The sequence below is a fragment of the Lactuca serriola genome, chromosome 3 (assembly GCF_051521515.1).
Source record: "Lactuca serriola cultivar US96UC23 chromosome 3, Lser_US96UC23_V15, whole genome shotgun sequence".
NCBI classification, from domain to species: domain Eukaryota; kingdom Viridiplantae; phylum Streptophyta; class Magnoliopsida; order Asterales; family Asteraceae; genus Lactuca; species Lactuca serriola.
Genome location: NC_136410.1, coordinates 262,197,336 through 262,269,424, shown reverse-complemented (window position 1 = coordinate 262,269,424; position 72,089 = coordinate 262,197,336). Strand labels below are relative to the sequence as shown.

The 72,089-nt window shown below is 37.8% G+C and overlaps 1 protein-coding gene across 1 annotated transcript; it reads right to left on the bottom strand.

Moving 5' to 3' along the window:
• Positions 1-42,105: 42,105 nt before the first annotated feature.
• On the bottom strand, positions 42,106-44,850 carry LOC145093957 (guanine nucleotide-binding protein subunit gamma 2-like). Its single transcript, XM_079032204.1, has 4 exons — positions 44,606-44,850; positions 43,347-43,399; positions 43,207-43,251; positions 42,106-42,369 (listed from the first exon to the last, which is right to left on the bottom strand). The coding sequence occupies exons 1-4, from the start codon at positions 44,714-44,716 to the stop codon at positions 42,285-42,287; spliced, it is 294 nt and encodes a 97-aa protein (XP_078888330.1). The 5' UTR covers positions 44,717-44,850; the 3' UTR covers positions 42,106-42,284.
• Between the last annotated feature and the right edge of the window lie 27,239 nt (positions 44,851-72,089).

Sequence of the window (72,089 nt, the reverse complement as noted above, 5' to 3'; positions counted from 1 at the left end):
ATTCTCCTCAATGGAATGGCCTCTTCACCCTTCTTTTTAAAGGGATTTCTGAACGCAGTGCTGGATCTGATGGTGCTAGCAAGTCATTCATGACTCTGCTTTATGGATTGTACGCTGGTATCAACCTCGATTATGGTATGATTCTATGGCTTCAACTTGTCCAGAGCTTGTCATCTGCTTCTCGCTACATAGAAGTTTCTTGTGCCCGCTTTTGGACCATTATCACTAAATGGATTATGGAGCGTTATCATGTTCCTATCATGGAAGACTTACTTCTCTCCTCCATTGCTACCTTTCACACCACTAACATCATTGTCACTCATCCGTCAAAGTTTCACTTTATTGGCTCAATTCCTGAGGCAATGTATGCCTGTGTGTCCCCTGCGAGCAAGATTATTCAGGAGTACAAGAAGCTCCCCTCTTCTGGTCCAAGGGAAATTTCTCCTGAAATGATTAAATCTCTTGAGGAAGCAAACAAACCTGCTAAGCAGTGCAAGAAGCAGGAAGCGAAAAAGGGGGATAAAGGGGGTCTCGTTTCAAAGGTTCGGACTCCAAGGAAGCGAAAGTCTGAGAAGGTAGCACTTTCCCAGCCCAAGTAGAAGAAGACCAAGAAACCTGCTCAGAAGCATATCCTTCAATCATCAAGCGACTCAGAGTCCGAGTACATTCCTACTAGTTATAAACAACCCATTCTTAGTAAATATGAGAGCAAAAGCTCAGATGATGATGGTTCGGCTCATGGTGATACCCCACCTCGTTCGCCTACACCAGAGGTACATGTTCGCTCCAAACCACCTTCTCCTCCAATTGTTTCCATTCCTATTTCCTTACCTCCCATTTTCCCTATCATCACATCACAACCTTCCTCTACCATTCCCATTCCTATACCTGTTTTCTCTAAAGATACAACTACAACCACAACTGGAGTTCAAGCCAACATATCTAATATGGGGGTTTGTTCTTCACCACTAGAAACCCCTGATACCACCAAACCTCTATCACCTACCCAATCAACAGAAACCAATACTGTCCTTGGGGTGAGGACTTGGAGTTTGATTCTACTTACTTCAGTCCTTATCGTGTCCAAAGCGATGATGATGAAGATGCTCCTCTTACCAAGAGACATCTCAAGGTGGTGACTGATAAGCTTGATCAGTTAGTTTCTTCATCCACTGCCGGTACTTATTCAGAAGTTTCTCTCAAAGCTTTGTTCTCTTCTGTAGTCAAAGAGCATGATTCCTCCCTCTCCAATGCTGCAAAGGCTATTGACGACTCTACCTCCCAATGCTAGAAGGCTTCACTTGCTGTTTAAGCCTCGACAAAGGACTGTAAGGAAGCGACCGCAAAAGTCGAAAAACTAATATCAGATGCTCAAATGTTTTTGGATTCTTTGCATGCAGCAGCTCAGAAAAACACACAAACAGTGAACGCATCTGTTGACACTCTCACACATTCACTGGAGGCAGAAATGACACAACTTGAAGTGGCTCGAAAAGCTATTGAAGCTGCTAACGAAGAGCTTCATACTAAAGTTGATACTCACTTAACTCAGCTTGAGGTTGAGCTTACAGTCAAAAAAGAAGAACCTAAAGCTACTGCTGGACCGAAGGATAATGTAGCTTCAGTCAGTAAGAAGGAAAAGAAAAAAAGAAGATTGGAGAAGACGATGAAGATGAAGATGATGATATTGAAGACATCACGAAAGGGAGTCCTTCCAAACCTAATCATAAATTCAAGCCTTCTGATCAAGAGATTCGAGAGAAGATGAATCTTTTGGAGAAAGAGATGAAAGAAAAGGAACTCTTAGAGAAAAAGATGTCCATGTTTCCGGAATGGATCATTGAATCGCTCCAAAGGGAAGTCATTGATGAACCGAGTACTCACTGCATTGAACCTATTATGTCGTTCGATCTTGAGACCTCAAAGGATGCTCAATTTTATATGCCAATAAACTAAAATTCATTTATCTTTCATTGCTTTGCCTCAACGGTTGTCATTCCCTCTCCAGACCCGAAGGTAGATCGGGATTTATTGGAGTTCTATCTGGAGTTTTCTCAGCCACAATACTTAACATGGAGCCTAAAGAAGATTACGACGGTCAAGGTCTTGAAGCCCTCTTCGATTGGGAAATTTGTTAATGTCAAATTCAAAGTAACCCGAGGCTCGGATACCTAGGTTCATACTTTTTCCCTGGCTAATCTACCGCACTTAAACATGAACGAATGGATACTCCTCAACAATATTTTGTTATCCAATCCACAGGAGTATCAGCCGATTATTGATCACGTCAAGCGAATGCTTGTTTGTTACATTCACGAAGTAGCAAAGATGGATGCAGAAATCGCATCTGACATTCACAAGCGAACCACGATGAAACCAATAGGAAGGACTGGCAATGTGAATGCGATGATCAAGGGCAAGATTAATCCTAAGTTTCATACTATGATGTTGATTAGGGGAGAAGGTCAAAAAGTGCATGTTCTCTCTTATTGACAAGCACCTGTTCTCTATTGCTTTCTTGGAGCACATTTTGGAGATCATACACAGATGTAATCAGAACAGTGAAGCTGACAAGAAGTTGTTCACCGATATTCTTCGTTGGTACATTCAGTTTTGGCAGACACTTCTTGCGATTATCCCTCGGCTGTTCAAGGTTGTGAAGTAGGTCAAGGTCACTCAACCAAAGTAGTCTCTCGCCTTATTTGACGCAAAGGGGAGATTGTTGGGTCTTCTTGTGTTGCGTCATTGGGCTAGGTCCTTAGCCAAGTTTTTTTATTCAGTTTGGGCCTGTCCAATCGTGATTGTTTATTAGGGTTTAGTATTTAAGGTGCATACATGCATCCTTAGTACATATCGCTTTTATTATTATTCTGATCATTGTACTACAAACCCTAGCTCGCCTCTATAATGGAAGTTCTTCATCGAGCTCTGCTAAGGCGTGACTACTTTGAATCATTAAGCATTACTTGATTCTATATTTTGTTTATTGCGTTTGTTTGCTTTTGTTGTTTAACCTGTTAAAGATCTAATCGATCTAGGAGGTTTCAACTCAATAGAATTTTTAATGTTAAAGTTTATAAATTTCAGATTTTATGGCTCTTAGGGTTTTGGAGTAATACATCTTTGGATATCAAAATAAATTGAATATTTGAGACTTCAAATTACTTTTGTGCTTCCTAACTCTTATTCAAGTTAGAAATAATGTTTGTAATTTATTTTTATCAGTTTATTGGCATTCTATGTAGTGGTTTCGAGATTCAAGTGAAACTGAAGAATCAAGTATTCTAGCCCTAGTTTTCAACTTTAACTTAAGTTCCTACGAGACTCGGGCCTAATTTATACCACTAGGTCAAGTGCATGATGTGTCTACATGATTCATGCAAAGATGTTAAAGTCAAAGAATGACCTGAATATGGATAGTCATTACAGTTAAGTAGTTGTAGATTATAACTTAGCTTCTAGTTACTAAGTCTAGTATGTGTCGTGCATACACGTGCAACTAAGTTTAGTCAAATCTAGAACCGACTCGAATTGACGACTGTCACACTCGAGAGTGTGCCCGAATCCCTCAAACCAAGGCTCTGATACCAACTTGTAACATCCCAAAATTCAAGGCCAAAAATTTCATTTTTAATTAAGTAAGTATAAAAGTAGTAGTCTGAAATATCCAAGTATTAACTCGTTTCATAATCAAAAAGCAGTTTTCAAATAACTAAACCATGTCATAGAAAAGTATTATTAGAGTACAACTCCCGAAGATCTCATAATGCGGAAATCATAATGTGATGCGCTGTGATCTCGCCGACTCCATTCCATTTTAAAGTGAAGTGCCTAAAACCAAAACTGTAAACCGTAAGAACAAAGCTTAGTGAGTTCCCCCATCACACCACATACCATACAATAAACACATTGTCAGGCATATATGGGTGCAAGACCTGCCCTGCTGAGCATATCTGGGTGCTCAACCTACCTTTGTCACGCATACCAGGGTGCCCGACCTACCCCTTGTCAAGCATGTCTAGGTGCTCGACCTACCAGCATATATGGTTGCCCAACCTACCCTCCGGTTTATTTCAACCGGCTACGGGGACTATTTCACCTCTACCACTACCACATAAAAACATAGCATAACATACTATCAAACATATCAGGGTGCCCGAACTACCCTGCCGGTTTATCTCAACCGGCTACGGGGACTACTCCCCTTTCTACCACTAGCACATAATATCATAGCATAATACAACACATAAAGCATAACAGATATGTAAGGACGTAAATTTTCAAAATAGATTTCTCAATTTATAAACACAATGTCACAATAATAAATCTCATTTTTTGTCAAAACATCAAATCATTAATTCTCTTATTTAAAGCTATATATAAAACTACAGGATCCTCGAAACATAATTCTTTCTCTGGTGTGTACAATCAAGTCGGTGCCGTCTCATGATCTTGAGAAAACCTGAAACACATAATACATAACACAGTAAGCACGAAGCTTAGTGAGTTCCCCAAAATACCACACACAGCACATTAGCAACTCGAGGCTATAACTCAATTAGACCCTCTGGTCGATGTATCTCAGTGGGAACCTCCAGTCCCATAGCTCGTTGGACCCTTCGGTCCGGTCTGTAAAGCTCCGCATGGCATAAATCACAATGAAATAATGCACAGCATAGCACATAAAGCAGCATAACATAATACTCAATGTAAGCACATAAGACCTTCCGGTCACACATAACTATCACTCAAGGTAAAGTATAGTGAGAAGACTCACCTCGGATGAAGTACGGTTCCTAAACATGCTGCCGCTGCACATCGGCCTCTAACATTATGCCAAACCCATAGTAACCCTAATTAGAAACAGAGACTATACCCTTACTCATTAGGTCTAAAGATAGACAACCAACTCGGTCCATAATAACTCAAACACCTTGGCCCCACCAAGGCCCAATACTAAATGGGTCCACTCAAATCTCAACCCTTAAACTTGAGTAAAAGGCAAGCCCAACATAAGGGCCCACTAATGGCTCAATCTTCCTAATTGGGCCTAACCCCAAATGAACTTAACCCTACAGTCCATAACCCTTTACAAAGTCTCAAGAGGGAGAAAAGACCATTTTTCCCCTCCAAATCCACAATTGCTCGAAGCCCTAAAAGTCAACGAAGACTTCAACGCATGGCGCGTACACTGGGCGTATGCCTTACTACGTTGGGCGTACGTCCAGCCATGCATGCAACAGCGGTGGCTCAGCATTACGTTTCACGTAGCTGGGAGTACGCTCAGCGTACATCCCAATCTTGTTCATTCAACTCTATTGGTCTTAACTAATTAGGACAAAAGCTACCATCTCAGATCTCGGTCCAATAAAGTCTCTTATAGCATAAAATTGGTGACTTTAAGCCCCCTCAAGGCTGAATAAGTCTAGATCTCAATTAATCTCACTCATTCACCATAAAAATCCTAGTATCTCTTAAAGGGGAAGGTCTTGACAACCAAGACTCCAATTTTATGAACTCTAACGTTTGAATACATCAAGGAGGACAGGTACAAGGTTCTGGGGTGGACCAACCCATAAAGCTTCAAGCTTTGGGGACATAAACCCTAAAGTGGACCTTTAAATGAACTATGCAAAATAAGAGTAAAGCTTTGAGCTTGATACCTCTGATTGATGCTCCATCCTCAAGGAAACTCATATCCATAAGCTTGAACATCCACTCTTCTTCTTTCAAAGTTCCTTCTTCTCAAAAGTATCCCACGATATTACTTCCTAAGCCTCCAAATGCAATCACAAGCTAATAATCGAGATTTAGGGTTTTGAGAGGAGGAAGGTGCTGGAAAATGGTGGTTGGATATGAAGGCATGATGTTCTTTAAATATGGATACCCCAATAGTTAGGGTTTTTCTTCCAAGACCTAGTACACCCAGCGTACCCACCGGTACGCCCAGCATACTCTTAACTACGCCCCGCGTACTCAAACTGCCACACAATTCAAAATAAGGGCTAAACTTCCCAAAGCATCAAACTATCATAGCTTCTTCGTTACTTGTCCGTTTACTACGAATTTTATACCGACAGAGAGGTGAAAAGAAGCCCTACGCTCCCAGCAACTCGTCCCAGCTCTTAGGGCTTCCTCATGCACGGGTTGTAGCCCACGAATCCCTAAATCATGGACGATCCAAAACAGGATGTTACAATTCTTCCCCACTTGAATTGGATTTCGCCCTCGAAATCGCTCCCTTCCCACACATAGATCGAACCCAAATAACCCGAGAAACACCACCGAAAGGGACTCATATCATACAACAATCTCCTCTAAGGTTACTTGAAGTCAACAAGAGCTCCCAACCCAAAAGGACACACCCTTTTTGTCGCTGCGCTACTCGTTCGTCTTTTTAGAACTTGCAAACCCTAGTGGCCCGTCTCCCTGATAGACCACCCTTGCAATTTCATCTAGTTAACTGCTCAATGAATGACAGACTCTAAGAACACTCTATCATCTCTAATTCTCCAATTGACCCCGGTCGTAACTCAAAATGGACGGAAGGTCTTATCCCAACAAGGACCCATCGTCTGAACATCTATCTGAAATCATCAGAAAGAAAGAATCCCAAAACTTGACCTCATCACAATAAAAAATGTGCTCGCTTGGAAGCATCCTCTAACATCCATATACATAAGCCCCAGCTTCCTCTCAGACTTTTCTTTAACACTGAGTGCTAGGCTAGCTCCCGACCCCACAGTTGAACCTCCAAGGCTACACCTTGCACTCCCAATAAAACGACTTTACAGCCTTTCGTCTCACATTCATTATCTCAAACCATCATACGGCAAACAAAATCACGAAGTCTGCTTTACCTCAAGCGGGTACTAGAATCAATCTGATGTCGTCCCACCTCCGACCTCTGTCATCTCTGTTTATTAGTCCCATGTTTCTCGTGGTCCCTCACAACCAACGAACCGACCCTCCCAGGTCTAAAAACATCAGATGGAAATCATTACTACTCGAATGAAATCCATCTGAAAATCTGGAAATTCATTTTTCCTACTCGATACACCACTAGAGCCAAACTCAACTCAAGCGTCTTGTCCGACACAAAATTTGAACCACTCGTCCCAATAAAGCACTCAACTCATCACCCATGACTCGCAACCCACGCGTACACTACTTCTCCAATCCCCTTCGACTACGACAACTACAATCTCAACTAAGAATATAACGATTCCCAACAAATATGGAGACCCCAGTCTTGCCCCTGGTTCAACCACCAGGATCCTACATACTCAAATAATCAGGCTACTCAAGCCTAGGAACTTACCTGAGTCATGCGCTGACCAGCGAATACTACGGCTCCCCGTAGGTTCACAACGCTTCTCGCTCGCTGCTTGGTGAATACTACGGCTCCCTGCAATATCACCGCACCCTCTCACAGAATGGTGAGTACTACGTCTCCCCGTAGCATCACAACAACCACTCACTGACTAGTGAGTACTACGGCTCCCCGTAGCATCAAAACAACCTCTCACTGACTAGTGAGTACTACGGCTCCCCGTAGCACCACAACAACCTACTGCATCCACTAACTCATCCTCCGTGGACCAACATAGATGGGTACTCACACTTAACCAAATTATACATCACGATTTCTGACGGCAACCGTCACGACCAAACCCCCCTTTTCTCGCTGCAGTCTATATTTTCAAATAACCTCACTTGATACCATTAGCCAAAGGGCTCCCACTGGAACCATAGATACTTGATACACCAATTGTCGTCCCAATATCAAAGCCAAAATAATCCGAAATTCAAGGCGTTATACTCGGATACCTCGGTACACAATCACAACACCTCATGATGTCTTGCCTCCGCCACTAATCTCCCTGCCACACAACCCGAATTTTTGGAATATTCCACTTCTCAATTTTAAGAAACGGAGGAATCGCCTATGACTTAGAACATGTTGACGACAATCTGAGACTCCTTCCTATATTCCTCAAACTCATGTCAGAATAATCATAACAACCCTGAAATTGGTTGCCTAATCAACTTTTGTCCCTTCCCAAACTGTATAACAGCCCAAACGTTGAACAAGGAATTCTCAACCATCGAACTAACCTTACGAGCCAACCACCTCGAATTCACCATAATAGCCTCAAAGAATTCCTAACCAGCACAAGTTCTTCGACCAACAGCCACTCGCCGTGGGGACACTCATCCTTCTCAACACATACCATGTAACACCGTAAATTTCAAAACAATTTTTCATTTTAAAATAATCGTTTAATTCTTAAAAAAACACTTTTCTTAAAATCTCATTCATAATCGAATTACAAAAACATAACTCCATTTTCACTTGCATAATAAACCAGGATCCTCTGAACATGACTCTTTCTCTGGTGTGTACAATTGAGCCGGTGTCGTCATGTGATCCTGAGAGAAACCTGAAACACATAACATAAAACACTATAAGCACGAAGCTTAGTGAGTTCCCCAAAATACCACACGTAACACATACTAGCCACTCGAGGCTATAACTCTGTGGGTCCGTGGACCCTACTCTATGAACCCTCTGGTTCTAACTCTGTGAACCTTCCGATTCTAACTCTGGGAATCTTCCGGTTCTAACTCTATAAACATGCACAGCATAAATCACATAGAAATAATGCAGTACAACACATAGCATACAAATACTCTGTCACATAACTCTGGTTACCTACTCAAGGTAAAGTATAGTGAGAAGACTCACCTGGCAAGCAGAAAGCAGATATCCCCACACTTGAATCTCGAACTCGCCACCGCCTAACACATAAGGCAAATACTCTCATGAATATAACTCTCGAGACTAGAATCAACCCTCTCTTGGCACCCTCTCAAGGGTAAAAGACCATTTTACCCCTCTCTTGGCGCAAAGGCCACATCGCTGACCAAACCCTAAAAGTCAACAAAAGTCAATGGTCAACTTTGACCAGACTCGGCGAGTGCACTAGGGCGACTCGGTGAGTCTATACGTGTCCACTGACTCCCTTGGATCCTCTCTTGACACGTCAAGTATTTCTCTGACTCGACGAGTTTCACCTGGCATAAATCACGGGGCTACCACGACTCAACTCGCCGAGTCTCAAGAACAACTCGATGAGTTCCGGCATGACTCAGTCCCCCTTGACTCTCCCTGACTCACTGAGTCGACCCCTCAACTCGACAAGACCACTCGCTGAGTGGTTACGGGCAAACTTCATGCTACTCGCCGAATCTGTTCTTTAGACTCGGCGAGTCCATGCCATGCATAACTCAAACTCACTTCTAAGGTTAGATCTGTTCCATACAATCATAGATTTGGCCTCCCCAGGCATGATAATCACGTAAAGTCCAAACCTTGGTGCTCAAACAACGACTATTTGCTCCTAGATGATGTTTTAGCCCCATATCTCATAACTCTAGGTCAAAACTCCCATGAATCCTCATAAAGCTTATGGAATAAAGCTTCTCTGGACCTCTATGGATCTCATCCCAAGCCTCATCACAAATAGGGATGAAATGGACATCAAATCTAACCAACAAAGGGGTCAAGAAACCCTAAACCCCATGTTTATCATGACAACAGAAAAGGAAGCCAAAATATACCTCCAAGATGATACTCTGAGCTCCAAAACCGAAGGATGTCCACCTCCCTTGCCTCCTTTTAGCTAGAATCTCCTTTGCCTTGCCAAACAAAGCTTCAAAGGTCAACAATGGCCTCTTCTCTCCCCCAAAACGCTCAAAATATCTTTAGGGTTTCTCTCTGGGGTTGGTGGCCGCAAATGACGGCCATAAGCCCCTTTAAATAGGTCTCAAACCCTGGAAATTAAGGTTTCATTAAACAGCGTGGACTCGCCGAGTCCACTAATGGACTTGCCGAGTCCGAACGTGAACCCGGATGAACATCCGCGACCCTACTCGGCGAGTCTTGGCTCCAACTCGCCGAGTTCCTCCTTAAACACCAAAATAATTAAATAAAATAATCTACCTGGGAAATCAGGATGCTACAATTCTCCCCCACTAGAATCAGACTTCGCCCTCAAAGTCTCACTCTGGAAACAACTCTGGATGCTGCTCACGCATCTCGTGCTCCGGCTCCCAAGTAAGCTCTGACCCCTTTAGGTGTTTCCATTGGACCTGCACCAGAGGCACCTCTTTGTTCCCCAGAACCTTGATCTTTCGATCCCGAATAGCCACCGGTCTCTCAACGTAGTTCAGGCCCACATCCACCTGAATATCCTCTAATGGCACTACTGCCGACTCATCGGCTATACACTTTCGCAGCATTGACACATGGAAAGTGTCATGGATTTGACCTAGCTCTACAGGTAGCTCCAACCGGTAGGTTACCCTGCCTACCCTCGCGATCACCCGAAAAGGACGATATATCGGGACCCCAACTTGCCCCTCTTCCTGAATCGGATCACTCCTTTCCAAGGAGAGATCTTCAGGAGCACGAAGTCACCGACCAAAAATTCGAGCTCGGACCGGCGCCTGTCCGCATAACTCTTCTAGCGACTCTGAGCGGTCAACAACCTCTACCTGACCTACTGTATCTGCTCTGACTTCTGAAGCACGATCACTGTACTTCCCATCACACGTTGCCCTACCTCTCCCCAGCAAATGGGGTCCGATACCTCCTTCCCTACAACAGCTCCAAGGGTGGCATACTGATGCACTAACGATGGCTGTTGTTGTAGGAAAACTCTGGCAAGGGCAAATACGGGCAACAATTTCCCCCCGAAATCTAATACACAAGCCCGAAGCATATCCTCGAGCGTCTGAATCGTTCGCTCGCTCTGAAGTGTCCACAGACATCACCATGGTAAACTCTAGCTCATTTCTCATATTTATCTTTGATACCGAGCACCAAGTCAGCTTTTGGCCCCACAGCTGAACCCCCAAAGGTCACACATAACATGATCCAAAATATCTCATTAACTTCCTCCCCGTGACCGCTATCACGGCCCGGTGACACGCAAGTCACGAAATTCCCTTTCCCTCAAAAAAATACAATCCAATCGAGGATCGACTCAGCTCTAACCTTTGGCGTCTGCTGCGCATATTCTCCCGTGTGCCTCGCTGACCCTCCCGACAGAGACGGAAACCCCAGTCTCGCCCCGGTTTAACCACTAGGCTCCATAAACTCAACACTAAGGCTACTCAAGCCTAAAACTCTTCTACATCATGCACTTATCGGAGAACACTCCCTCATCACACTCTTTTGCCATCTAGTGGGTACTATGGCTTCCTGCAACATTACGACAGCCTCTGACTTGTGAGTACTACGGCTCCCTCCCTCTGACTTGTGAGTACTACGGCTCCCCTTAGCATCACAACACCCTCTGACTGGTGAATACTACGGCTCCCCGTAGTATCACGACTCTCTCTCTCTGGCTTGTGAGTACTACGGCTCCCCGTAGCATCACAACACCCTCTGACTGGTGAATACTATGGCTCCCCGTAGCTTCACCCTATACTCTCATTCTCATTACAACGCCACACTATGTTCACTAACTCTTGCACCGAAGACTATCCTAGATAGTTACACACACACTTGCCCCGATATGCATTACAGACTCTAGCGGCAACCGCCATAACACAGAACCTACCTCTGTGGAGATCCACTTCCGTAAATAATCCCTCTCAATGACAATACACGAAGGGCTCCGACTGGAACCATAGATACATGATACATCACTAGTCATTTTAAACTCAAGACTCTAAATAACTCCGAAATCGGGACGCTATACACAGAAACCACGGAACACCATAACAGAGCATCACAATGTCCTGCTTATACCACTGATTCCCTTACTCCCAATACCCTACACATATAACCATACATTTCCTCTGAATCCCATAACAATTTCCTATTTCACTCAATGCGCAACTTCAGTGCATCCAAACACTGAATTGGAATACAAGGAAGGCGCTAACTCTTCAGAACACACTGATGATCCTCCGAAACCCTTTCCAATACTGCTCAAAATCCAAGCAAGAATACACATCCCAGCCCGGGAGTTGGCTACTCGACAATCTTATACCCATATTTCAACCCAGAAGTTCTTAACTGCCCATACCATCATTACGAGTCTTCCACTTGAAACGACTCTGACCACTACCAGATTCCTGACCATTGACCACCCGTCGTGGAGACACCCATCCTTCTCTCAGACATATACCACATGCATTACCTCGCCCTGCACCTTTCCCTGATCACCAATGACCCTGATCTCATGAATTCAAGCCGCAGCTTTCTGTATCCAACCCCTAACCGCTCTTGAACAAATCTCTGGTTTTCTCAATAAACCACCCGGTTCTCCCCCACTTAGGGTTCGAACCATCACTATCTGACACACCAACAATCTCACAAACTATTTTCACCAGCAATAACGCACCTGCCCCTGGAAAGTGCTACGCAACGCCCGATAATCCCCTTTAAGGAAATCAATCGATCTCATATACTCTGAACCTTGGATGAAATCCTATAGAACTTCTCGTCACGACTGCCTCAAGTCGTTCCAAGTCTTGTACCAATCCAATACCAGACAACTCAACTGCCCAATAACATCACTGACTCATAGACTAGACCACGAAATCATCATACTCCCCCACCTCGACTCATCAACCGACGTTCCAACACCTGGATCATCCCAAGAAAAGGGACCCACTTCCATATTCAATACCTAACATAGATAGAAAACCCACTACACTGATAAACTCGACTGGACTCCCCACTGATACCTCTACAATACGCCCTAATATACTCAAATAGGTGTAACGTGGTCCTCGGCTATCTCAGTCCAAACTGACTATCTGCTCATAGTAAATCACTGCCTCACAGCACACATGCTACCTGATACTCTGATGGAAAATCATCATCAATGACAACCTGTAGGGTTTACCCCCAAACCCAAAACTTAAACATCATGCCTCTCATGTTTCGCACACGAACATAAATAGCACCCCCCCCCCCAGTCATAGAAGGTGACATCTCCTCTATCGACTGATTGCTCAACTCAGACCGAAATTCTCCCCTCCTTACCAAAATACTCTGAAAGGCTCTCGACCTCCCTCTCAAGGGACGCCTCTTCGAACTCAATCATGGCCCACTAGCCTAAAACCCATAGCATCCAATCTCTACCTCATCAATCACAACCGGATAACCGGGGAACTACAAGCATCATTCACTACGAACCATGGTACTCATCCCATGACATCTCTTCTCAATATGATCCAATGTATGGTACCCGAACCATAGCATCACTCCTCCATCCGCTCCGATGTATGGTACTCGAACCATAACTTCACTCCTCGATCCGCTCTGATGTATGGCACTCGAACCATAACATCACTTCCCCAATCCGCTTCGATGTATGGTACTTGAACCATAACATCACTTCCTCAATCCGCTCCGATGTATGGTACTCGAACCATAACATCACTCCTCAATCCGCTCCGCTGTATGGTACTCAAACCATAACATCACTCCTCAATCTGCTCCGATGTATGGTACTCGAACCATAACATCACTCCTCAATCCGCTCCGATGTATGGTACTCGAACCATAACAACACTCCTCAATCCGCTCCGATGTATGGTACTCGAACCATAACATCACTCCTCCATCTGCTCCGATGTATGGTACTCGAACCATAACATCACTCCTCAATCTGCTCCGATGTATGGTACTCGAACCGTAACATCACTCCTCAATCCGCTCCGATGTATGGTACTCGAACAATAACATCACTCCTCAATCCGCTTTGATGTATGGTACTCGAACCATAACATCACTCTTCCATCTGCTCTGATATATGGTACTCGAACCATAACATCACTCCTCAATCCACTCCGATGTATGGTACTCGAACCATAACATCACTCCTCCATCTGCTCCGATGTATGGTACTCGAACCATAACATCACTCCTCAATCCGCTCCGATGTATGGTACTCGAACCATAGCATCACTCCTCAATCCGCTCATTAGAACCTTCAGAATACTCCCTGTATCAAGTGTGGGTCCTCTGCTTTCAGTAGTATGGGCCCATACTACCTGCCACATCTACCCATACTTTCCATACGGACTATCCTGGAGCTCCTAAGTAGCTGCTCGACCTTCTCGTTTACCAATTCCGTCGCATGTGCTCTCTCCCCAGCGAAATTCTCTACTCTGCCAACACACTCATCTGGCTAAGGTTACTCCCTAGGCTCTTCCTAGATTCCACACTTCTCTGTCATCAGCTGCTGAAGAGCTCCTAATGATCCTAGCCATCTACCTCCTGAATATCGTCATATTCGCTTGGTAGCTAACTCCCATCATCGGGTGTTCCACAAAGCACGAAGCAAGCATCATTCGAGCATCGAAGAATACATAGGACTCACTCTGGGTGATAACTCCGCTTGCTCTGCTCATCCTCGGAAGTACCACCGAACTCTGCAACTCTTCCCCTCACGGGTTCTAACTATTCTTTCGCTAAGTACCACAGTATTCATCTAGATATCTCCCCTAGATTACTCCTCTACTCAAATCCCCTAAAGGATTCCAACTAAAGATTCTCACTCATCACATACTCAAAAGCACATCGCATATAACAGCAATCCCTAGGCTAAGGCATCACAAATCAGGCCACTCTAGTCCTAAGATATGAAATACCTAGCCTGTCTCTAGCATGCAATAATATCTCATAAAGTGCATCATAAATATATCATGAGACAAAAGTAAGGGTATTTTGGGAAATCACCGTTTGGGCTCTGGCTGATTGTACACATTGCTCTTTCTCGCTTTCTCTTTGAACTCTTATTCGCTTTAGAAAACTATTTCTTTGAAAACATTTCTTACTTCCTCAGTTTGAGTCCAGATTTACCCGAAGGTGCATCCGAATCCCTCAAACCAAGGCTCTGATACCAACTTGTAACACCGTAAATTTCAGAACAATTTTTCATTTTAAAATAATCGTTTAATACTTAAAAAAAACACTTTTCTTAAAATCTCATTCATAATCGAATTACAAAAACAAAACTCCATTTTCACTTGCATAATAAACCAGGATATTCTGAACACGACTCTTTCTCTGGTGTGTACAATCGAGCCGGTGCCGTCCCGTGATCCTGAGAGAAACCTAAAACACATAACACAAAACACTATAACAACGAAGCTTAGTGATTTCCCCAAAATACCACACATAACACATATTAGCCACTCGAGGCTATAACTCTGTGGGTCCGTGGACCCTACTCTATGAACCCTCTGGTTCTAACTCTGTGAACCTTCCGGTTCTAACTCTGAGAACCTTCCGGTTCTAACTCTATAAACATGCACAGCATAAATCACATAGAAATAATGCAGTACAACACATAGCATACAAATACTCTGTCACATAACTCTGGTTACCTACTCAAGGTAAAATATAGTGAGAAGACTCACCTGGCAAGCAGAAAGCAGATATCCCCACACTTGAATCTCAAACTCGCCACCGCCTAACACATAAGGCAAATACTCTCATGAATATAACTCTCGAGACTAGAATCAACCCTCTCTTGGCACCCTCTTAAGGGTAAAAGACCATTTTACCCCTCTCTTGGCCCAAAGGCCACATCGCTGACCAAACCCTAAAAGTCAGCAAAAGTCGATGGTCAACTTTGACCGGACTCGGCGAGTGCACTAAGGCGACTCGGCGAGTCTATACATGTCCACTAACTCCCTTGGATCCTCTCTTGACACGTTGAGTATTTCTCTGACTCGACAAGTTTCACCTGGCATAAATCACGGAGCTACCACGACTCAACTCGCCGAGTCTCAAGAACAACTCGGCGAGTTCTGGCTTGACTCAGTCCCCCCTGACTCTCCCTGACTCACTGAGTCGACCCCTCAACTCGACAAGACCACTCGCTGATTGGTTACGGGCAAACTTCATGCTACTCGTCGAGTCTGTTCTTCAGACTCGGCGAGTCCATGCCATGCGTAACTCAAACTCACTTCTAAGGTCAAATATGTTCCATACAATCATAGATCTGGCCTCCCCAGGCATGATAATCACGTAAAGTCCAAACCTTGGTGCTCAAACAACGACTATTTGCTCCTAGATGATGTTTTAGCCCCATATCTCATAACTCTAGGTCAAAACTCCCATGAATCCTCATAAAGCTTAAGTAATAAAGCTTCTCTGGACCTCTATGGATCTCATCCCAAGCCTCATCACAAATAGGGACGAAATGGACATCAAATCTAACCAACAAAGGGGTCAAGAAACCCTAACCCCCATGTTTATCATGACAACAGAAAAGGAAGCCAAAATATACCTCCAAGATGATGCTCTGAGCTCCAAAACCGAAGGATGTCCACCTCCCTTGCCTCCTCTTAGCTAGAATCTCCTTTGCCTTGCCAAACAAAGCTTCAAAGGTCAACAATGGCCTCTTCTCTCTCCCAAAACACTCAAAATCTCTTTAGGGTTTCTCTATGGGGTTGGTGGCCGCAAATGACGGCCATAAGCCCCTTGTAAATAGGTCTCAAACCCTGGAAATTAGGGTTTCATTAAACAGCATGGACTCGCCGAGTCCGGACGTGAACCCGGATGAACATCCGCGACCCTACTCGGCGAGTCTTGGTGATGAGAATTGTTACCGAGATTTGAGAAAGCGAAGTTTGATTTGAGTAATTGAAGATTTAGAACACGAAGAGTAAATATTAATCAGATATCATATTGATAAAGACTGATTACAACATAAGCAGAAAAGAGATATTTGTTACGAAAAAGTCTCTATCTACTTCTAACCTCAGTCCATATTTATAGGGAACATGAGTGTACAAAAAATATACTAAGTCTAGACATTTAACTTCGCATAAAGATGACTTTGTAAAATAACATAAAATACGAAACTATACAAAACACTATATTCGACTTTTACAATTTTACATCTACATTCTCCCCCTTTGTAAACAGTCGAAGCTATTCATCCCATAAGCTTTTGAACAGCTGAGTGGATTGTCTTTCGCACTTCTCCATACCAGGAGATCACCTTCTTGAGTTCTTTCTTGTCTCCTTCATTGTTCTTCTTGCAATTGTTCATACGAACAATAAAGTGCGTATATTGCGAAGAATTATATCTTTCCACCTCTGAGACTTTAAACAAGAACTTCTTAGGTTTCCCTTTTGTATCTCTTCCAGAAAACACCATGCCCAAAGGTTTCAGGCATATTTCCCCAACAACATATTTCGATAATGCTGATTGAGATAAAGTTTCTTCCAAGGAACGTTCACTTCTCTTCCCAACACATTAGCCAGTTCTTCATATGTAAGAGCCAAACAATCGAAGTAGTTGTCGATGTATGTCTTCACATGTGCGAAGCCTATCTTGAACACTTCAGTCTCAGAGCCTTTGAGCTTATTTTCTTCTATATGCTTCAAAATCAGAGCCACTTGAATTAAATCATTGCAGTTCATCAGAGGAAAATCTGCTACAGTGAAGTCATACTCCTTGTTGTCTGCTCGGATAACAAAATAACGAAAATTTTGAAGCATGTCTTCAAACAATATGTCTTTCTTGATTGTCAGCACCATTTTGATCTTCATTAAAGACCAAACTTCATATGGATTCTTCCCCAAAACGGCATGAACTCTGATTTTCATGTGTATATAATCATCAGGATTATCAAACTTCTCACTAATCTTGTACTGAGTAGTGATGAATAGCATTTCATTTATTGGAAAATCCAGCTGACAATTGTCTGAATTCGTAATATCATAACTTCTCTTTGGCTTCTTCTCTTTCAATTCATATGACACGCTTCGCAAGTTCCAGTCAAACAAATTCTTTGCACATCACTGATGCGAACCATGGATGAAAATACTTCGCATCTTAACCCAATTTAACCAAATGGAAAATATTGAGACCCAAAGGCGAACTCAACAAAACTGAACGAACTTCCTGGTTGTCTTCCAAATTGCGAACCATTTCACAATCTTATATGCGAACTACCCAGATGCGAACTTGCCAAGTCGACCTTTTATCAGTTCATCCTCAATCAATCGACATCCCATAATCAAAACAAATTCGACTTCGCGACTCAAAATTAAACAGATTTCATCTTTTAATCAACATCTCAGCAATGAACTCAAAATCGAAAATCAATTCATTGATTCCAAAATCAAATTTGATTCCTAAACAGTCGAATTCCTAAAAATCAACCCAAAACAAACTGATTTGGACACTCAAAGAGTAAGACGAAACCAACACCGATTTAAAATTTATTCCATCACCGTCTTCAAAACCCAAAATTGATATCAATCCCAAAATACAGTCTTTGTTAATCACCCATTTCAATTCTTCGTTCATCAAACATGCGAAAATCGACACCAAACATTGACTACTGACTCCCAAAATCTTCGATATAACTTTTCCAACTGTCTTCGCATCCTCTTCTTTACTTAAACTTTTCTCTCCCCTTTGCACCCCTGTGAAAGCAGGTGGGGCACCCTTTGGTAGTAAAGAAGTAAAATTGGCGAGTGGAGCAAGAGCTTTCTAAATTGCTTGTTCTAAAGTATTAATCTTTAGAGACAAGAACTCAAGAGTGAGAATTTATGAAGGTGAAGATTGCGAAACCATCATTTTACTCTCAGTCACCAACTTGGTTAGCTGATCAAACTTCTCCTTTCTTTCTTCGTTATGGAATCTGAACCGTTTAAAACCCTTCGCATGGAGTCAAGGCTCTTTCACTTTTGGGATATAAAGTGAAGTCATATGCCAGATTTGCGAAATCATCAGTCTGAGTTGGTTTTACTCAGAACCTCAAGGATTTCGTGTGTGCATTGTGTCAACAGAATAAGATGAGAAACAAAAAAAATTGGAATTTTGTGATGTCAAAAATTTAATTTGACATGAATGCAGTGAAACCCCTGGCAAAGGTTGCTTCGTTAATCATCAAGAGAGATAATCAACAGGTTGTGTAGTTTCCCATGAATTACAATCGAATACTTGTAGAGAAGTATCGAAGGGCTTCTTTTAAAAGACATTTTGGATTGGTTTTCAATTTCATTACATATCAGCCTTAACATAAGGTGAGAAATTGTAAATGAAATTACTTGTTTGACCAGTGTAGTCAGTGACAAGTTGGCTTGTGAAAATATTTATCATGACTAGGATTTGCGAATGAAACTTACACAGAAATCATATTCAAAAAAAAAAAAATTGTTCTGGATCTTTTTGGGTAACAAACATTGTTGGTTGTGAATATTTGATCAAGACCACACATGCGAATTGAATATGATTTGAAATTTTGAAATTTTTGATACTGAAACAAAGGTTTCGTAAAAATCTGGAACAAAGTTCCCTGTCAATTCCTTAAGGTTTATGATTTTTGGGTTTCACTTCCATCATGGACTCATGATGTTAGATCATAAACACAGACTTGTGATTTGTCTAGGTTTTGATTGGTTTGATCAAAGACCTCAAGGAAAAATCTCTTCAAAAATTTGGAGTGTAAGAATTGTTTGGTATAAAAATATTGGATAAGAATCAAAGTATACCTCTGTTATAATGGACAAAACAGAAAACTCTTAACTCATTTGAGAAGAGTAAGGTAGCTCTGTTGACTTATGCGAATATAAGCCTTTTTGGGAAGAAATTTTCATGTGATAATTTCATTAAGGCTTTCTTTTCACACATAGAGTCTTGTTGAGGCTTTTGGTCTACATACAGCAGCATGCTTCTAGGGACATCCTAACTAGTTTTTAAAAGAAAATTAATACCTTCCCGTAGAAACACATAAGTATGACTTCTTCGCATTTTATCCCTATATTAAATTCTCAGCACACAAAGTTTAAAGAACAAAGAAAACAAAAATATTTTTGTGACTTTTGAATTTTTCAAAATTAAAAACATAACAAAATAAAATCTTTTTGGATTTTTAATTTTTCAAAATTAAGAACATAACAAAATAAAATCTTTTTGGATTTTTCATTTTTCAAAAGTTAAAAAAAATTCAAAATTAGTCGTAAACCTTACCTTAGTTGTTATGATCTCAGATGCGAAAAGATGTGGATGCGAATCCATGCGAAGCCATGCGAAGCCTCTGAATGAACAGTAACCTCTGAACAAATTTGACTCATAACTGCTGAACTAGACTTTTAGGCATGAGTTTTTGAAATTGAATTCGCATTAATCATCCCCAAACCTGCTAAAATTCTAACAAATGATTTTTCATCAAGAGGTTTTGTAAAAATATCAGCAAGTTGTTCAGTTGTTGTAACAAAATGAATTTCAATATTCCCATCTTCCACATGATCTTTGATAAAATGATATCGAAGAGCAATGTGTTTTGTCTTTGAATGTTGTACTGGATTATGACAAATGCGAATTGCACTTTGCGAATCACAATACAAAGGAATCTTTTTCATGTTTATTGCATAGTCACGAATTTGACTCTGAATCCAAATAATTTGCAAAGTGCAAGCAACAGCAGCAATGTATTCTGCCTCAGCGGTTGATATAGCCACACAAGTTTGTTTATTTGATTGCCAACTCACCAACTTCCCATCCAACAGTTGACATCCACCACTCGTACTTTTCCTATCCAAAGTACATCCTCCTAGATCAGAATCTGAAAAAGCTTGAATGAAAAAACCCCGTTTTTGTAGGATACCAAAGTCCTAAAGAAACTGTTCCCTTAAGATAGCGAAAAATATTTTTCACTGCAGTCAAATGAGGTTCTCTGGGATTAGCTTGATATCTAGCACAATTGCAAACCGAAAACATAATATCAGGTCTACTTGCAGTTAAGTACAATAAAGACCCTATCATGCTTCGATGAAGTGTTAAATCAACAGCAGGAGCATCTAACGAAGGAGTTAGTCTTGTTCCTACTGCCATTGGTACTCTGAGTTTCGTGCTATTAGACATTCCAAACTTTTCAAGCAAATTCTTCGTATATTTTTCTTGATTGATTAAGATTCCATCCCTGTTCTGTCTTATGTTTAAGCCAAGAATATTATTAATTTTTCCCATCATGCTCATTTCAAACTGACTTTTCATTAGATTTTCAAATTCAATTGACAATGCTGGATCAGTTGAGCCAAAGATAATATCATCAACATAAATTTGAACAAGCATTAGATGACACCCAACTTTCTTGCAAAATAATGTGGGGTCAACTGATCCTTGTTTAAATTTAGATTGTTTCAAGAAATTTGTAAGTGCTGCGTACCAAGCTCTTGGTACTTGTTTTAATCCATATACAACCTTATCTAGGATGTAAACATGATTAGGATGTTCATTGCTTATAAATCTTGGTGGTTGTTCAACATACACTGTTTCTTCTAGTTCTCCATTTAAGAATGCACATTTAACATCCATTTGATAAACATCAAAGTCTTTGTGAGCTGCATAGGCTAAAAATATGCGAACTGCTTCAAGTCTTGCAACAGGTGCAAATGTTTCTTCACAATCTATCCCTTCTTGTTGCGAATAACCTTTAACCACTAGTCTAGCTTTATTTCGAATAATATTGCCACCTTTGTCGGTTTTGTTTTTGAAAATCCATTTTAATCCGACAATTGAAACATTAGAAGGTTTAGAAACTAATCTCGAAACCTTGTTTCGTTCAAATTCAGCCAGTTCAGATTGCATAGCAACAACCTAATTTGAGTGTTCCATAGCATCCTTTACTATTTTTGGCTCTATTTTCGAAATAAAAACATTAAACATACATAGTTCTTGGTTCGCATTCAGTACCTCATTTTTCGCATGAATTTGAGCTCTAGTCAACACACCATCTTGTGGATTACCAATTACCTGTTCTTTTGGATGATTTCTTGTCCATTTCTCAAGTGGTGGAAAATTAGGATCAAATTCTAATGGTGCATCTTCATACATATCTTCATTTTCAGATCCTGCAACAGAAAAATTATCATTTAGTTCATGAAACTCATCATTTTCATCAAGATTAATTGTCTCTGTTTCATCATGCTCCTCCTCAACATGATCTTCATCTTGATGCTCCCCCTCAAAATGATGTTCTTGTTGATTCTGCGAATGCTCCCCCTCAACTTGATGATTCATAATTTCATTCTCCCCCTCGAAAGTTGGCTGACTATCTTCATTAATACTCGTATGTTCCTCCTCCATACGAATATCAGTCGTACTTTCACAAGTTATCGATGTTGTATTTATTGTTGAATCATCAGTATGTTTTGGGGATTCTGATGTTTGATTATCAGGAGCATTATTTTCTGCGTCAATTGCCGTGTCAGGAATTCCGAAAATTAAGTCATAATCAAAATCATTGATTTCAGAATTATCAATTTGAGTATTTGAATCCACAAGTATTGATTTATTTTCAAATTTACTATCCATTTGTTTAAGATAGTAATCATCAAACGTTAAATTGAAAGTTTCTTCAACTTTTCTTGTTCTTTTATTAAGCACTCTATATGCAACTGAATTCTGTGAATATCCTAAGAATATGCCTTCATCAGCTTTAGCTTGGAACTTGGACAAATTATCTTTGAGATTCATGATAAAGCACCTGCAACCAAAAACATGAAAGAATTTTACATTAGGTTTCTGATTACTGATTACTTCATATAGAGTAACATTGAATCTTCGATGAATGAACGATCGATTCTGAGTAAAACATGCAGTGGACACTGCTTCTGCCCAAAGATATTAAGGTAGATTCGCATATGTTAACATGGTCCTGGCTGCTTCGCATAGAGATCGATTTCTTCTTTCAACAACACCATTTTGTTGTGGAGTATATGGTGATGAGAAATTATGCAAAATGCCTTTGCTTGTGAGAAAAATATCAAGAGTTTGATTTTTAAACTCAGAACCATTATCACTTTTAATTTTTCGTACATTCTTCTTCAGACTAAGTTCAATCTTTTTAATAAAATGAATCATCGTCTGAGCAACTTCAGATTTCAACCTGAGAAAAAACACCCATATGAATCGAGAGAAATCATCTACAACAACTAAAATATACCGCTTTTTATTGATTGTTGCAACAGTCGACGGTCCACATAAGTCAATGTGAAGAAGTTCCAATGGTTCTACGGTTTTTGAATCTATCACAATCGGATGACCTTTTTGATGTTGTTTTCCTTGTTCGCAAGCTGCACACAAAGAATCATTGTCAAATTTTAGTACTGGTAACCCTCGAACTAGATCTTCAGTGACAAGTTTATTAATATTTCGAAAGTTCAAGTGTGACAATCTTCTATGCCAAAGCCAGCTGAGATCATTAGATGCTTTTGATAGTAAACACACAACAGGTTTTCCCACAATTGGTTTGATGTCCAGTGTAAACATATCACCATATCTTTTGGATTTGAGAAGTATTTCATTTGACTTCGCATTTGAAATGATACTTCCATCTTCATTAAATACAACTTGATTTCCAGTACCAACAACAAATTGTGACACGCTTATCAAATTGTGTTGAAGTCCTTCAACATAAGCAACTCTATTCACAGTGAATTTTCCATTTGTGACTTTCCCATAGCCTTTCACTTGCCACTTGTGATTATTCCCAAATTTGACTACTCCTGCATTTTCCAAGCTTCTATAATCTCGCAAGTTTTCCTTTCTTCCAGTCATATGACGAGAGCAACCACTATCAATATACCATTTCGAATCATATTGCTCGTCACACATCACCTGCATTTATTGAAAGAATTTAGGAACCCAAGAATTGTTGGGTCCATCATTAGTAGAATGAAACAAATTCTTTGAATTTAAAAACCATGTTTTCACTTTGTTTGTGACAGAATCCATTATATCAACATCATCAGATCTAGATATTGAGATATATTCATTCAATAGTTTTGGATTTCCATTGATTGTAATCTTATCCTTCACAACATTCATATTTTTGATAATTGGTTTCCATTTTTGAACTAGAACTTGCAAATGATAAGATGATGAACTAGTAGTGGAAGAGTTATTTGTGAACTTGTCAAATGCATTCTTGATTTGTTGCTCTGAAAACTTCCCACTTTGATATTTTCTTCCTTTCCCTTCAAACCATCGATTGATTGTACTTACATCAGATTTTCCTTTTGTATATGAAACTTTGGTCTGTTTTGAAACTGAAGGATTTGGAAAATTTGGAAGTTTTGGTGAAAATTTTATTTTTCCTTGAGTTGAATCTGTCAAACTTGATGAAGTTTTCGTGAATTTGCCAACATTTTGAAACTGTTGATTATTTGCAAATTTTTGCGAATTCTCAAATTTTCGATTGTTGTCATATTTGCGAACATATGGACTTTTATCAACAAAATTTGTCTGTTTATTATAGCTCTGAAATTTAGATGATTTTGTTTTTGAAATTTGTTCTTTTTCATCTCTTGGTTTGTCATTTGACACAACTTGCCAGAAAACTGCTTTTCTTGCTTTTCTTTTTGAAACATTATTTTCTGTTGAATAATTTCCAACCATCAATTTGAATTCATGAGAATTTAATTTCACTTCAGCCTTTGATTTTTCAACTTTTTCAAAAATTTTGTTTGGTTTTTCACCTTTAACCACCCATTTTTGTAATGATTTTTGTTTTTGAAACACATAAGAATTTTGAGTTAAATTGTTTTCTTTTGTGTTTTGATTTGCGAAAAAACCTTCTGTGGTTGACTTTAGATTATCTTTTTCAATCATTTTGTTGAATTCGGGATGAACTTTCTCAACATTTCCAGTAGTGACAAAAACTTGATTTGGAAAACTGGTTTTATCAGTACATACAAAATTTGGATATACCACTGTGTTGGTTTCCAAATAATGTGCGCCTTTGTCATTTAAAATTTTGTCAAATTCTTTTGTATTTTCAAACACTTGATCAACCACAACTCGTTGAGGTGTTTCATTTGAATCTTTCTTTTCTTCTCTGTTTTCTTCATTATCATCAGATTTCCAGCTTTCAACTTCCACATTATCAAACTTAAAATGTTGTGCAGTTAAAGGTTTATCAATTTCATCCTCTATTATCGAATCAACAATAATTTCTTTACCTTTAATCTTAGATGTGATATTAACTATTGACAATTGAGAACAATCTACCTCTTCTTCCTCTTCTATCTCACTGATTTCACTCATATTATCTGAATTTTCATCAATATCAGCATAATTGAATTGTGAGGCAAGAGTTGAATTTTCTGTTTTCTTTAAGATTTTCACTTGTTCACTCTTTGTCAAACTTTCATTGACAATGTTAACTAACTCATCAGCATTCAGAAATTCATCAATTTTAACAATACCATATGTATATCTATCATCAGGTATTTTGTCAAATTGAGCAATTGTACTTTCACAATCATAAGAAACAACATCAACTTTTTCACGTTCATATTCAAGAAAAGGTAACAGTTTCCTATGTTGTTCTTTGCTAATGTCAGAAGAATGATGTAAAGCAGTTAATTTTGCATATAGCCGTTTGGCAGAATTACAATATATGTTCCTTTGTGCTAGCAACAACCTAACACCATTTGTAAGATTATTCATATCACAATCTATATTTTTGATCTGCATTTCAAGTTTTTCTACTCTGCTCCTCTTTATTTCTAATTCTCTCCATGTCTCACCTAGTTGCATACTTATTTTTTGAGCTTCAGTACTAGCAGACATAATAACAGAATCAAAATAAGCCACAGTTTCATCAAATGAAACAATTTCAGCATCAGAAGCAGATAAAGGAATATTAAAAGATTCAAGTATTGCACGTACCTTGGTTGTCATGGGTGATTTGTCTGTGGATTTGGATACGAAGCACCTTCCTGAAATTTCCTCTTCGCAATCTTCAAAACTTGCGAACATTGCTCCATGTGTGGGATGCCTCATTTCCTCGTCATCAGATCCTGAAGACCAGATCTGATACGTACCACTTTCTTCATTGTCAGTTTCACCTTTCGCAACCAAAGACACTCCTTTGGTCTTAGCACGTATCTCTTCAATCTTTTCAGAGTAGTATGTTTCATCTTTAACTTTTTCCTTCTTCTCTTCTTTCTTTCGCAACATGCAATCAGCTGCAAAATGATTCGCACCATTGCAGTAGTGACAGTAAATTCCTGAATCACCTCTCAGCTTCTTCTCTTCTTTCGCATCTTTTTGTTTCTCATCAGCTTTCTCCAATTTCTTCCTCTCCTCCCCTCCAGTTCTTGTGACTGCATTTTTCACATCACTAGCCTTTCCTTTTGGATTAAAAGGCTTTTTGAAAAACTTCTTAACTCTGTTGTTTGAATAGAATGCCACAGCTTCATCATCAGAGTTCATCAAAAATCCTTCTTCATCTGAACCATCTTTTTCATTAACATCAGTTTCTGATACCTTTGAAACAAGAGCCAAAGGACCTCCAATACTTTGTTTTGATTCTTCATACATTTCTGAAACCTCACATTCATGTGTTTTCAGTTGATTGTAGAGATCATTCAATTTAGTTGTATCAAAACTCTGTTGATTCTTAATCATCATGCTCACACTTCGCCATTCCTTGCGAAGACCCATAATGAAAGTTAAATTGAACTCCATGAGAGACCTAGTGATTCCATACCTATTGCAGCGAAACATAAGCTCATTCAGATGATCATAGTAATTTTCAAGAGTTTCTGCATCCTTTTGTCTGAATTCCTTCAGTTCAACTAGACATTGCTTCACAGAGTTGATCTTCGTCTTTTCGCTACCTTGATACTTCTCTTTTAGAGTGTTCCAGATCTCCTTGGCTGTTTTACAACTACGGATGTAATTGTAAACCACAGGAGGTAGAGCACCTCTTAGTTCCCTCATGCACCTCTTTTCATTATTCTTCAACTGTTTTTCTTGATCAGCAACTTCAGTAGATGTAGTAGATGAACCAATTGGTTGAACATTAATAGGAGCTTGCACTGTTCCATTGATACAATTCCAAAGTTCTTCATCAATTCCATTTAAGTAATCTTCCATTCTATAAGCCCACTGATCATAGTATTCTAGAATTAACATCGGAATTTTGGTTGAAGAACCAAGCAATTGAGAGAAGGAAGTCATTGTATTCATGTTGAAGTTCGCCATTGATGAACACAGAAATTTTCAGAAAGCTTGAAAAACTTGATGAAATAGAGAATTTGATCAATTGAATTGATCACAAATCACTAATCAATTACTCGACTTAACAATTCAAAGACAGAATCAATTCAAATCTGAAGATCAAATGTGATTTTCAAAACCAAAATGCGTGGAAAATTTTGAGTAAAGTTGCAACTCGAAAAGCAAATGATTCTAACACGAAAATCAGATCGAAGCAGTTTGAATCCTGCTCTGATACCAATTGATGAGAATTGTTATCGAGATTTGAGAAAGCAAAGTTTGATTTGAGTAATTGAAGATTTAGAACACGAAGAGTAAATATTAATCAGATCTCATATTGATAAAGACTGATTACAACATAAGCAGAAAAGAGATATTTGTTACGAAAAGTCTCTATCTACTTCTAACCTCAGTCCCTATTTATAGGGAACATGAGTGTACAAAAAATATACTAAGTCTAGACATTTAACTTCGCATAAAGATGACTTAGTAAAATAACATAAAATGCGAAACTATACAAAACACTATATTCGACTTTTACAATTTTACATCTACACTTGGCTCCAACTCGCCGAGTTCCTCCTTAAACACCAAAATAATTAAATAAAATAATCTACCTGGGAAATCAGGATGTTACATACCACATGCATTATCTCGTTCTACACCTCGCCTCGACCACCAACAACCCTGGTCTCATAAATCCGTACGGCAGGTCTCAATATCCAGTTCTCTAACCGCTCTTGAAAAAATCTCTGATCCCCTCAAAATACCCGGTTCTCCCCCACTTAGGGTTCAAACCATCGCCAATTGGCGCACTAACAATCTATCCCACTGACTATTTCTACCAGTGACATCGCACCTACTCTTGTAAAGTGCTACGCAACACCCAATGATCTCCCCGATAGAGATCAAGCAACTCCAAATACCCCGAATCTCAGGTGAAATCCTCAAAAACTTCTCATCATGACTGCCTCTAGTCATTTAGAATCTCATACCATCTCACTCTACCAGACATCTAAACTGTCCAGTAGTACCCCTGACCCTTAGTCAGGAAATAATGAACTATCATACTCCTCATCCTCGAATCCTCAACCAACGTTCCGTCACACAAATTATCATAAGAGCAGAGACCTCATTTCCACACTCGACACCCATCATATACAATAAGAGCCACTACCCCAATATACTCCCCTTGGTCGTTCGTCGCTGCAGTTAACACATGCCCTACTGTACTCAAATAGGATGTATCCTAGTCCTTGACCATCTCAGTCCCCACTGACAACCTGCTCATGCTATATCATTACCTCGTGGCAGAAATACTGCCAGATACTCTGGTTGAAGATCGTCGTCAGTGCTATCCCACAGGGTTCACCCCCAACCTAAGAAACCGAAAATTTCAACATCTCTTGTGTTTCCCACAGGAAACGGAAATAGCACCAGTCAGGTCACAAAAGGTGACATCTCCACTATTGGCCAATTTCTCGACTCAGACCGTAGTCCTCCATAAAGCACCATCCTTACTCATCCTTGAGTCTTGCAACTCTAGCTGGCATCTCTCCAGCAATCCTTCGAAAACAACTTGATTTCCCTCCCAACGGATGCTCCATTGAAACTCGTTTGTCATGGCCCTCCGGCCCCATACTCCTTCACATTTGATTTCAGTCTAGCTAATCACCACAGAATAACCGGGAAAAGGCACAAGCATTATCTGCTACGAATCATGGTAGTCGAACCACGACATCACCTCTCAATCTTCTACGAAGCATAGTACTCGAATCATGACATCACTTCTCAATCTGCTACGAAGCATGGTACCCGAACCATGACATCCCCTCTCAATCTGCTACGTAGAACCTTCGGAATACCCCATGTATCGAGTATGGGTCCTTTGCTTTCGGTAGTACGGGCCCATACTACTTGCCACATCTACCCATACTTTCTACACGGACCATCCGAGAGTTTCTAGGTAGTTGTTCAACTTTCTTGATCACCCATCCCGTCACGCGTGTTCGCTCCCCAGCAAGATGCTCTACTCTGCCAGCGCACTCATCTGACTATGGTCACCCCCTAGACTCTTCCTAGGTTCTCACACTTCTCCGCCATCAGCTACTAAAGAACTCCTAATGATGCCAGCCATCTACCTCCTAAATATCGTCATATTCACTTAGTAGCTGACTCCCATCATCGAGAGTTCCACAAAGCACGAAGCAAGCAGCATTCGGGCATCGAATAATCTCCACTAGCTCATAACACCACTCTAGGATACAGCTCCATTGGCTCTATTCACACTCAGCAGGTGCCAATGAAGTCAAACAATTCTACCCTACGCGGGCATCTAACAACTCTCTCAGCAGGATCCTCCAATGCTCATCTAGGTATCACTCCTATATTACCCCTCTACTCGAAGATCTATCTCTGAAATATTCCTGTTCGATACTCTTACTCAACACATACTCGAAAGCACATCATAGCTAACAGCAACTCCTAGGCTAAGGCATCACAAATCAGGCCACTCTAGTCCTAAAATATGAAATACCTAGCCTATCTCTAGCATGCATTATATCTCATAAAATATCTCATAACACAAAAGTAAGGGTATTTTGGGAAATCACCGTTTGGGCTCTGGCTGATTGTACACACTGCTCCTTCTCGTTTTCTCATAGAGACTCTTGCTCGTTTTAGCAAAATCCTTTCTTTTGAAAATTCTTTCTCCAATCCTAGGTTTGAGTCCAGATTTACCCGAAGGTGCATCCGAATCCCTCAAACCAAGGCTCTGATACCAACTTGTAACGTCATAAATTTTCAAAACAAATTTCTCAATTTAAAAACACAATTTCACAATAATAAATCTCATTTTTTGTAAAAACGTCAAATCATTAATTCTCTTATTTAAATCTATATATAAAACTCCAGTATCCTCGAAACATAATTCTTTCTCTATTGTGTACAGTCAAGTCGGTGTCGTCCCGTGACCCTGAGAAAACCTAAAACAAATAATATATAACACGGTGAGCACGAAGCTTATTGAGTTCCCCAAAATACCACACACAACACATTAACCACTCGAGGCTAAAACTCAATTAGACCTTCTGGTCAATGTGTCTCAGTGGGACCCTCCAGTCCCATACCTCGTTGGACCGTCTGGCCTGGTCTAGATCATTGGACCCTTCGGTCCGGTCTGTAAAGCTTCGCATGGCATAAATCACAAAGAAATAATGCACAACATAGCACATAAAGCAGCATAACATAATACTCAATGTAAGCATGTAAGACCTTGCGGTCACACATAACTACCACTCAAGGTAAAGTATAGTGAGAAGAGTCACCTCGGATGAAGTACGGTTCCTAAACATGATGCCGCTGCACACCGGCCTCTAACACTGTGCCAAACCCATAGTAACCCTAATTAGGATCAGAGACTATACCCTTACTCATTAGGTTTAAATATACACCACCAACTTGGTCCATAATAACTCAAACTCCTTGGCCCCACCAAGGCCCAATACTAAATGGGTCCACTCAAATCTCAACCCTTAAACTTGAGTAAAAGGCAAGCCCAACATAAGGGCCCACTAATGGCTCAATCTTCCTAATTGGGCCTAACCCCAAATGAACTTAACACTACAGTCCATAACCCTTTACAAATTCTCTGGAAGGAGAGAATACCATTTTGCCCCTCCAAATCCACATTTGCTCGAAGCCCTAAAAGTCAACGAAGAGGTCAACGCATGGCGTGTACGCTGGGCGTACGCCTTACTACGTTGGGCGTACGTCCAGCCATGCATGCATTGGGGGTGGCTTAGCATTACGTTGCGCGTAACTGGGAGTACACTCAGCGTACGTCCGAATCTTGTTCATTCAACTCTATTGGTCTTAACTCATTAAGACAAAAGCTACCATCTCAGATGTCGGTCCAATAAAGTCTCTTATAGCATAAATTTGGTGACTTTAAGCCCCCTCAAGGCTGAATAAGTCTAGATCTCAATTAATCTCACTCATTCACCATAAAAATCCTAGTATCTCTTAAAGGGGAAGGTCTTGACAACCAAGACTCCACTTTTATGAACTCTAACATTTGAATACATCAAGGAGGACAGGTACAAGGTTCTGGGGTGGACCAACCCATAAAGCTTCAAGCTTTGGGGACATAAACCCTAAAATGGACCTTTAAATGAACTATGCAAAATAAGAGTAAAGCTTTCAGCTTGATACCTCTGATTGATGCTCCATCCTCAAGGAAACTCATATCCATAAGCTTGAACATCCACTCTTCTTCTTTCGAAGTTCCTTCTTCTCAAAAGAATCCCACGATATTACTTCCTAAGCCTCCAAATGCACTCACAAGCTAATAAATGAGATTTAGGGTTTTAAGAGGAGGAAGGTGTTGGAAAATGGTGGCTGGATATGAAGGCATGATGTTCTTTAAATATGGATACTCCAATAGTTAGGGTTTTTCTTCCAAGACCTAGTACGCCCAGCGTACCCACCGGTACGCCCAGCGTATTGGGTGGCTTTCGCGTTCCTCATACACGTATGATTACGCCCGGCGTACTCATAACTACGCCCCGCGTACTCAAATCGCCACACTTTTCAAAATATGGACTAATCTTTCCAAAACATCAAACTGTCGTAGCTTCTTCGTTACAGGTCCGTTTACTACGAATTTTACACCCACAGAGAGGTGACAAGAAGCCCTACGCTCCCAGTAACTCGTCCCAGCTCCTAGGGCTTCCTCATGCCTGGGTTGCAGCCCACGAATTCCTAAATCATAGACGATCCAAAACAGGATGTTACAAGATAGTGGTATACCAAACAATTATCCCAAAGACAATCGTCTCAAAGATAATCAACTACTAGTGGGCCGACATTGGTGCCTTCAACCCACTCCTACTGGAAGGTAACTCACTTCAAACTGCTATAGTCCACTGCAAGAGTTCCTTAGCTGCTGTCCTGGCAACTCCTCGAGATATCAATACCTAAAACATCACCCAATTATCCATTGGGACTCAAACCATGATCCAAAACCCTTACTTGGGGTGAAATGACCATTCCACCCCTGACCCATCTAGGTCCATACTATATAATCCATGAAAGCCCTTTAATGACCCAATTTTCCAAATTGAGCCCAAACCCTTTCATGGGACCACCCTCTAGAATCTATTACGAACTCCATAACCCTTCAAGGGTCAACCTTGGTCAAAGTTAATATTCTGGTCAATGTCAACATCCTGGTTGAATCAACTCATAGAGTTGGTCCATCAACACATCGAGTTCCATGAATCAGAATCCTTGAATCGCGATCATCAGAATCCTTGAATCGCGATCCAACTCGTTGTGTCACCCCTGACTCACCGAGTTCCCTAGCCACTCATGGTCACGATAAATCGAGTCAACACGTCGAGTCCCTTCACAGACTCGTTGAGTTGTACCTTAAACTAAATCGGGACATAATGACTCATCTTGTCGTGCTCCCTTATGGACTTGCCAAGTTCCATGAACAGTATTAGGAAAATTCGACCGGACTCGTCGAGTTCCTCTATAAACTTGTCGAGTCTCTTGCATTCCTAGACTATACAACTTTTTCCTTAGATCTAAGGCTCCAGAATACATATCTATATTGTTTCCATAACCTATTTCTGTAAAGTTGACAACTTGATAGCTTTGCACGCCTCAAATGTATCCAAACTCAAGATATAGCAATCTACTTCCATGAACATGGCCTTTTTTTGGACAAAAACGGGTTTGAGACCCTTTTTATGATTCTAATGGCCAAATATTACTAGAAAGTGGGAATCCTTAACATATAATCCATGGAGAGTATCATTTTTCCCATAATGGGGTCAAAAGACCCTTAAATCCAACTAAAAGAGATCTAAGAAATCATTGAGCAAGTTTGAGACTTGCTTACCCGAAAATGTTGAGAATGGGAAGATGTTTCTGGATCTAAGACCCTCTTCTTGAATCCCCAAGCTTCTCCTTCTTCCTCAAGCTTCAGTGCACACAAACTCACTCAAAAATGGCTCACAGACTCTCACAATGCATTAGGGTTTTGAGTTTTAGGGTTTAGGGCTTGGACGCTGGAAATGAGGCCAAAACCCTACAGTTAAGTTGTTTAAATAGGGTGCAATATCCCGAATTTAGGGTTTCCCAAACCCAGACCAACTCGTCAAGTAGGTTTCTCAACCCTCTTCCACTCTTATTCCTACTCGTCGAGTTATCCCTCTTGGACTCGACGAGTTGACCTTCAAATTGCATATTATCTTTCCTTAATTAGTATTCTAGATTTCAGGTGTTACACAAACCCTGAATTAGGGTTTGTAATTAAACTATGGCCAGGTCGTGGCACTTACTTAGCCTCCACGTTTTCACTGACCATGGCCATGCCGTGGGACTCATTCACCACGTCAAAGCCACCAAAAATCCAGAATTTGAAATATTAATACTTTTAAAGAGAGACATACCCAAAACATGGTGTTACATCTAACTTCAATGTATTTCATATCTCTTCATCAAGTACATAGAGAGAGTATTTCATTCAAATTTCCCACTTTCCATGATCTAGAACAGAGAATGAGTATTCAAAGTTATGCCATTAGCAACATTATGCAGCAAATGAGAATTATAGTTGTTTGCCATTGAAAAACATGATCAAATTGTCAAAAGCTTCATAAATCAACAAATTAAAATGAAAAATGTATATGCAAACAAGATCATATCTACCAAGTGAAAAATGAAATGAAATTCCAACAAATTAAACAATACTACTATTATACCACTTATTGAGACAAGAAATCAACAACAAACATAAATGTAGAATTAATACAAACAAACAAAATACAAATATGCTTTGCTTTACCGAGGAATGCAAATAAAAGCTCAAGTGATATAGTAAGAACATGAACTCAAAAAAGGATTAGTTATATTATCTATCCACCATTATATATATTATCAAAATAACTAAGTCATTGGAATAACAACCAATAATAATAAGACATGTAGAAGAGCACACATGATTCAATTACTGAAAGGAGCACTTACGAAGTGCTCCCTACTCAGCAAATAAAAAACCTTTACAAAATGATGAAACCTTCCTTTGTAAGTTAAGACAACCACGACAAACTTCGGACTACATCACTTGACTTGGCTTTGGGTTTATGATTAGGTGGATAGCCATGCAACTTATAACATTTGTTCACAGTGTGTCCTTGAAATTTGCACTGAAAACAAAAGGAATGGTCTTTTCATTTGATTTGTATTATGATTGGAAGTCTTTTAAACATTTGATTTTATCAATGAAAATCATGGGCTATTTAGTATAATTCGATATGGATTTATGTTCTTCTTCTTGTGTGACTAGAGAATATACACGACTGACTGCAGGCATCATACCTATTAATAAATTTTTTTAGAAAATGGGATAATAATAGCCTTGGAAATTCTAAGAATTGTGATTTCACTATCAAATCAAAGTATTGGGTGGTACTCCCTAATCTTTGATTGGATAAGACTCAGAAGAGAAAACAACAGAGAATGAGATATGAATTTCGTGAGTACCAGAAAAAACTGACAAGAATTGGTTAAATATCTCCTTTGTCTGAAAACTCTGTCATAAAACAGTTTGGTAACAGTCAAAAAACTATCATAAATCCGGGTTTTCTATAAGGATTAATACCAAGCCAAAAACGGGTCAAATATTCTAACTTTGGATTTCTGATGCTCGGTCCCAGCCAGGGGCTCTGCCCCTTAGACCCCGCCAGGGGCTGCCGCCCCTTGGACCTCGCTCCTAGGGGCGCTGCCCCCGGACCCCTGTTCGTTCAGGGGCTTCGCCCCTAAATGACAGTCTACTTTTAATCTTGAATAAATTTAAACAAGTGTGCACTCCACACCTTCCTTACTTGTTTAATATTTATCAAGATACTTTTGGTCACACAAAATAATCCCATTACACTTAAATCACATTAGTGAAACAAATCACCAACAAACCTCTCCCCATTTAAGTGTAATCTTGATTAATTTAAAAACAAAAAACATAACAACATACTGATGCATAAATGAAATATCGTGACGATTGAATTTCACATTAGTATATTATTCATTCCAAATATTCGAATATTAGGGTGTCACTAAGGATTGAACCCTTTCTACTCTAAGTGAATACATGAAGATAATATACAAAACATTTTACATTCTCAAAGTTCTAACTTGACACTATATTTTACTAGCTTGTGTCCCATCCTTCAATAAGGATATCAAAGTCAAGTCCCAACTTCTTGAAGCAGCTAAACTTCATTCTTATATAGGTAGTTCTTTTGTTCTTGCACCTACAAATGCAATTTTTCAAAGAACTATTAAGAAATAAAATTTCAACCTCCTTAACTTGCAGTACTGAACACATACCTTGGGATGATGATAAAATGTGTTCCACTCTTCAAATATCAAGCTTTCCACACTGAATTCAGCATCTAATATTGCATTTGATGGGAATTGGGTATCTCAATATAAAATATTTAAGAGGACTTTAAACCCATCCCTATAGCCACCTTGTGCACAAGATTTCTTGCTAACCCTTTGGTTAGATGATCGGCTAAATTCAACTGAGTTCTTACAAATTCCACAGATATCACACCAGTCATGATAAGCTCACGAATCATTCTATGTCTAACACCTAAATGTCTAGACTTCCCATTGTACACTTGACTATAAGCCTTAGCCAAGGTTACAGCACTATCACATCTGATAGAAATGGTAGATATCGGTTTGGGCCACAAAGGAATTTCATAAATCAAATTCCTTAGCCACTCAGCTTCTTTACCAGCAGCATACAATGCAACAAACTCAGAATCCATGGTTGAGTTAGTTATACAAGTCTGCTTCTTAGATGCCCAAGAAATGGCACCTCGTCCAAGAAGAAACACCCGACCACTAGTAGAGGAGTGATCCTCTAAGTTGTTAATCTAGCTGGCATCTAAATAACCTTCCAAAACAGAAGGATATCCACTATAAGTTAAACCATAATTCATGGTCCCTTTCAAATACTTGAATACTCTACTCACAGCTTGCCAATCATGTGAACTAGGATTACTGGTATATCTACTAAGCCTTCCCACAGCATAAGCTATATCAGGCCTAGTACTAATCATGGCATACATGAGACAACCAATATCCCTTGAGTATTCAAGTTGAGACACCGGAGATCCTTTATTAGGTAGAAGCTTAAGACTAGTATCTATAGGGCTGCTAATAGGAGAACAATTCTCGAAGTTAAACTTTTTCAATATCTTCTCAATATAACGAGATTGATAAATTAAAATCCCATTGTTTCTTTTTCTAATTCTTATACCAAGAATTACCTCAGCCTTCCCCATGTCTTTCATATCAAAACTATATGATAAGAATTTCTTGGTTTTATCAACTTCTTCTAAATCAGTACCAAAAATCAACATATCATCTACATATAAGCAAATCATGACTCCTTTACCAGAAGTATCAAATTTTCTATATACACACTTGTCAGCTTGGTTTAATGCAAAACCATTAGACAAGACAACATCATCAAACTTTTGATGTCATTGTTTTGGTGCTTGTTTCAAACCATATAATGATTTCTTCAACTTGCACACTTTGTGTTCATTTCCAGGCATCACAAACCCTTTAGGTTGTTTCATGTATATTTCCTCATCCAAGTCACCATTCAAGAATGCAGTTTTCACATCCATTTGGTGAATCACAAGATTATGTATAGCTGCAAAAGCTAATAATAATCAAATAGTAGAAATTCTGGCAACAGGAGCATAAGTATTAAAGAAATCAATGTCTTCCTTTTGTCTAAAGCCTTGGATAACCAATCTCGCTTTATACTTATCAATTGTGCCATCTACCTTCATTTTTCTTTTGATGATCCATTTACATCCTAATGCCTTGCAACTAGGAGGTAAATCAGCTAAAACCCAAGTATTGTTATGCATAATAGAATCAATTTCATCATGAATTGCCTCTTTCCAGAAATGAACATCCTTAGAAGCCATAGCTTCACTGAAAGTCTTTGGATCCTCTTCAATATTAAAACAATATTGATGTTAAGAAATAGTTTCATTCCTTGTTCCTTCAACTAAATATAGTTGAAAATCAGATCCAAAAGAATTAGCTTTTCTAGCTCTGGTGCTTTTCCTAGGTTTAGGTACAGAACTTGCACCACCGGAAACATCTTCAGCGTGAGTAGTACTCTTGTTGGAAGATTGATGAATCATGTCCCTTGGTCTAGGTATAGATGTAAATATTTCTTCATCAAAGATAGCATCTCTTGACCCTATCACTATGTTTACAGACACAGAGTCATTAGATTCTAAAACATAGAATCTATATGCCTTAGAATGGTCAACATATCCAATAAAGATACAATCTATACCTCTCTCACCCAATGTTTTCCTTTTGGGTTCAGTAAGCCTTACAACTGCTCTACAACCCCAAACTTTGAGATAACTCAAATTTAGTACCTTTTTACACCAAAGTTCATAAGGAGTATTCTTACTCCTTTTATTTGGAGTTCTATTCAAGATGTAACATGCAGTTAACATTGCCTCACCCAACCCTTCACTTAAACCAGAATATGACAACATGGAATTAACCATTTCTTTCAAAGTCCTATTCTTCCTTTCAGCTACTCCATTTTGTTATGGTGTATATGGAGCTGTGGTTTGATGTATTATTCCAGTTGATTCAAAATAAACTGGATCATAATACTCACCACCTCTATCAGTATGCAATACTTTTATTAATTCATTTTTATGAAGCTCAACTTGTTGTTTATAAATTTTAAATTTATCAAGTGCTTCATCCTTAGAATGTAGCAAATAGATATAACAATATCTAGATGCATCATCAATAAAAGTAACAACATACATCTTGTTTCCAAGGGAAGGTGTTGCATGAAAATCACATAAATCACTATGTATAAGATCCAACACCTTGCTTTCCCTAACAACATCTTTGAAAGGTTGTCTAGTGATTTTAGTTAGCATGCATGTTTTACATTTTTCATTATTTTGCATATCAAAATCAGTAATTAAACTCATTTTAGACATGTCTTTTAATCTCTTGTAATGAATGTGTCCTAGTCTAGCATGCTATAACTCAGATTTATGAAAATTATTGCTAGTACTACTAGAAGCCATGCAAACAGAATTATCACTAGAAGGATAATTAATATTAAGCCTAATCATTCCATTACATATATAGTCAAATCCCATAAAAGAACCATGTGTTGACAAGATATACTTGTCACTTTCTAACACTTGTTTGTAACCACAGTTATTTAATACAATTTCAGACATGAGATTCTTACGAATCCCTGGAACATATAAACATTGTTCAAACACAAACATTTCCCAGAAGTAAAAGTAAGTAAAACAGATCCTATGCCCTTGATTGGTTCAGTTGCAATATTTCTGATTTTCACAACAGATCCATCTTCAATTGGTTGAAAGTCCTTGAACCAATATAGATCGTTGCAAACATGACTTGTTGCTCCCGGATCATCCCACCATGCAACTTTATGATCCTGCACATAAAATGATTCATAAATCACAAAAATATAATTCTGAATATATTTAGAATTCTGCAATGAAACAGAAATCTGACCTTGTTGCTTTTCTGGATCCTTGGATCCACTTGGTCTAGCACCATCCTTATTCACTTTGCAAAGACGACAATCTTTCTTGAAGTGACCCGGTTTGTTACAATTCCAACAAACCAACTTAGCCTTCTTGTTGGAAGACTTGTCATCATTTCCTTTAAACTTCCTTTTTCCATTAGACTTCTTGGGATTCTTTGAACTTTCTCCTTCCACCATGTTCACAAAAGAGGAACTAACTTGGTTTTTGCCTTTAGGATTGTTATGAAGTTCTTGAGTCCTTATGTACTCTTCAATCTTTAAATGGCTTCCAAGTTGAGTCAAAGTCAATTCCTCTTTGTTATGTTTCATATTGTGTTTAAAATCCTTCCAGGAAGGGGGCAGTTTGTCAATAATCACAGCCACAAAAATGGCTTCATCTATTTTCAGATTAAGTTGAGCAAACTGTCCCAGGATCCTTAACATTTCATGGAATTTTTCCATAACAGGCTTGGAGTCAACCATCTTGTAACCCATAAAGTTACTGACAAGAAACTTCTTGCTAAAAGCATCTTCAGCCATGTACTTGGATTCAAGAGAATCTCACAGTTCTTTTGCATATTCGAAATTTTGATAGATATCAAAAAGAGAGTCACACATACCATTGAGAGTATGACCACGACTTATGTAATCATCATTTTCCCACTTTGATCTCCTTCTTGTTGTCTCCAAAGGTTCATCTTCAACAGATTCTGGTAAAACTGGCATGGGTGTACTCAGAACATACACCACTTTCAGAGTGGTAAGGAGAAAATGCATCTTCTTCTGCCATCTACAAAAATCTTGCCCTTCAAACTTGTTCAATTTGTCAAACTTACTTGTCATATCCTTCACAGAATCGCCACTTGCCATGATCACATAATACTTTGATTTTTGTTACAAAATGGGATAATAATAGCCTTGGAAATTCTAAGAATTGTGATTTCACTATCAAATCAAAGTATCGGGTGGTACTCCCTAATCTTTGATTGGATAAGACTCAAAATAGAAAAGAACAGAGAATAAGATATGAATTTCGTGAGTACCAGAAAACATTGACCAAAATTGGTTAAAATATCTCCTTTGTCTGAAAACTCTGTCATTAAACAGTTTGGCAACAGTCAAAAAACTGTCATAAATCCGGGTTTTCTATAAGGATTAATACCAAGCCAAAACGGGTCAAATATTCTAAATTTGGATTTCTAATGCTAGATCCCAGCTAGGGGCTCTACCCCTTGGACCCTGCTCCCAAGGGCGCTGCCCTCGGACCCCCGTTCGTTCAGGGGCTTCGCCCTTAAATGACAGTCTACTTTTAATCTTGAATAAATTTAAACAAGTGTGTACTTCATACCTTCCTTACTTGTTTAATATTTATCAAGATACTTTTGGTCACACAAAATAATCTCATTACACTTAAATCACATTAGTGAAACAAATCACCAACAAAATTTGTCCTATTGTGTGAAAAAAAAATCATTTAAACCCATTACAGAAGTTCATAACATGTTCAATTTGAAGATATTGCTCAATCTTTTTGACTCTATTACATTCACAACACACTTTATGCATGAACAACATGGACAAAAATTGATCAATTTTTATGTGAGAGATTTCAAATTTGTGAATCATACTCGAATTGAATTTCAATTTTGTTACAGATTAACAATTTCCGTGAAATTTGATGAATTCAAGTTTTATTGCTTTGTTGAAATCATTCTTTCAATTTGGTCCAAATATCACAAGCAGTTTGGTCGAACATGATATTGATGCAAATTTCCTTTGATACAAAATTTAGAATCCATGAAATAACAAGTTTAATTATACAAAATTCGATAACAATCGACATATGAAGAGTAATATGGATGCAAGTGATCATCGCTTGGAGATATCACATGACCAAAGATGCATCCGATGAAGTCATGGAAATCATGGAAGATTGAATTGAGAATCCATTAAGAATGAACTAATGGTAAACTTGATGAACAATCAATAAGAACGATTTAGCAAGTGATTCAAAAACTGAAGCTATGCATAGCTCTGATATCATATTACAAAGTAAAAGAACGAATTACTTGAATTATCTTGATGATTTCAGTTACAATATATAAGAGAAAGAGAAAGAAGGCGTAAGATTACATCTAAGTTAAACCAACTGTTAGGAAACAAACAAACATAAGTACATAACCCAGATAAAAGTGAAATTACATGATTGCCCTTTCTACACTCTAATATTTTGATTGCTCTTTCTACACTCTAATATTTTGCACTAGAGTAAATTACATGAACAGTCCCTATGGTTTGGAGTAATTTACACGTTTTTGTTTCTAACTTAATTTTTTTTAACTCAGAAAATTTATTTTTGTTGCACGCTTGGTCTCTATCTTACTTAAAAAGACTATTTTGCTCTTGATTTTTTAATTTATTTAAATAATATGAGATAGATAAGGTAAAGTGAGGTAGAAGTGGAGTTGGATGTGTTTATTTAAATAAATTAAAAAGAAAAGGCAAAGTAGTATTTTTAGTTAATATAGGGACCAAGCACGCAACAAAAACAAAAAAAAAATAGACCTTCCAAGTTAAAAAAATAAATTAAAGACCAAACGTACAAATTACCTCAAACGATAAAGACCATTGGTTTAATTTACTCTTTGCACTATAACCTACCTATTTTATTGTACTAGGTGTGAGACCCATATATTATACGGGTTGATTTAAAAAATGATTAAACTTAAAGTATAAATTGAAATATTTTTTAATGTACAACTTTAAAATAAGAAATAACGAAAGAAACGTATTTATTACTAAAAATGAAATCAAACCAAAAATTGACAAGTGGATAATACTTATTTCAAAATTACCATAAAACGACAAATGTCAAAATTCATGAGAGATTGACAAGTGGCAAAAAAAAAACATTCATTTATTAAGGAGGATATGAATCATATACAATAAAACTCGATTAATAATTTTATACAAGGCCCACAGTATTCCCAATATTCTACGACTAAAATAAAAAATAATTACACGCCATCGTTTCTCTTCTATGCATACTTCAATTGTAGTCCGAAGTCACAACTAAAGAAAATAAAATTAGTTTAGAGACTAATTACAACATTACCCAATGTTAATCTTTAATTATCCGATTTTAACTTGATTACCAAAATCACAATAACTTGGAAAAAAGAAAAACCCACTTCCAAAAAGCATCCTTTTCTTCATATCTTCAATTAAACAATGTAACATAAAGATTCGCATGATCTTTAATTAAACAATGTAACATAAAAGATTCAAACTTTTAATCACAAAAACCATAATTATCTGAAAAAAAAATCGACAATACTTTGATAACAAAATAAACCCACAATAAAAAAAAAAAAAAAAAAAAAAAAAAAACCCTAAAACCCTTTAGTTTCCTCTACAAATGAAAAAGAATTTGACGTTTCTGCACAATGACCCATTTGGGAAAAGAAGCCTGTTTTGTTTTCTGTTATCTGTAATGAGATTTGTACAAATTCCACTCATTGCACGAATCCCAAAATGAAATCCAATGAATTTACGAAGAATATTTGTTAAAGTATCCAACATCTGCAACCCGATTTATCTTGAGGTCCCTCAAACCATCGATCCCATGATGGATTTGTGGGCCCATTTGTGCTGTCATTAAGAACATAAAATTGTAGAATTAGAAATTAAAAAAAAAAAAAAAAATGGTCAATGGTCAAGGGTTCGAGTATCAAATTTTACATTATCGGAGTTTATATTTTAATGTTCATTGGACTCCTTACTGTTGTGTACATTATTTACACATGATTCTTTTGGCATTGACCTTTTTTTTAATTATATGATTCATTTTCAAAGATAACATGACCTAATTGTCCTTGGTCATGAGAACGGTCTTGGTCAAAAAGGTGTCATATACGTGAGGGTATTTTAGACATTTAACTTAGGATGAAACGGTTGCAAAAATGCCCTCCATAACAAACGTTGAAAGGATTATATAATTCATGCTCAAAGCTAAAATGACCTAATTGTCCATGGTCATGAGAATGGTCTTGGTCAAAAAGGTGTCATATACTCGAGGGTATTTTAGACATTTAACTTAGGATGAAATGCTTGCCTATGCAACAATGTTTGAGCTTTTCCCAAACTTATGCAACAAAATAGTTTTTTTAAATGAAACATTTTACATTTAACATGACTAACATGTGAAACAACATGGATGCATAGTGCATAATTCGTGTCAATCGCATAAAATTGTAAAAAGGTGAAATATTGTTGCATAAATATTTTGATCATCTTTAATGTTTAACCAATATATTTTAGGCACTTTTTTGTAGCATAAATTTAAAAAAAAAAAAAAAAAAAAAAAAAAAAAAAAAAAAAAAAAAGATAGCATTAAGAAGCAATTAACCCTTTAACTTTATTAAACAAGTCTTGCCATTTTTATGGGATCGATATTTTTAATTTAACCAAAGAAGGAAAATGTCTTACATTGGAAGTAGTGGATCCGGCCTTGTTTCCACATTACTTAGGATTCTATTAAAAAAAACAAAGAAAAAGTTTGTTATAAAACCGAAAATCACACACAATTACCAAAAAAAAAAAATGAAAATTTATCACTTCATACTTACTCCTTGCATGCAGCCGATGCTGCTTCCATTTTTTCAAGCTGATCCAATTCCTCCTACAAATAATATCACAAGAATAAGCTTTTAATACATATAGTTATTTATATGTAACAAAAAAACATATTTGTATGTAAGTGTTTCAAGCAATAGTGTGTAGTTCAACGTCTCGTGATCAAAACTACGTAGTTTTGATTAGTGAATTGTAAGCAAAGTGTCGCGTATATGCATTCTTGGCTTTTAATTGATGTCCCAAAAATCATTCTACATGAAAAAGTCTCTAGATGTAGTAGAACTTTCTAGAGACTTTTTAGGTGAAATAAAATATTGCAAATTTTGTCAAATTGATAAATTAGGGCATTTGTTTGAAAATACTCTTTGATACTTGTGGAAGCTACATATTTTAGAAACATACAAGTAGTATATATGTTGTAGGGCAAAGGGCATTTATGTCTTTTACACAAACACATAAACAAGAACCTACATATATATTGTGAAGATATAAAACATGTATACAAAACAAATACATACAGGATAAACATACACAGAGTAGGTGGGCATTTATGTCATTTACACAAAAAAAGTGACGAAGAGCAAATCATGAGGCTATTATGTCCAAAAACAGTAATCCATTCTCCTAAAATGTTGAAACATTTGAAACCTAATAATCCAAAAGTAACAAAAACTACAATCGGACAATATGAACCTATTGATGAAAGCAACGAATTGGATCACATCATATTCTTAACCACATATGAAGATAGTTAAACCATATAAAACATAGCAGATCAAATTTGAACTTTTTGATGATTGAATCCAGATGAAGATGAAGCTTTTATTGTAAAAATCATAAATTGCTAACAGCAATGTCGATTGATACTGATTTTAGTTCAAAAGAAGCTTAGTGGCAAAAAGCAAAATCGAAATCAGAGTACTCTAAGATGGAAAAAATTAGAAACTTTCTGCGAAGAATAACAAAAGGTCGCATTGAATTGAGATAATTTCTTGTCATATGTTAACAAATAGACAAAATGAAGCACCATAAACTACAAAAAAAAAACAGATGAAATAAGCGAACTTCGATGTATAATTAACTTCAAACAATCATTGCATAATAATCCTGAATTCGAGGAAACGACATATAAAACAAAAAAAAAAAATTGAATTTTGAAGTAATCCCACAAGAACTAATATATGAAAACAGCGATGAAACGAGTAAATACTGAAATTAGTAAAAAGGGACTTCAAAACGCAAGAAATCAAACCTCCAAGAAGCGAGTTTCTTGTTCAAGTCTCTTCAATTCAGCCGAAATTCTGTGTTTCCCTCGAGTATCCGCTGCCACCCATCTCATCTGCTCTGATTTATCTGTTTGCATCTCTCTTTTATTGCACAAACACAATCAATCACCTATAAACACCAAGTCGAAAACCCTAAAGAATCACAAATGGGTAAAACTCCGTACTCATGACAGCACAATTAACTCTCTCGATAATTTTATGTCATCTCAACTGCAAAAGAATCGGGAGAAAGGACACCTTTATGTGGGTTTTGGCTTTTGAGGTGCTGAATTCCGATAGGAATCAATGAAAGAAAAAAGCACAATTTGTGCAAGCAAAGGAAAGAGGTTTTTCTGGGTTCTTTTTTATTTTTTGTCTTGGTTTCTTCCTAGTGAGGTGGGAAGGGGCCCAAAACCTTTTGTCTTCTCTTTCCCCCTTTTCTTTTTGTAAATTTGTCTTGTAAGTTCTTGATGGTGATGATGAGGACGATAGAAAGGGCCTAGTCTCACAATGGCGAGCGTGGCTGTCACTATTTATGAGCTTGCCCTACTTGTTCGGTTGTTCCTATCCTAATTCCTAAATTCTTGCCAAATGGTGGGGGAAATGGCAACAAAAAGAACTTTGCCAACTTCTTTAGAATCTAAAATGTCTCTCCATAAAATATATTTTTACTTTACAAGAAATTGTATTTTAATGGAAAAAGTTGTCCACCGAGACCTAATTTACAAGAAATGTTATGGTATTATTATGTGTATATGTATGTGATGAAAGTTTACAATTTTATTAATTATTTGATTTTAAACAAATTTAATCTAGCTTAAAATCAATCGCCACATGGAATTAAGTAACATAAAACTCTTAGATATAGAATTTGCATTATTAGAGATTGATGCAACTAAGTCTCGATAATGGGTTAAGGTGTGTGGTTGTGCAATTGAGAGTACAAGTTTCCGAGCTAAAATGTGTGAATCTCTCGGACCTATGATAAGTTGATAACAAAGGGAAACCCAGATCGGCCTTAATCCATGGTTGTCTAAGGATTACGCTCTAACGCCCAAGTTAAAATATGGATACTAAAAGATAATATGACACAGAATATAATATTGAGATCTCCAATGAGGGTGGTATTTGTATTGTTGATGCGGGAGATTAGATGCTTGTTGGTATGACATGGTGTTGGTAGATTGTTTGTTGTACTCCTCCGGGAAGGTGAACTGAGCACGAATGCATGTTGGTTGTAAAACCTTTTGTCAATATTGGGTGTTTGTCGTTTGTGTTCGTGACAAAAATTCTAGTCCTTTTTCTCACAATGCTCTAAGCATTTGAAAAATTATAATAAGCGAATACTATAGCATATATAATCGATCCTATATCTGAAGCCGACTCATTATGTCTCACATAAGGATTTGATATCTTTTCAGTTTCTTGTTATAATATTTTCATATATTGAATATCTTATGTTGAACCATTTCAACATGATATTCATATATGTCTATGACTAAGTTCTATTTAACCCTATACTCTAAACCTTTAGATTTAAAAATAAGTATGAGTGCCCTCTCCCTTAAGTCTACTATAGCGAAACAATTCCCAAACATTGCAATTTGCAAATTGAAAACTATGTTCCCTACGAACAATATTTTCAACATGCAATACTAGCATAACAATTATGCTCCCACTAGCTTTGACATGTACCTAGAAATCAATTGGACTTCTAGAAATCAATACTCTTGAACTTTTTACTGAAGTACAGATTTCTGTTACGCGATGCTTCGATAAGTCTCCAACTAGACTTCTAAATCTTACACACCTTAATTGAATAGCATATGTGTGTGCCACCCACTTGTTTTGTCTTTAGAAGCTTGATTTCTACTAACATAGATTTCACTAGAATAAGAGAACTTATTCTTGATGGGTTTGCATATAATAATCTAATCCGAATTTAGAGTATTACACAAGTATATATTTAGTAGATTTTGGGTTTAGAAGTTTTAGTCCGATAATGGCTTCAAATCCACAAAACACTTTAATAAGATGGGTATTGAGCATTTCCATGCAAAATATTATAAAGAAATGTTCTATCTACTTATTATTTGGTATTTTTACTAAAGGTAAATTTGATAGTGTTCAAGGTGTTATCTCAAGGAAATAAAAGGAGGATATTTCTACCGATTAGAAAGTAAATCATATCAAGTAAGATTTAATTTATTCTTTATTATCATTAAGGCTTTAGATAGTTCTTACTAGTTTGTATCTCAACTTTATATTTGAAAACTTTAACTAAGATTTCACAATTATGGTTTACCATGTACAATATAGTTATAACTACTATAGTTGTTAATAAAGTTGATTTGGTATCTTGTGCTAAATCTTAAATATTCATTAGAAAAGAAGTCATACACCATAGTGTATGACTTCTATAGTGTATAGTTTCTTAATACTTTTTTCCTACATTATTTTCCTTTAAAGATCCATTTCTTGAAGTTGGAATATGTGAATGCCATTTATATAATAAAGCTAACAATGTTAAAGATGAGTTTTGATTCAAAACAAGTTTAAGTCAAAAGGTAGCATATAGAACTTATTATTTAGAAAACATTAATATTTACTTTATAATTCTTATTATGAGATCTAGTCTTATAAAAGGAATTTTAATCATTTTTTAATATAAAAGTGATCGTTATGAAAAAAAATTAAGTAAATAGTCAATCATTCATAAATTAACTGAGACATATTTAGACAAGCTAAATTAAAACATACATTGTTCCAAAACAAACATTGTTTCACAATACAAGGTCATTATGTTCCTATCATAATTAATAAACTAAACTCCAAAGTGCAGTTCCAACTTGATTGTGCTCGACTGGTTACTCTTTTGTAAATATCTGCAAGTCATTTACAAATATTAGATTAACATTTAAGTACCAAGTACTTGGGTATTATATGAAAATTATGATTTCTATCTAGTAGATACATGAAGTACTAGTCTCTTCTTGACTTTCTTGTCAGATAAGAGGAGCAGTTCCTCTTCCGGTGTCTAGTTTCTCCATAAAAGAAACAAGAACCATCAATTTGAGTCTTCTTGGATTTCTTGGGTCTAAAGATGTTCCTTCTATAAACTTGAGGCCTCTTAGACCACACAAGTGACTCTTTTCAGCCTTGGTTTCTTCTAATGTTGGAACTTGTTCATATCAGATGTCAGTGCATCTCTAGAATATCTTTGTAACCTGATGACACATGTGAAATGCATCCAAGACTTCCAACCCTTTCCAAATGTCAAGAATGATTGTACCCATAATAGTCTCACAGACATCATCGAAATCACATTTGTGTATCCACCATACATCATGCTTATGTAAATCGTACAAAGAAGGTGGTTTAGGAATAAGGCCTTTAATGACGTATAATTTCTCATTTCTCTCGAGATTCTCTTTCAAGGAACAAGTCCATTCAATGATATTGTACCCATCGATTGTCATGATCTTTTGTAGATCATTAAGTTCAAAGTGATGCATAGTAGTGAGATTGGATTTGGTTTTCATTTACAAAATTTCTAAAAAAAAATCATTTAGTAGTTTCAATATTTAAACTCTTTAATGATTAATACCCTTTTAGTTTCCAAAAACATTAATTATCAAAGTATAGGATTCAAGTTGCAAAACAAATAAATAGTTAGATATCCTTTATTCCATTCACTTGAATCCAACCAGATAGATACCAATTATAAATTATATCTTAATATATAATTCCTAGACTTATGGTATCTCTAATACCAAATTTAATTAGATATGTTTGATCCCATCTATGCCTCAAATTTCCGTTGCTTAGGTATCCTTTATCATTAAAAAATTCCGATAAAATCATCCAATTAAAAAAAACTTCTATAGTTGGCCTAAAACTTGAATATAAAAATCGCAAATACACCCCGACCATCAAAAGATAAGATTAAGTGGTTAGGTATCCTTTATCCCACAAGTGTATACAAGAGATGTGCGAGTGTTCTTAAAAATATATTGCATAGATTTTAGGTTTGTAAGGGGTCTTTTATATGTTTTATAATTCTAGTTTTAAAAACATATGATATCATGGTTATTACATGCATATCGTATAGCCTTATTTGGTTTTCATTTACAAAATTTCTAAAAAAAATCATCTAGTAGTTTCAATATTTAAACTCTTTAATGATTAATACCCTTTTAGTTTCCAAAAACATTAATTATCAAAGTATAAGATTCAAGTTGCAAAACAAATAAATGGTTAGATATCTTTTATTCCATCCACTTTAATCCAACCAGATAGATACCGATTATAAATTATATCTTAATATATAATTCCTAGACTTATGGTATCTCTAATAACAAATTTAATTAGACATGTTTGATCCCATCTATGCCTCAGATTTTCGTTGCTTAGGTATCCTTTATCATAAAAAATTTCCGATAAAATCATCCAATTAAAAAAAACTTGTATAGTTGGCCTATAACTTGGATATAAAAATCGCAAATACACCTCGACCATCAAAAGATAAGACTAAGTGGTTAGGTATCCTTTATCCCACAAGTGTATACAAGAGATGTACGAGTGTTCTTAAAAATATATTGCATAGATTTTAGGTTTGTAAGGGGTCTTTTATATGTTTTATAATTCTAGTTTTAAAAACATATGATATCATGGTTATTACATGCATATAATATAGTCATTGTACCAATTTTCAAAAGAAAATCACTTTTAAATGTTCTATATAAAAAGCCAGTTTTTATATAATTTTAACGTGATTCAAATTTAATATCCGGTATTAAGTTTGAGTTTAAGCACATTTGAACCTTTTATATCTTTAATAAAACTTGCTTTTATTGCTTATATATATATATATATATATATATATATATATATATATATATATATATATATATATATATATATATATTTGGTGTTTGTATAAGTCACAAAAATCACCATTTTAAAACATATAATTGAGTATTTTAAAATTTGCAGCCATTAACGTTTTTATAAAACCAGATTTTATTTAATTTAAAACAATAACTTGCTACTTCTTAGTTCAAAATATAAATTTTGAAAAACAAACTCCATGTGATGTTTATTTTGTTCTAAATTATTTTAGCATGTGAAAAAAAAAAAACTAATTTATCAACCACAGATAATAATTTTATATAATAAACAACACAAACATGCATAAAATATATGTTCATAAACATAACCGACTAATGACATGTTTTTTAGATAACACAAAAAATGTCAAGTCCATTCCTAAAAGGACATTTAAAGGGACCAAAATTCTTCTTGTAATGTTGTTATAGAAGCCTCCACTTGAGAAAACACTCATTTCTTGCAAAATATTGAAAAACTTCTTGAAGGTTGTAACGACCGAAAAATACAACCAATTTTAAATTTTTTTCAAAAACAACTCGATTCCAATAAATCTTTACAAAAAGGTTTTCAATACAAAACATTTAACGTATTCCCAGAATCACATTACTACAAAATCATGAGGAGCGGTACGATCATGCCTTCGCCTTGCCACGGTCTTCTGAAGAACTTGAAAAACATAAAACCACAACTGTAAGCCCGAAAGCTTAGTGAGATACCCCCAAAATACCAACCACTATACCATACACGCATAACATGCCACAACATATCTGATCACAGAATAGCCATGCACTTCGGGTCTACTGTGGGACTGGTCCGCCGCACCGGCCAACAGTCCACCCGGTCCACCCTCCAAGTCTAACCACATACATCGAGTCTGCAATGTGGTTGGTCCGCCCGCACCGGGCCTTCAATCCACCTGGTCCACTCTCTGAGTCTACAGTATGACTGGTCCGCCCACACCGGGCCTTCAGTCGGCCTGGTCCACTCTCCGAGCCTCGACACGTCTGGTCCGCCCTCTTGGGGCCTACAGCCTATCCGGACTGCTCGCCGGGCCTTCGGAACAACCGGTCCGCCCTGGGTATCTTGGCCTACAGCACAAAGCAGGACCCGCCTCAACCCAACTCCAGTCCAAACAACCATGTGCACATATACATACAATCATATAGCAATTCACAGTCAACAAGCAGATCAAACAGGTCACAAAACATATCATCATCCTAACCAGGATACTGACCTAACAGGTCACTAGCATAACATCACCCTATCTCTCCGGATACCGATCTCAATCAGTTCTCTAACATATACCATCCTAGCTCTCAGGATGCAAACATATCAAATTAAGCAGTAACATAACAACAACTACCCGGATCTCAATCCGATAAGGGCCGGCCTTGGTGCCTTAGACCCTGATGATATAGTGAGGATAACTCACCTCGAATCTATCGGCTGAAAGGATAAGATCCCGCTGCTCCAAACTCCGACACGAACTCCTCCGCTGAACACCAAAATACTCAACTCAATAAATACCCTTAATTACCAAAATACCCCTGGAAGACAACTGGTCAACCTATGGACAAGGTCAAAGTCAACCCCTGACTGACTCTACTCGTCGAGTCAACCCGATGACTCGCCGAGTCCCCATACACAGAACTTCCCTCAATCTGCGACCTAACTCGCCGAGTCACCCCGAGACTCGTCGAGTCCAACAACTCTGAGTCCACTCGCCCACAACTCACCGAGTCATCCCTTGACTCGCCGATTCTTGACTCAACCAGAAAATATTGGGACTCTTCGACAAGACTCACTGAGTCCAAGAATAGACTCGCCGAGTCTAAGGCTATCTTCAACCTACTCGCCGAGTTGTTCATACAACTCGCCGAGTTCCAGGCCAACTTCATCCAACTCGCCGAGTTGTTCTTCCAACTCGTCGAGTTCCAGCTCATCTTCAAGCAACTCGTCGAGTCCACCCATGTGACTCGCCGAGTACCATCGGTCTGAATCCATACAGAAGCATTCTAGGCCATGCAATTGATCCAAAACATAGATCTAGCCTCCTACAACTCATCCATCACGTAAAGTGGCAAACTTTACGTGAATCCAAAGAGATCCATGCATTTTGCACATTAGGGCTAAGGTTTGGGACATGATAGCTTCATCCAACACTCAACACATGGACTTTCATGCATTCCAACTCTTCTCCATTCTAGATCTAAGGTAGCAACCTCAGATCTAACCTCTAAACTTCAATACATCCAAAGATATGATCTCTAATACCCCCAAAATGATGCATCTAGGAAATAGCAGCTCAAAAACGAGATATTACCTCAAAAGAACGCCCCAACTGCAATGAAACTCAATTCCAAGCAAAGCCCCTTGCTCCAAGCCTCTTCTTCTCTAAGATCTCTTCAACAACCACCTCTCCAAGCTCCAATTTGCTCAACAATGGGGTTTCTCCACGAAATTAGGGTTTATGGGACTCAAGGGGGTGATAAAGGGGCTGGGAAGGAAACATATTGTTCTCTATATAGGGCTCAACCCCGAGAATTAGGGTTTCCTCCACTCAGCGCCTACTCGCCAAGTCCATCTCATTGACTCGCCGAGTCGGCTACTTAACACGCGACCAAATCGCGACTCTACTCGCCGGGTCCATCCATAGACTCGCCGAGTCAGTCTTTCCCAATATACTCTTTTAGCCCTTCAATTCTACTCTTGATATTTCGGGATGTTACAATTCTCCCCCACTTAAATTAGGCTTCGTCCTCGAAGCCTACAGCAATTCAATCCCAAAGATACTCTCACAACGCGCCACCTGGCCTTAACCGGGCCAAGTCCCTCAAGGCATACCCATCGAAACTCAAACACACTTTCCCTTTCCTTACGGTGTCCTGACCACCGTCTCGAGCTGGGCACCGGCTGTACCCTCTGATAATCACACTCAATAACCGAGAATTACCCATGAAGCATCACTGCCCCAAATCTCAACAATCACTCGACCCATAAGGGCTATAAAGCCATGAACCATCGGATCCCCGATCCGAATCCCACTCTATCCATTCCGTGATGACGGAAAGACCCATTCTCAATCTCAGAGCAACTCCCACGAGTTCTCCTCTTGCAATCACATACACATGCTAAACTTGCTCCATCACCCTCAGGTTGGGAAAACCCGATACACTGATGATATCCTCCAACATCCCCCAGGATGAACCACTAATACATATCCAATACCCTGATCAGAATCACACTGAGAGCCCAAGACTCTCTCCCTGCATCCCTTCCGAGTCTCTTGGCTCTACATCTGCGGAATTCCCTCTGCGATCTCAGCAGACATCCCAAACCGGATGAGCTTTTATTCCACTGCCGCAAACATGCTGCTCAATAACCATACTCGAATTACTCTATTCATAACTCTACTCTGCCGCTTTCACTTCCGTGAACTTACACTCCTTCGCGAAGTTACACACCTCTCTCTTATCCTTACCAAGGAATCCACTTGACCACATTGTCACTCCGACGAGTGACACGGTGCTCACCCAACGCTACACCACCCTTGTTAGGATATCTGCTATCCATCCAACACACATACTCTGACTCTCATCGCAGGGATTCTCAAGCCCATGCACTATGTCCACTAATCAAGATCACTACCCGGGGCCAGACCTTCTAATGCAATCACACTGCAACATACACAATCCATATCCTCAATCTGATCCAACAATACCTGCAGAGTCTTCAGCATGACTAGACCGCCTCACCAGGCCTTCAGCCCATCTGGACCATTCTCAGAACCTTCAGCCACTCTGGACCGCTCTCAGTGCCTTCAGTTTGGCTGGACCGTTCTCCGAGCCTTCGGCCTGACTGGTACGCCTACCGGCCTTCAGTCTATCCGGACCGCTCAACTAGCATTCAACTTTCCGAGCTATTCCCCTCGGAAATCCTCCCATGCATACCGTTCTAGCCCTCTAGGGGTTCCGAACTCTAACTCTATCATACATACTCGATCTCGGCCTGCTCCCAGGCCCTCCACAATCAAATGCCCTAGGTCTGTATCCCGCCCCGCATGCCCGATACTTACTCCTATCAGCCTATACTCTGGGCTGACAGAACAATTGCTGAATCCCAGCAGCTAAGCACCTCAAATACTCATCGATCTCCCGGAGAATTCTCCAATTCTCCCCCACTTGTAGCACTGATTAACAACGATCGGTCACCATCACCGACCTCTCAGAACAACTCTGCACAAAGAAAACACTTACACGCGGACTGCTTCCCACAAGCATAAACAACCTTAACAAGATATCACATCAACACCGACCAACTTGCTCGAAAGAAAACTCAATCTGCATCTAACCACTCCTCAGAAAGTAGATGCTACCCGGCCTGCAACCCAATGCCGGGTTTCCACTAATAACTCTCATGGATGATAACCAACGAAATTTCAAAAAACAATAACCCATAACCAAAACCATAACCCGCAAAATGACGAATACCACATCGAAAACCAAACAAAATACCAACACATAAACAATACACCACAATATTCACAAGATAGCAAGATATCAAGAAAGAAACATACCCGCAACTGCATCCGGCACTACTCTGACCTCCTCTGCCGCAAGCTGATAAGCACGACCCTGAGCCCTTGGGGGCTCCGCTCCACCCTGACCTCCACCAGTGATCCTCAAAGTGGCCGGTGCTGGAGCCTGCACCGGTCCCGCAGCAAGCTGTGGACAGTTGACCCTCAAATGTCCAACCTGATGACAATGATAACAAATCCTCAAATCCCGAACCGGCGCTGACTGTCGACACTCCCTCGCATAGTGCCCCTCCTTTCCGCACTTGCGGCATGCACCACTGGACCTATAAACTCCGGTGTGACCCCTCCCATACTTCCCACAAGTGTGGTTGCTCAGATCCCCCACTCTAACATCAACGGTCTTGGACTGTTTCGGCGCCGGCTGCGACTGCACCGGAGCCTGCCTCAGCTCACGCAACTGCGACTCAATCTCTAACTCATGCCGCCTGGCGGCCTCCTGCAACTCCAACAATGTCCCGCACCTCTGTGCAGACACAAACTGCCTGATGTCCCTCTTGAGCATGCTCAGATATCGGGACATCTAAGCCTGCTCCGAAGCAAACTCAGGGCAGAACATCGCCCTCTCTGTGAACATCCTGGTGATCTCAGTCACCGACTCCGAACCCTGCTTCAACTCAAGGAACTCCTGAGCCAATCTCTCCCTCTCAACTTGCGGAACATAACGAGTGCTGAACATCTCCCTGAACTGATCCCATGAAACCGCAGCCCTCTGCGCATCCGAATATGACCCCGTGGTCAATCTCCACCAATCCTTCGCCCCGAGCCTCAACAGGTTCAGAGCATACCTCACCCTCTAATCAGCAGGGCATGAACACGTGAAGAAACACCCCTCCACGTACGATAACCACCTAATAGCAACAATCGGGTCCTGAACTCCATCAAAGGTGGGAGGCTTCGTATTGTCGAAGTCCCGATACTGAAAGCCCCGACCAGCTCCTCCCCCTGCCGCTGCTACAACTGTTGTAGCCGCCGCGGCAGCCGTCTCTGTGAGAGCTGCATAGCGCTCATCAAAATACTCAACCATGGCGGTCTTGATCGACCCGAATAGCTCCAGCAACTCAGCCCGGAACAACTCAGCAATCTCATCACGCAGGATCTCACGAATCTTCGCATCCAACTCGCACGTGCTCATCTGACCGATAACCTCGGGCGGTACTGACCCGCCCGGAACTCCCTCTCCTGCTCCTGATCCCGATCCAGATCCACTCTCATCATGCCTCGGAATCTCCATACTGAAAAACACCACACAAAATCTCAGACTCTTCCCACTAACCTGGGATCCAACTCTCTCAACCCAACCCTAGAGATCATGGTTTCCCTGATACACGTATGGGTCCTGTGCTTTCAGTAGTACGGGCCCATACTACCTTCCACACCTACCCATATTTGTATGAAGTACTACCACAACACCCTAGAGAAACATGCATAACAACGCTCAACCCTCACCACTAGAGGAACACTGAAAATCTCCCACAAGGAAACCCTAGGCTACAGGCATCACAAATCAGACAACATTATCATGAAATCCTGAAGATCCCTAGCCTAACACAAGCATGCTGTTCTATCAAAGCTCAAAACAAATAACATGCATGGTATTTTGGGGTTACTTACTGGCTCCGGCTGATCGTACCTCCGCGTCCTCCTTTACTCATTTTGAAAACCATTCTAAACTCTCTTTTGAAAACTCTCCTCGATTTGAGACTGGAGTCACACGAATGTTTCTCCAATTCACTCAAACCAAGGCTCTGATACCAACTTTTAACGACCGAAAAATACAACCAATTTTAAATTTTTTTCAAAAACAACTCGATTCCAATAAATCTTTACAAAAAGGTTTTCAATACAAAACATTTAACGTATTCCCAGAATCACATTACTACAAAATCATGAGGAGCAGTACGATCATGCCTTCGCCTTGCCACGGTCTCCTGAAGAACTTGAAAAACATAAAACCACAACTGTAAGCCCGAAAGCTTAGTGAGATACCCCCAAAATACCAACCACTATACCATACACGCATAACATGCCACAACATATCTGATCACAGAATAGCCATGCACTTCGGGTCTACTGTGGGACTGGTCCGCCGCACCGGCCAACAGTCCACCCGGTCCACCCTCCAAGTCTAACCACATACATCGAGTCTGCAATGTGGTTGGTCCGCCCGCACCGGGCCTTCAATCCACCTGGTCCACTCTCTGAGTCTACAGTATGACTGGTCCGCCCACACCGGGCCTTCAGTCGGCCTGGTCCACTCTCCGAGCCTCGGCACGTCTGGTCCACCCATGTGACTCGCCGAGTCTAAGGCTATCTTCAACCTACTCGCCGAGTTGTTCATACAACTCGCCGAGTTCCAGGCCAACTTCATCCAACTCGCCGAGTTGTTCTTCCAACTCGTCGAGTTCCAGCTCATCTTCAAGCAACTCGTCGAGTCCACCCATGTGACTCGCCGAGTACCATCGGTCTGAATCCATACAGAAGCATTCCAGGCCATGCAATTGATCCAAAACATAGATCTAGCCTCCTACAACTCACCCATAACGTAAAGTGGCAAACTTTACGTGAATCCAAAGAGATCTATGCATTTTGCACATTAGGGCTAAGGTTTGGGACATGATAGCTTCATCCAACACTCAACACAGGGACTTTCATGCATTCCAAATCTTCTCCATTCCAGATCTGAGGTAGCAACCTCAGATCTAACCTCAAAACTCCAATACATCCAAAGATATGATCTCTAATACCCCTAAAATGATGCATCTAGGAAATAGCAGCTCAAAAACGAGATATTACCTCAAAAGAACGCCCCAACTGCAATGAAACTCAATTCCAAGCAAAGCCCCTTGCTCCAAGCCTCTTCTTCTCTAAGATCTCTTCAACAACCACCTCTCCAAGCTCCAATTTGCTCAACAATGGGGTTTCTCCACGAAATTAGGGTTTATGGGACTCAAGGGGGTGATAAAGGGGCTGGGAAGGAAACATATTGTTCTCTATATAGGGCTCAACCCCGAGAATTAGGGTTTCCTCCACTCAGCGCCTACTCGCCAAGTCCATCTCATTGACTCGCCGAGTCGGCTACTTAACACGCGATCAAATCGCGACTCTACTCGTCGGGTCCATCCATGGACTCGCCGAGTCACTCTTTCCCAATACACTCTTTTAGCCCTTCAACTCTACTCTTGATATTTCGGGATGTTACAAAGGTAATATTTCAACAACATGAAACACTTTCAGAAAGTGTTGCAGAAACTGTGGCAAAAGGTCAACAATCTTTAAGCAAAAGCCTTCAGTAATAGCTTTAGTGACACTTTTCAGAAACTGTGACTATCTTCCCAGCAGAATTATTAACCTCGAAAATTGCCTTCTTGTCCTCAAAAAATGGCTCAAACTTCATTTCTTGTTACATTTTTGTACATATAAATTATTTTGAAAAACTAATCTATTAATTACAAAAATAAACAAAGAAACTAATCTATTTAATTTATTACATACCATATGAATAAATAAATTATTACACACATTTTTATAACAAAAATAACAAACACAACAACACATCAATCACAATGGACCTTGGCTAGTTTATGATCATCATACATATCAACATACACATAAAACAACCTTTATTTTTCTAAGATAACTTTAAATGACAAAAGATGCATGAAAACTTTTGTCACAAAAATAACAATTATAAAGTTGTCATAGAAAATATGTATGAATTCATGTTCTTACAAAAACAAGTTATCCATATTTTTCAAAAACCAAGATTTAAAAAAATCATAAAATCTAACCAAACTTACAAGGTGGCTCTCATACCAATTTTTGGGTTTTTATTCAAAAATTAGTTTAAAAAAAGCATAAGATTTAGCAATGGAAGAATTTGATTTTTGAACAACGTAAAGCAAGTTTATATCCAACCGTAGATCTAGTTGCAAAGTTTGGAATGAAAACAAGCACCAAAGAAGAATATGAAGAAATAAGAACCTTTGTAGTTCTTTGGGTCCTCTTGGGAGGCTTGGAAGTTAATGAAGAATGTGGAAGTTTTGAGAGACCAATAAGAACTCAACTTGATGTAGATGCTAGTCCATAAACTCTTAACTCTTAAGCTTGAAGTTCATAACCAATACGAGCTTCAACAGAGCAAAAGAAAGCAAGTGATCTTGAAGAGATGAACCAAAAGTGTGAGAGAAACACACCCATAAATCATTCATCTCAAACTGATTGTTTAGAATCATCTTCAAGTCATTTATACTAGCCATGTCCTTGGTTGCGATGAGCATGTCACCAACATACATCAGAAAATATATGTAGGAATCAGGTGACAATTCCTTTGGGTAAACATAGTTGTGAATTTGGTTGTGAATGTAGCCATGCGAGATTGCCAATTAATCAAACACGTTGTATCATTACCTTGGAGACTGCTTCAAACCATATAAAGATTTCTTCAGCAAACATACATGATCTTTATTAGAATCAAGGAACTGTTCTGGATAGGAAATGTAAATCTTCTCTTCTAAATTGCTATGAAGAAATGGATTTTTCAGAACAAGCTGTTTAAGCTCCAGATCAAATGCACTCACCATGGCCAAAAGAACCATAATCGTCTTGTGCTTCACGACAGGTGAGGATACCTCGTGACATTATTGTTGGATTAGGTGTCTAAGCCAATAACTAAATTGATATATACTTGAACTATTGGCAAGTTCCTTTTAGGTTGCTCTCAAGCCTAGTAATTGAATATAATGACTTTTAGAGAGAGAGAGAGAGAGAGAGAGACCGATTTATTATAAGATTAATAAATAGCAATAAATGATTTATTAATATATTATGAGAAAAATATATTAATTAGAAATAATATTATTTAATTAAGAATTAATCAGAAATTAATTAGAATTAATTTTGGGATTAATTAGATTAATTAAAAATGAAAGGACCCAAGTTGTAGTTGTTCAATAGTTGAACAAAAGGTTTCCAAAACATTCCCTATAAGGGGTGTACAGTTTTTGGAGGATTATTCTCGGATTTCTTAAATATCCTTTGAAGATAATTAGGGAATAAGGATACTTGCCTAATTTGAAATAATAATATTATATTTAAAGCTGGCAAAAATCGACCCAACCTGAAATTAGCAAGTTGGGTTGAATTTTTCAACCCTCTTAAGTTAAATGGGTCAACCCGTCTAACCCATTTAATTAAATAGGTTGGGTCGAGTAAAAATTATCAACCTATTTTCAACCCACCAGGCCATTTAACTTTAATTTATATTTAATTTAATAATTATTTAAATATTATCATGTATTAATCAAAGTATTGGTTTATAAATTACAATGTTTGTATTATTATTGATGTTTTAAAAAGATGGAATCCTAATTCCTACATTTTTTCTTGGCACCGACAACACTAGTCACTCTAAAAATCACTTAGAAATTAAATATCTATAATGTTATTGGAATAATTTCTTTGTATATGTGAATTGGTATTGTGCTTTTGTCATACTTTGAATTTTTATTTAAGTCTATAACTAATTTAAGTGGTGTAATATTTAGTTGATTTATTTATTTATTTTTATTTTTAATGGGTCAAACCAAATTTAACCAATTTATTTAATAGGTTGGGTTGGGAATTACATCAACGGATCAACCCGATGACAACCCATTTATCTAAAAGGTTGGGTTCGACTGGAAATATCCACCCATTTAAATAAATATGTTAAGTTGGGTTGAAATTTTCAACCTAATTAACAAATGGGTTGAACCCGAACCCAACCCAGGTCGACCCATTGCCAACTCTAATTATATTCAAATTAAGGTTATCTAGGATTTTCGTAACAACTATAAAGGGGACCTTACCTCTTCATATTTTCGGCCATCACTTCCGTCAAGAGCATAGCCGAAATTATACCTCTCTCTCTCTCCTCTGTCTTCAAGTTTCCTAGTTTCTAGGGTTTGGGTGTGAACCATCAGAGGCACGGGATTTCTTGTGCTTGCTTCTAAGAGCTATTAAAGAAGGTTTTGATTAGTTATTTACAACAATAACTCAAAGGTATGTAGACCCTAACCTTCTATGATTTTCGAAATTATTAGGGTTTTCATAGGGTTCTTTTTGATGTTTATAGTTTATAGCTTTCAATAGTGAAAACATAGATCCAATTAGGTTGCATGTGAACTTACGGGTTAAGTTATTTTCCGCCACATGAATTTTTTGTAACCTATAAAACCTATCAATTATATGTCCAGTATATGGTAGGATGAATGTATTTATGATAGTATATGATTCTGTGATAGGCTAGGATAACTTGGTGCTACTATATATGTGTCAGGTTTGCTTGAGTAAGGTATTATTGATATTGGTGGATCATTGAGTAGATGCCTTAGGGTTCATATATAGTTTAAATTGGATAGCTTGAGAACACTTGATCTAGACTTATTGTACAATTGTCATTTGATATATTGTTGTCAGGTAAGAACATCTATTTGACTATCTTATTGTCGACTACGTATAACTACCTTAGGGGTCGTATGTAGTTTAAATCGGATATCTTGAGAACACTTGATCTGGACTTATTGTACAATTCTCATTTGATATATTATTGTCAGGTAGGAACATCCATTTGAGTAACTATCTTATTGTCGACTATGTATAGCTATACAATATTTATGAGGTGACTTGTCAGTATTAGTGTTGGAAATATGTGTCCAATGTTATTAACTAAATCGGTATATCTTTGGGAATAATAACAAAGTGCTTTTTGGGTTGCCCTCAAGATCTAAAATTGCTAGAAAAGATTTATGAGAGTGATATAAATAGGTTATTAATTTATCATAGCTTGATAAATTAATTACGAACATGTTGAAATTAATTTAGATATAATTTGGAATTAATTATCATTACTTTGAATTAGTTAGAATTAATCAGAAATTGTTTAAAGGTGCAAGGTCTGAATGTTAATTGTTCAAAAGGTGATCATAAGGAACATTCTGGAACCCCTTAAGGGGATGGACGGTTTTGGAGCTCTAGAAGGGATCTAGAATCGATCCTAATAGCTAATAAGGATAAAGATTTGAATCTGGATTAAATATGATTATTTAATTGATTCAAATATGCTTTATCTACAAGTTACATCAGCTATAAATAAACCCTTTGAACTACATAATTTTCATTCCCTTTCCTCCATACTTTTAGAGAATCCAATTTCTCTAAGTGCTTTGTCACACCCCCTAACCGGAACGACGGAAACGTCCGGGACGAATGACTTCATCTTATAATATCATAACAAGTGTATATAAATGAAACATATACATCATCATCACCATACATATAAGATAACAACATACATGGTTTGCATCATTGTGTTTGTACATAAATTTACATCCCACAAATATCAAGTGTATGGTGAAAACAAAATACAACAAATGTCCAAGTTCCTTAGCTGCCAACCTATTTAGTGAGTTCTTGAGAATTCAAGTTATTTTGAAAAGCGTCAACATAGAATGTTGGTTAGTTCATAAGCATGTTTATATGAAAACTTTGCATTGGTTTGTAAACTCCAAAAAATCCGATATTTTCTGTAAAAATAGTTTGTGAGTTTTGTTTCAAATCTTGCATTATAGCATGTGTATTCCTATTTTATCTTGGTTGAAAAATGTATATAGAGTGATTTCCAGAAAATCCAATATTTTCTGCGTTATGAGAAATTATGGTCTTAAACCCTAAGACCGGAGTGAGATGGATAGTACAAAATAATCAGCACAATGTTTATACTTTGCAAAACTGAGTAGTATGTATATTCAGCATAAATCTTGTAATAGTTTTGTTATTCTCTATGTGAGTCGTTATAACCATACTAATATGACGGAGTGTCTGTCTTGAAGTTCTTCAGGCGTCGGTTTTTTAGAAGACATTTGTCACCCTAGACTGGCCTATCTAGCTGTAGCGAGCAGCTCAGGTGTGGGGTGTCAACCCCGTATAGATCTATACACAAATTCTCGTTCTCCCTCCAGGAGACTCTGGTTATAACTACAGGGCTTACGGTGTACACTAAGGTAGGTACGGTGAAGGTGCGTCTCACAAGATCCTTAACAGAATTTACGTGAATAGTGTGTTCCATTAATCATTGTTAAAAGAAAAATATATTACGGGTGCATATTTTTTACTATAATCCATAGATACCAAATATATATTCCTATTTATCGAGAGTGTCGGAATAGCTCGTTTTTACTGTTGTTATTAAAACAATCCATTGATAACTAAATTTTTCGGAGAGGCGCAATTTGCATAATATTGACATTAAGGCCCAATTAACATAAAATGTGTCATATAAGGCCCAATTAGAATAGAATTGCCACATAACGCCCAATTTTAGTCCAAATTGTTATAAGTGACCCATTTTACTAAATTGTTTGTAGATGGCCCAATATTATCCAAAATGTCAATAATGGCCCATTTTTGCTAAATAATCCATTTTCGGCGCATTTGATATAAAAATGTCATATTTGGCTCAATTTTGTTAAATAGTTCATTTTCGGCCTATTGTAAATGAAAATGTCATAAAAAGCCCATTTTTACCAAATATGACCATTTTAGCCCAAAAATACCGAAATTAACATCAAAGGCCCATTTTTATCAAAAGTGACCATTTTAACCCAAAAATACTGAAAATAATATAAAAGACTCATTTTTATCAAAAATGACCATTTTAGTCCCAAAATAACAAAAATTATATAACAGGCCCATTTTTATCAAAGATGACCATTTAGCCCAAAATACCGAAAATAACAGAAAAGGACATTTTTTCACTTTATTGACAAATGTGGTCCCTTTTGATATTTTCTTTAGTTTCTTGGTAAATTTTAAAACATGTTTAACATATCGAACATTTTATGAAGTTACATAAGGTAACTTATCTACCAATAACTCTAAAACTTGGATGAAATCTCAAGTTCATGCATGTTTACCAAGATTTCATGGCATTTCTCACACCATAACATGAAAATATACACAAGCAAGCATAAATACTAAGATTTTAGACAAGACTAAGCTTGTATTCCCCCAAAAGATAGAAAATCATGAAAACAAGGGGTATGAAGCTGGCCTTGGGGTTTGATCGGTTTTGAAGAGAGGAATGAAGTGAGTTTTCGGTCTAGCTTGCTATCTTGAAGAGATTTTCGAACCCAAGATGGTTTCTAGGAGCATAAACACAAAAGAGAGTGGTTTTGAGGAATGATCTAGCATAAAATGGAATAAAACAACTTGAGTATGGTTAACAACTTACCAAGTAGATGAGAGGCTTGAAGAGGATCCTTTGAAGATACACACAAATTCACAATTTCTTGGAGGAAAAAAAAAAGTGAGAGAGCTCTTGAAGATTTAGAGAGGAAGGAAGATGTGAGTGAAGGTTGAAATGAGAAATGATAGAGGTGGGGGGTGGTCTCGGTCGGTTTAAGAAGGAGGAGAGAGAATAGGTTAATGGGGGCTATTATTTGATGGTTAAGCATAATACACCTAGAAGTATGGTGGACAAATTGCATGGATTTCCTCCATGCAAAGGTGAGGTGTCACCCAAAGTTAACACCCACCTTTGTTTTTTTTTTCTTTTTTTTTTAATAAATGGGCGATTGGATATTGGGTGGGGGAAAAGAAAGGAATGTTGGGATCGGGGTTGAAGTGTAACCGAGAACCATAAGCCCAAAGGGTGTTTTCCGTTTAAAGGCCCAAAACTAAATAGCTCTCGGCCCAATAAATGATCCTTGAAGGGTATTGGCCCAATCAAGAGGTTTTCAGCCCAAATGTGGCCCAAGGAGATTTGTTGAACAATTTTTCGGCCCAATAGGGGCCCAATAACGATTCTCGGCCTTGGAAGGTCCATTAAAGGTCTTACGGCCCAAAATACTATTGCATAATTAATTTCGGCCCAACTAGGGCCCAACTGTGGAGTTTTGGCCCAAAGGAAACAAGTGGGGAGATTACCGGCCCATTAGGCCTAATAAGAGAGTTTTGTATGTTTAAACTGATATATCATTGAAGTTTGGTTCATATTTAAACATAGCGTTACATAGTTACCTACAGAACTATCTTGTTCATGAATAGGAAAACCTAGCCCTAAAATGCTAGTTGTGACATGCTCTCTCTTCTCTCCTTGATTTCTAGAGTTCGAATTTTAGGTGTAAGCCATTAGAGACATTCCTACTTTGGGTGCTAGTCCTTCCAAGTGATTGCAAGGAGTTCAATATCTACAAGTAGTCAAGGGAAATATGATTTTGTCCTAAAGGTTGGTATTCCTCTCCCTTTGGATAGTTCAAATTCTATGTTTTAAAAGTACATTGCCCTAATAGTAAAATCTAAATCTAGGGTACATGTACACTTAAAATTATTTTTCCATGCTTCTGTTGCCTAAATCTCGTGTAGAGATGCATAGAAAACCTAATAATGGTATCAGAGCCATTAGGTTTTAGTTATGAGCATTAAACTGAAAAATCTGAAGAAAAAAAATTGAAATTATACATGTTAATTGTAAGCACGTTGCGCCCAGTGCTTGATGCGGAACACCCTATGCAGATCTTAGGGATTTGGATTTGTTTTCCTAGTATTTCGAATCTTAGGATTGATCTTTAATTTTAAATATCATTTTAATCTATTAAAACCGGATAATTAAACTAAGAGGATAAATATGCCTAAGTGATTTGAAATTATATATATATATATATATATATATATATATATATATATATATATATATATATATATATGGTTAGATTATTGAATTCTAACTATCTATTGTGTGGATCTAGGTTTAATTGTGGACCAATTATTTTAGTTATTTTAAGAAAGTGATTAATAAATATTCTTGAATTAAAAATAATTGAAAAATACCATCTAATTTCACTATTAGGGTATTTTAGTCAATTTAAATAAATTTGAAAAAGGAAAATTTCATATTTTTTCGGATAATTAATTTTCTTGATTGAAAAAAATATGATTTTTTAATTAATTCATTTCTAATTGTAATGTAATTTTTAATTATACCTGATTTTATTCTGTCATAATGACATTGTGTTAAACTGATATTCTACAAAAATGTTAGGATACATATTTCAGAAAAAATACATTTTTACTTAAATAAACTTCTTAAAAAACAATATTCTTGTACCATCGGTTGAAAAATAATAATATTCTTATATATTCATAGACAGTTGAATATAAATACGAATTCATACATATTCTTATAGAATAATAGTCATATATATTTTAATACAATTATATATATTATAACAAAATGTCATAAAAAATAAATAAAAGTCATGAAATATAACATTTTTAAATATATAATTTTTGAGCGCACTTGATCTTCTTCAATGGTCAATTCTTACGGAAACGACGTTCTATGAGAATAACATTAGGCAAGAATATTTTTTGTACAAACACTATTATGTGTGAATATATTTATCTTCATCATGTAACATATGCAATGCACATGTCTCTACAAAATAAATAAAAAAAGAAAAATTATCAAATACTATGAACCTAAACGTAATGCTATTTGTCTTTTATTCATGAAAAATTATAACTTTTATTGACATTATAAATAATTAAAAGCATGTAACTTGCGGTTTGCAATACATAGAGATAATTGTCAAGTGTTTACCAAGATGTTGTCGTAGCTAGCAAGGTGCAACAGAGCATACATCGATGTCCGACAGAGAGAACAAAGCGAGCATGTTGGTTATGAATAAGGATTGCATGATAAAAAAACAAACCACGAAATCTGGATTGTTAGTGATAAATATTGGGAAAAAAAACGGTCCAATTAGCATAAAAAAAATCGAACACAAATGTACTGGTTATGAATAAGGATTGCATGATAAAAAAAACCAGGAAATCTGAGCGTAATATTTGCTCGCATCTTCAATGTAAAGGAGGGCACTTCACCGGTTTCTACATCTTCCCAATAAAAAACAAACACTTATGAAAACTGAAAATTGAGCCAAAGGAAAACATTGATATACAAAAACGAAGGGTTGATACAACGATTATATACAAAAACGAAGGGTTGATACAATGATTATATACAAAACGTAAACCAGGAAACGAGACAAATCCCTAAAATACACATTAAGCCAAAAAGAATCAAAATCTAACACGAGATAGTAACTAAATGATCAATATTTTATAGAATTTACGAGAAAACGAACAGAGTAAACATTCATAAGTCTAATAAAACTAGAAGATAAACCCTAACATGTGCTTTGACTTTCGAATTGATATGAGTAATTTGATATCTAGTAGGTTTCTTGTCTTCCTCGTTTGCCATTCCCTACATCTTTTGTTTCGATCGAAGAGGCTTGCCGTCAGCAGCGGTGGCTATAAGGAAGGAAGAGGGTAGTCGTGGTAGTCGTCTGCGATACAGATGATGGTGGTGGTCAGTAACCGGAAGGACAGGAAGATGGTGGTGGTCGTTGGCAATGAAAAAGATAGTGGTGGACAACAAACGAATGGATGGGAAGATGGTGGTGGTCATTGGTGGAACCGAACCAGGACCGGAACCGCCAGAATCGGAATCGGGCTGGAACCGAACCAGAACTTGACCGGAACCGGAACCAGAATTGGTAACAAGGTCTGGTTACTAGTTCTCCATTTTTATGAAAATCGGTCCCGGTCTGAAAATTGGAACCGGTTTGATAATTTTTCCGTTTTTTAAAAAGTGCACAACTCACTCATATGAAGTTGAAATTATTTGATTTTTTTCCCAACATGTAATTTTGAGTTTGTAATTCATTTTTGACTGTACAAACATATATTTTGGTTAGATATTGAATCAAACACATGACTCGAAAGAAAGAATATCGATGCTATGTTTTTTCTATTTCAACATTTTTTTGTTTTTTTTAATCGGTCTCATTTTTTTAGTGTGCATAAATCATTCATATGACATCAGAAGTACTTAATTTTTTTCCAGCATGTAATTTGATGTTTGTACTTCATTTTAGACTATAAAAACACATATTTTGGTTAGATATTGAATCAGTTATAGACCTCGGAAGACAACATATCAATGTTGCATATTTTATGTTTCAACATTTTTTTGTAATCTGTCTCGCTTTTAAAATGCGCATAACTCACTCACATGAAGTCAGAATTACTTGATTCTTTTTTCATCATGTAAGTTAGTGTTTGTACTTCAATTTAGAATGTAAAAAAAAATCATAATTTGGTTAAATATTGAATCATTTACAAGCTCCGGAAGATAACATATCATGTATAATATTTCAACTAGTTCTAGTTTGAAAAATAACCGAAAAACGGGGACCGGAACCAGAATCGGTGCTAGAAACGGCGGTCCGGTTCCTGGTTCTTATAATATAGGAAAACCGGTTCCGGTTCTAAAGCTCATCCCTAATATAAACGAATAATACAACATGTGTCCTCACATGTTTAATTAATGGTTGTTAGTCGAATCAACAATATACTTCATTCATGAAGCCATGTTATAAAAGAGGCATAAGGAAACAGATTATAAAATGACTATTAAATGAGTGTCCTTTTCACTCACCGCTTCTTTGTATAGTTGATTGTATTTAGCCGAAAGCGTTTGATAGGACGATGTCTCATTAAAATTATAACAAATATAAGTACTAAAAATGAAAAATCTCATTCCTAGTTATTTTAGGAAATGCAAATAGTTGCTAATCTATGATTAATGCACATTCGTTACAAGACTCCCAAGTCACTCCACATTGCTCCACTAAACTCCCCACATGCATGCATACGTCTAGACATATGCATAATACTACACTTCCTAGGTTCTCTCTAGGATTCTTCCCTTCCCACAAACCCACACGTCGTACATGCATCTATACTAAAATCAGCCAAAGATCCCACAACACATACAACAATACACATAAAAGGCATACGAGGCATCTATACAAATCAGGTAATTCTAGCATGCAATCCTGAGCAGATACAAAACCTACATTCTAGCATGCATAGCAATTCATATCATAAATACAAAAATCAAATGGGTATATTCAGAATTACTTACTTCCTGATCTCCGGCCAGTTATACGCATCGCATCCTAATTTATTATAAAAATATTCTTAGGAAATTCGTTTTCTTGAATAAAAGCATTCTCCTTCAACACTTATTTTGAAAATATCTCAGTCCTCGGTTTGAGTTTCGACACACCATAGGGTATGCTTAAATTCCTCAAACCAAGGCTCTAATACCAACTTGTAACGTCCCAAAAAATTTTGAGATGTTTTTGTTCATAAAACAGATTAACTAGTTAAACCTTTGTTTCAAAAACCATTGAATAACATTTGATTGATTGGAAACCATATAGTATCATAGTTAAGTTTACAAAACCATGGAAACGAATATCTTCAATGCGTGTGTATAGTCCGACCAAGCTCTTCTTGCAATCGACCTGTAAAACGTTTAATCCACAACCGTAAGCATAAATCTTAGTGAGTTTCCTAGTATACCACATATTCGACCATACATAAAGTGCATCCACATACAATCCTCGACTCTAACACTGAGTCACCAAAACTCCTATCCATATACATATGTCATACGCAACAGGCCCAATCCAAGAGTTCATGGGCCCAAACTAACTCACATAACGAGCCCCACCCAAACATATATAACGGGCCCCGCCCAACCATACATAATAGTCCCTTCCCAACCATACATAACGGGCTCCACTCAAGGAGTAAATGGGCCCAGCCCAAATTCTATTTCCGGTACCTACATCATGATCTGTCATACTATTTCCAGTGACCAAATCCTGGTCTTTTATATAATGCTAAGGCCATACATAATCGGAATTAGATAGACATTCGAACAGATGATCAACCTAAAAGCAATAAATCAAACAAGAACCATGAAATCAAACATTAGGGCAAGAGTTCTCAGGCTATCCAACTTGGTTGCATACAATTCCTTAGGGTAAACATTCAACAAACAGTCATTACTATCATTACCCTAACCATTCATGACACCTTATAAACCTCAAACAAGACTATATTAGTCTAGCATACTGTGACACTAGTGTCCTATTTTGGACATGCATAATGAGGAGTAAACCTAGTCAACTAGCGTACTTGTACCCTAACAATACATCTATATATCCTACCATGTAAAGGATATATAATAGGATACATGGTATGGTAAGTAACTCAACTACACTGAAGAACTGGAGAATCCCAACAACACTCTCACACCCTGTGCTGCTCAAAACTAAGAACCGACTAACACCAAAAGAGATAAATCCTCAATCATCGACCCAAATCCTCCAACTTTGACCCCAAGCTAAACCTGTCAAAAGTCAATGGTCAACAAAAGTGAATGCTTAACCAAGTCAATAGCCACCACGACGTGGAGACCTCTTGTCCACGTCGCAGGCATGAGAGGACAAAAGAGACGACATGCAGGATATTGCTGCATCGTGGCCATGTCTGGACAAAAAACTCATGAAGCTGGACTCCACTACATCTTGGTCATTGCTTAGTTACATCATGGCTACTGGCAGATTCTAGAATTCTTCATTAAGAGCTTAATCCTTACAGATCAAGGCTCAAAACTTCAAATCTAAACCTTCTCATTGATTTAATGGATAAAGTATCCAACTTTGTCCATTAAGACCTCACTCCAAGGCAAGATCTACAAGCCTAATTCCATTAAGTCGTTAATATGTCCAAAGCTTTCTCAGGAGCACAAGATAGACCCAAACATGACTCTTTTCTCATTTTTAGAAACCTAATGACCATTTGAGAGTCATAACAAGCTCTAGAGTTCCTCAAACACCAAGATCATACATGGAAGGGACCAAAATCATCCAAAATGAACTCAAACTTGAAACAAGAAGATCAAAGGTAAAGGTAGGAACGTTATACCTTCAATAAGTTAGAAATTAGAAGAGGGTGATAGATCCAATCAAGTGTCTTGCTTCCTTGCACCAATATGAACTTCCTCCTTCCTCAAGCTTCACAAAAATCCAAGAACAAGCTCTTCAATCAAGAAAATAAGCTCTCAATAATGCATGGAGGCTAGGGTTTCGAAATGAAGAGATGGAGGCTGATGGAGGTGACCTAATAGATGGATTAAGATGCTTAAATATGGGAAAACCCTAAAAATCATGGGCTTGGGCTGCTACCGCCACCATGTCATTACATACTACTTGCCACATCATGGTGTCCATCATAACATACGCACAATACAAGCCATGCCACATTGTGGCATTCCATGCACCACATCGTGGCATATGGTTTTCCTCAAAAACCATGTTTTGTCTCCTTTAGGTTACCAAATGATCCATACTGCAAAATAGGTTTTATATTTATTTCATTATACTACCTTAAAAGTAAAATAATCCTACAAAAATAAATATTCGTCTAATGGAAGCTAACCTCACCGACGAAATTAAATTTGGGTCGTTACAATTCTTCCATCCTTAAAAGGATTTTGTCCATGGAATTTTCAAATCACTACTTTAGTCTTTGATATGTGCAGATTTAGTCATATATTTCATACACTATCTTAATGCTTTTAGCTACATTTATGCTTATTTTGGAACATAAGGTACTTATTATGGTTGAAATTTATTTTGTAGTAGCAAAGACATGCTTGGGATAAAAAGGAAGAAAATGAGGAGTTGGAAGTAGGAAAATGCAGGCTAAAGCAAAAAGAAGACCAAAATCCTGAAGACCATCACTTGGTGATCATCCACCACGACGTGGTAAACAGAAGATTCTCGACCAATAAGCTGACTTGGAGAATACGAGATTTAATGGAAGAACACAATATGGTGCCTATTTACCACGTTCTGGTGGTTAGATTTATGACAACTATATATATCTAAACATTAGTTCGAATGGTAAGACTCCTAACCGATTTTCTGAGAAATATTGCGACTAAAACCTTCTGGAAAACCCTAGGAAGATCAGAATTCGGTTGGAGCTCTAGAGTTTAGGAGATATAGAAGAATTCTACAAAGATCTATTCGGTTTGTTAAACACTACTCATGTCCAATCTTATTTGCATGGATTTTGTGTATTTTTTTTACTATTATGAGAGGCTAAAAACCTTATACTTCTGCTGGTGAAGATGAACATGATCCTATTGTGTTGATTTCGACTTTTGGATGTTATATGCTGATTTTACTTGTGTTTGATAATTAAAATCCTAGCATGTTGAAGTTCTAGTTTATATTGCTTCTTAATCAAGTTCTATGTGATAGATGATCATTCTAGTTGCATGAATTTGTAACATAATTGTTTATGATCATTAAATAATTAGTGATAGGATTAACCACATCTTAGATTAGGTAATTAAAGCTAGCAACTTTAACTGTGTTAAAGAGCATAATTAATCTTAATTTGATCTTGGTTGCTTAACTTGATCATAGGAAAGTAACTATTAGATTTATCATTCATAGTCCAATTTGTGCTTATATCGGTATAGTGTTTAACTTATGCTTGACCATTTAATGGTAATTCATAAATTGATACATCTAGGTATTTGATCATAATAACTAGATACTGAATTGATAATCAATATATCCCATCTACAAGAAATCAACCATATGAGAAGGGTAAATCGAATCAGAACAGAAGTACCGTTTAAATCTTGAAGTAAATTTGTTTTTATTTGCTAATTTGGTAGTGATTTGAATTAAGTTCTTCTGATATTGCAAAATCAGTAAAAAAACCCCACTTATGTTTATTTTCTTAGTTTAATTAGAAATAGTTATCTTAATTAATTAATTTCTATTCCATGAGTTTGACACCCTACTTACCCAAGCTATTCTAGAACCCAAATAGTTACACTACGTATAGGTGCATACATTAGTTAAGTTAGTTAGGTTATAATTTTAAAACTAGTAGGTACTTTTGTGTACATCTGGTAAACCCGACTTACCCAAGCTATTCTTTAAACCGACTAGTACACCCAAGGATCCAAAACTCCAATAATTCCACCATTAAAAAAGTCA

Excerpts from the sequence above, each read along its gene's own strand:
- LOC145093957 (XM_079032204.1), bottom strand. The coding sequence starts at position 44,716 with ATGCAAACAGATAAATCAGAGCAGATGAGATGGGTGGCAGCGGATACT. Across the intron at positions 43,400-44,605 it reads AAGAAACTCGCTTCTTGGAG|GAGGAATTGGATCAGCTTGA; the intron begins GTTTGATTTCTT and ends TATTATTTGTAG. Across the intron at positions 43,252-43,346 it reads GCATCGGCTGCATGCAAGGA|AATCCTAAGTAATGTGGAAA; the intron begins GTAAGTATGAAG and ends TTTTTTTAATAG.